The 71692-nt window shown below is 41.2% G+C and overlaps 10 protein-coding genes and 1 pseudogene across 10 annotated transcripts; all 11 read left to right on the forward strand.

Annotated features, from left to right (window-relative positions):
• Positions 1-3657: 3657 nt before the first annotated feature.
• LOC100494990 (olfactory receptor 1L4-like) lies at positions 3658-4740 on the forward strand. Its single transcript, XM_002941912.1, has one exon. It carries the CDS (start codon positions 3658-3660, stop codon positions 4738-4740), a length of 1083 nt encoding a protein of 360 aa, XP_002941958.1.
• A 6358-nt stretch (positions 4741-11098) lies between these two features.
• On the forward strand, positions 11099-12052 carry LOC116412138 (olfactory receptor 1019-like). Its single transcript, XM_031905770.1, has one exon. It carries the CDS (start codon positions 11099-11101, stop codon positions 12050-12052), a length of 954 nt encoding a protein of 317 aa, XP_031761630.1.
• A 2152-nt stretch (positions 12053-14204) lies between these two features.
• Positions 14205-15176, forward strand: LOC116412139 (olfactory receptor 1019-like). Its single transcript, XM_031905771.1, has one exon. It carries the CDS (start codon positions 14205-14207, stop codon positions 15174-15176), a length of 972 nt encoding a protein of 323 aa, XP_031761631.1.
• Positions 15177-21241: 6065 nt separating this feature from the next.
• Positions 21242-22195, forward strand: LOC116412140 (olfactory receptor 1019-like). The gene has a single exon (XM_031905772.1). The coding sequence runs from the start codon at positions 21242-21244 to the stop codon at positions 22193-22195; it is 954 nt and encodes a 317-aa protein (XP_031761632.1).
• A 7479-nt stretch (positions 22196-29674) lies between these two features.
• LOC116412141 (olfactory receptor 5A2-like) lies at positions 29675-30616 on the forward strand. The gene has a single exon (XM_031905773.1). The coding sequence runs from the start codon at positions 29675-29677 to the stop codon at positions 30614-30616; it is 942 nt and encodes a 313-aa protein (XP_031761633.1).
• A 3450-nt stretch (positions 30617-34066) lies between these two features.
• LOC116412142 (olfactory receptor 1019-like) lies at positions 34067-35086 on the forward strand. Its single transcript, XM_031905774.1, has one exon. It carries the CDS (start codon positions 34067-34069, stop codon positions 35084-35086), a length of 1020 nt encoding a protein of 339 aa, XP_031761634.1.
• Positions 35087-37051: 1965 nt separating this feature from the next.
• On the forward strand, positions 37052-38065 carry LOC101734379 (olfactory receptor 1030-like). Its single transcript, XM_004916441.1, has one exon. The coding sequence runs from the start codon at positions 37052-37054 to the stop codon at positions 38063-38065; it is 1014 nt and encodes a 337-aa protein (XP_004916498.1).
• Positions 38066-42079: 4014 nt separating this feature from the next.
• or8u9 (olfactory receptor family 8 subfamily U member 9) lies at positions 42080-43033 on the forward strand. The gene has a single exon (XM_002941908.3). It carries the CDS (start codon positions 42080-42082, stop codon positions 43031-43033), a length of 954 nt encoding a protein of 317 aa, XP_002941954.3.
• Positions 43034-48986: 5953 nt separating this feature from the next.
• On the forward strand, positions 48987-49982 carry LOC100494198 (annotated as a pseudogene).
• Positions 49983-62979: 12997 nt separating this feature from the next.
• On the forward strand, positions 62980-63864 carry LOC100494022 (olfactory receptor 6J1-like). Its single transcript, XM_004916440.1, has one exon. The coding sequence runs from the start codon at positions 62980-62982 to the stop codon at positions 63862-63864; it is 885 nt and encodes a 294-aa protein (XP_004916497.1).
• A 4194-nt stretch (positions 63865-68058) lies between these two features.
• On the forward strand, positions 68059-69075 carry LOC100493846 (olfactory receptor 1019). Its single transcript, XM_002941907.2, has one exon. It carries the CDS (start codon positions 68059-68061, stop codon positions 69073-69075), a length of 1017 nt encoding a protein of 338 aa, XP_002941953.2.
• The last annotated feature ends 2617 nt before the right edge of the window (positions 69076-71692 follow it).

A 71692-nucleotide genomic window follows, 5' to 3' on the forward strand; every position in this document is an offset into this window, starting at 1 on the left:
TCAAAAGGAGCCGGCGCTACACATTAGAACTGCTTTCAGCTAACCTATTGTTTCTCCTACTCCCATGTAACTGGAGGAGTCCCAAGCCGGACTTGGATTTCTTACTATTGAGTGCTATTCTGATACCTACTGGGAGCTGCTATCTTGCTCCCTTCCCATTGTTCTGCTGATCGGCTGCTGGGGGTGAGGGGGGGGGATATCATTCCAACTTGCAGCACAGCAGTAAAGTGTGCCTGAGTCTGAGCTTTCAGAAGGAGCCAGCGCTACACATTAGAACTGCTTTCAGCTAACCTATTGTTTCTCCTACTCCCATGTAACTGGAGGAGTCCCAAGCCGGACTTGGATTTCTTACCATTGAGTGCTATTCTGATACCTACTGGGAGCTGCATTAATGCAATATTCTGCTGGAGGGGCGCTACTTTCTAAAAAAACATATCTTCCCATGACAAAATCCCATTAAAAAGATTGTATTGAAAATGGATCATGTTTGCTGAAGTTCTTGTTTTGTAGCGTGCTTTAGCATAAACCGTCATGATCTTTAGCACCATCCCTCCCCAGTATGTTAGAAATCTCTTCTTGTTCAAGGTGTTGATTTTATTCCATTGAGATGGTTCCTATACAATTCTGGAATTTGAATAACTAAAGTATTGCAATTTTTAACCTTTATTCTAGGGATGCACTGAACCCAGTTTTTTGGGTTCGGCGGGACCTCCAAACCCTCCAAGCAGTATTCGGCCAAATCCTGAACTGATTCCAAATCCTATTTAGCATATGCTGATTAGGATCGGTAGGGGATAAAAATCGAAAAAAAATTTCACTGCCCATTTAACCCTTTCTGAAGTCTAATTAGTATATGCTAATTTATGCTAATTAGGATTTGGATTCTGTTCGGCCAGGATCCCCTACCAAAATTGAGCCCTAGTTCCAGTAACTGGATATTCACTTGGGACATTGGGAATATAGAAATCTATAAGCCAATGAGAAATAAGCACCATAGTCAAACCCCTAGCAACTTGGTCCTACTCTGATGAATAGGAGACACATTGCTCTATTGATGGCTACTGTGTTATAAGCAAGTGTTAAACCTTAATGGATGTACCATAGGCAGCTCATTTCCACTTCAGTAGAATGGGGGGTATCTGGTAGAACACCCACGTGTTATTGCCCTAACACTACAGCAATACCCATTCTACATGTAGGTTAGATATCACTGCTCTACCATCTATGGAGGATCTTCTCTGTATCTTCCCCTGGATCCTGTTGAAGGTTTCTCCATTCTACATATCATTAATAAAATTGTCACATATACTATTATCATTATTTCCTCGGAGACACTATTTACATATATTTTCCCTTGGCTGTTGATGACAACAAATTAGTCCCTCTGCTGCCAACACCTTGTTAGAATATTATACATAAAGGAAAGAGGCAGAGCCCCTCATTGGCCAATACTCACTCGTACTAAGAGAATACAGATGCAGGGGGATAATGTACAGCACTACATCATTTTACATCCATACTGTGTAGGTATTTCCCAGTCTGTCTGAATATATTCCAACATATAGAATATGTATTAATGATTTTTGTCCACAACTGTCTATTCAGGAGAAAACTTGCAGCTTCCCTGGGCTTCATTCAGCAGCTTCTTTGTGGTTGGGCTAAATACAACTAGAAGGGTGGCCATACACAAGCTGAAGACCATCAAATGGACCAGTTAATGGAATTCTCCCATTTTTATGGTTCAACATATTTAGGGTCAGTGGCGCCATGAAGTTAAAATACCCTTTATGCATAGTATTATGTTTGTGAAATTCTGCATCTTTCCTACAAAGCTTTATCATTTTTGTTTTGGCTCCAATAAGAATTAATTATATCTTAGTTGGGATCAAGTACAGGTACTGTTTTATTATTACAGAGAAAAGGGAATCATTTAACCATTAAATAAACCCAATAGGGCTGTTCTGCCCCAATAAGGGGTAATTATATCTTAGTTGGGATCAAGTACAGGTACTGTTTTATTATTACATCGAAAAGGGAATCATTTAACCATGAAATAAACCCAATAGGGCTGTTCTGCCCCAATAAGGGGTAATTACATCTTAGTTGGGATCAAGTACAGGTACTGTTTTATTATTACAGAGAAAAGGGAATCATTTAACCATTAAATAAACCCAATAGGGCTGTTCTGCCCCCAATAAGGGGTAATTATATCTTAGTTGGGATCAAGTACAGGTACTGTTTTATTATTACAGAGAAAAGGGAATCATTTAACCATGAAATAAACCCAATAGGGCTGTTCTGCCCCAATAAGGGGTAATTATATCTTAGTTGGGATCAAGTACAGGTACTGTTTTATTATTACAGAGAAAAGGGAATCATTTAACCATTAAATAAACCCAATAGGGCTGTTCTGCCCCCAATAAGGGGTAATTATATCTTAGTTGGGATCAAGTACAGGTACTGTTTTATTATTACAGAGAAAAGGGAATCATTTAACCATTAAATAAACCCAATAGGGCTGTTCTGCCCCCAATAAGGGGTCAGATACCTGTATTATTTTAATTTGAAGGAATCGTTTCCATGTAGCCTTTTCCCCTACAACATTGGTTATATTTTCCGCCTACCTTATTTTCTAAGTGATGTTATTTTACAAAACTGGGAGATTAGTCATTTGATATCTAATGATTGTTCTCAACTGGAATTTTGCCATTGTAATCCCATTAAGTCTGCACTATTAAATCCACGTTCACATCAGAGACAATTTATATCCATTCCCCCTGATTATCTCTGCAACCTTCTTGGAATCTTTGTACGTAGAAGCATTTTTGGACACTGGACTTGTAGCATAAACAGGGTTAGATGAGTTTGGCTGGAGACCTTCAAGCCTTGTAATCACTTTCTCTCCCCAGGATTACTGACCAGTCAGATAATGATGAGGAAATGCCTTTTTTATTTCTTGAGAAAGAGGAAATTCAACAGAATTTGAGCTCATAATGAGGGAAATGTACATGATTACTCTTTCCGCTAATTCTTGTGGAACGTCTTCTAATATTGTTCATAAAAGCTTCACAGTGAAGGTACATCCCATGGCTAAAACAATGTTTTGGAGACTCAGTGGAAGGTAGAATCAACCTAGTAAAGTTTAGACTTATGCTCTCTATGCTTTATAAAAGTTCTATGTTCTAGTGTCAAGGAGCTTCTTGGTTCTATGGTCCATGAAAGGTCCATGAAACATATCAGAATGTACACACCTATAAAATCAATACCCAGCTCTCAAGTATATCCTTGTATTCCTATATGTGATTGTTTTGCATCACTTTTTACCGTTGGATTCATTTAAACACAGGAATGAGTGGAGCAAGAACTTTGAGGAGCTTCTCTCAATAATGTTGTGTATCAAAAACGATGGGGAAGAAAATAGTGGCCTGTAACAGAAGGATTTATAAAAGGTTTTATTTAGATCAGGCTTCTTTCATGTATTAAGTTATGGGGCACATTAAACATAATGGTGGGGTCTGTTTATTGACTGCGGTATTGTAGCAGATGAGGCACCTCAATATTTTCTTGTTTTCTTCATTTATATCTGAAGACTTTAGTTGGTTCTCAAGCGTTTTCAGTTCTTACATCACTAGTATAGGGAATATTTCCTCAAGAAATATGGAATTAAAGGAGATTTTCAATAAAAATTACTCTTTTATCCTTGTGGGGTTCTCAGACCTTCCTGAACTGCATTACCCTCTGCTTGTGAGCTTCTATCTTGTTTATGTTCTAACTCTAATAGGAAACACGGTTATTGTAGCTGTTGTGTTAATGAATAACCCCCTGCACAGCCCCATGTATTACTTCCTGTGCAACCTGGCGTTTCTGGATATCTGCTACACCACAACCACCCTTCCCAAGCTCATCCAGCTGCACTCGGAGCAAGATGGAACCATTTGTTTTGCTTCCTGCCTGTTGCAGCAGTACTTTTACATCTCGTTTGCTGTTTCTGAATATTTCCTTCTGGCTGCTATGGCTTATGACAGATACGTAGCCATCTGCAAACCTCTGCACTACTCGGTGCTCATGAGTCGGAAGGTTTGTGTCCTACTGGCCAAAGGTTGTTGGGTGATAGGGTTTGTAAGTTCTTCGGTGCCCATATCCTTCTCCTCTGGCTTTCAGTTTTGTCGTTCAAAAATGATCAACCATTTCTTCTGTGACCTGACGGCACTGCTGAAACTAGCCTGCAATAAGATCTCGGATATTCAAGTAGTGATCTTCACAGAGAGCATTACATTGGCCCTTCTGCCATTTTTGTTCACCTTGGCTTCATATGCAACTATTGTGCATACCATACTGGGCATCCATTCTGAGACTGGGAGAAGCAAAGCCTTTTCTACATGTGCATCGCACCTTACAGTAGTCGGTCTGTTCTATGGGACCATGATTGGGGTCTACATGCGCCCCAGCTCCATGTATTTCCCAGCCCATGACAAGCTTTTTGCATTACTCTACACAGCTGTCATTCCAATGCTAAACCCTATCATCTACACCTTAAGGAACACTGAGGTGACAGATGTCCTTAGGAAAACAGTAACCGTATATTTACTAAGGTGGCACATTGGACTGAGAGAACATATTAGTGAATTTGCCATTGTCTTTTGCCACTTCTTATCAAAAGCTTTGAGAAAAAATTTAGCATCGTTACAAAATGCCTGCTGTAGGCCAAAGAAAGATCCAAAGGGATTCAATGTGCAATAATACAGCTAACTTGAATATCAAAGCAAAATATGGCCTAGGTGGCCCATTTCCTTCCATTAGTAATTCTTAAGTCACCCAGGATTTGCCTCAGTACAAAGTGTTCATTCTCTGTTGAGCTGCTCTATGGTTAGAAATAGTGATGGGTGAAATGTTTCGGCGGGCATGGATTTGCTGCGAATTTCTGCGTTTCACCATTGGCGAATTGTTTCGTGAAACGGATGAAAAAATATTGTCGCAAGAATAGTCGCGGGCGTCAAAAGAATAGTCACGCGTCCAAAAATTGTCGCAAGAATAGTCACGGGAGTAAAAAGAATAGTCGCATGTCAAAAACATAGTCGCGGGCGTCAAAAGAATAGTCGCGGGCGTTAAAAGAATAGTCGTATGTTAAAAACATAGTCATGGGCGTCAAAAGAATAGTCGCACATCCAAAAATTGTCGCAAAGATAGTCGTGGGCGTCAAAAGAATAGTCGCATGTCAAAAACATAGTCACGGGCGTCAAAAGAATAGTCGCGCGTCCAAAAATTTTCGCAAAAATAGTCGCGGGCGTCAAAAGAATAGTCGCATGTTAAAAACATAGTCATGGGCGTCAAAAGAATAGTCGCGCGTCCAAAAATTGTCGCAAAGATAGTCGTGGGCGTCAAAAGAATAGTCGCATGTCAAAAACATAGTTGTGGGCGTCAAAAGAATAGTCGCGCATCCAAAAATTGTCGCAAAAATAGTCGCGGGCGTCAAAAGAATAGTCGCACATCAAAAAAATAGTCATGGACGTCAAAAGAATAGTCGCACGTCCAAAAATTGTCGCAAAGATAGTCGTGGGCGTCAAAAGAATAGTCGCATTTCAAAAACATAGTCGTGGGTGTCAAAAGAATAGTCACACGTCAAAAGGAAAGTCACCGGCGACAATTTTTTTTCCGTGCAACATTTTCACCGCTTCGCGAATCTTTTGAAAGATTTGCTAATTTTTCGGCGACGCAAAATGGGACAGATTCGCTCATCGCTAGTTAGAAAGACTAACACAGTCTATTGGTTGATATGGGAAGTACAAACCAGGCTGATTTATTACATTTTGGTCACATGGGAGAGATCTAGGTCCTTTAGATGCTTTACACTTTCCCCAAATCAGTGAATGGTGGAAAAAAAGCAGCCCAAATAGTTTCCATAGATTTAAAGTTCTATTCCTGGTTTTTGATGTAGTTTTATCCTATGAAATGAATACAAGTGGATCCAGGGATCAGCTCAAATGGAGGCACTTGCTACATTAGGTCACTGAAAACATGAGCAATCACCCTAAGGACTGAGCGTAGGACTGGCTAGACCAGGGCCTGTCAAGCAGTTGGCCAACAATCCTTATTTTGTTTAGGAGGGGGGAAATTGCAGTAGCTTTTTTGCTCTGCATTTTAAAATGACTCTTAATTTACTTTTCCAGGCATGTATAGATGATTTGTTTTGGTTTAAGTCTATATATAATTGATGTTGAGTAGGTTTAAGAGTAGCTCGGAGGCAGAGCTAGAAATTATTGGGTCCCACAGCAAGAGTTGTAAGACATTTTTATTTATATAAAACTACCAGTCAGTCAGTGACCCATTCATCCCCCTATGCTTCCTGTGCCCCCCAGCAGTTGTAGGGTATGCTCCATCTATAGTTACACCCCTGGAGTAATCAGAAAATGTTAGACTTATTGAGCAATAACCTAGAAAGTCTAAAGCCGGAAATAGACGTACCGATATTATGGTACGTAACCTCGTTTCGTACGTTATTCGGTGCGTGTATGGTGGCTCGTCGATCGCCCAGGTTAAAAGGTTTTGATGCCGCCCGAGCAAAATCTACATTTAGGGCTGAATTGGTAGGAATTTCTATTGTTTCTACCTTAATATCAATGGTGGCAAGAAAGATAGATATTGCTACGTGTAGGGCCACCTTTACTTGCATTATACATGCTGATTTTACAGAAAGGTTTCTAATTCTGGTGAGAGAAAAGGCTTTTTATATTTGGAATATACAACAGATGGAGCAAACTCTGTTTTGATATTGTTTAACCCACATTGCCCTTCAGGTCACACCATGGTCCAGGGTATAATAAATAAGTATCACGGTGTTGCATGCTGAGGCATCTGATCCAGATCTCAAGATAAAAATTGGTTAAGGGCACATAACTTTACCAATGACCTTTTAGTTTTTTCATTGCCAAGTAAAGAAGTCTATGAAGCCCTTTGATATTGGATTTGATATTATCCCTTATATATACTGTAGCACTGATATTGTAGTTCATTTATACAGCACCAACATATTCCCCAGCACAGTACAATGGACTGTGGGAGAATACAATAGTATGACAGGGACAAACTCATTTTGAGCACCCAAACAAGCTTAAACTAACTTAATCATGAGGGTAGATGGCACTGTTCTTGACAATACAATCTAGGGGTTTGGGGCATTTTTTGCTGCCACATTAGTGCCACCTAGAATGCTATATTTTTTCTGCAGAAAGCTTTACCATACCTGAGTAAAGAGCTTTAGAAGCTCCATCTGTTTGTTTAAGATTGCAGCTGCCATTTTAGCTTGGTCTTCCTAGCTTCCTGCTGCAGCTCTAGCCATTATAGCTCAGATTACACATTCCTAAGGCAGGGGGTAGTGAGTTCTTATGCATTCTTATGGGGGGGGGGGGAGCAGGAGAAGGGAGAGAGCTGCTCAGACTCTGGCCCTGGGAATGAAGGATTTTTCTGAGAGAGGAAGTCCAATACTGAAGAACATGTTTACAAAAAAGGAGACAAGAAATCCTGTGTTTCTTTTCATAGAGAACTCAGTGCAACATTTCTGTGAGTGCTTATGGCTGTATTTACATAGACCTTTCTGATAAAGAGTTTTTACCTTTCCTTCTCCCTTAAGATACTTTAATGGTTGATCCCAAATAGCTTAGTGAATCAGATTAATTTAATAAATAAAAAATCAAAATCCATTTTAGACATTGGCAATCCCTTTCAGCATTTTGATATTTCAGATTAGCCCCAAACACTTTACTGCTGCGCTGCAAGTTGGATTGATATCCCCCCCTCACCTCCAGCAGCCGATCAGCAGAACAATGGGAAGGGAGCAAGATAGCAGCTCCCAGTAGGTATCAGAATAGCACTCAATAGTAAGAAATCCAAGTCCGGCTTGGGACTCCTCCAGTTACATGGGAGTAGGAGAAACAATAGGTTAGCTGAAAGCAGTTCTAATGTGTAGCGCTGGCTGAAAGCTCAGACTCAGGCACAAGGCACTGAGATGGCGCCTACACACCAATATTACAGCTACAAATACATTTGTTGGTACAAGAATAAAAGGATAAATGGCAGAGGGAATTATTTGCTGTGTAACAGTGTCATTTAGAAATAAAAAGTGCCCCATAAATATCATAGCAGTGCCCTCTTTAGGTTTTGCTCATTTCAGTCTATTCAGGATGATTTCCTTCAACCTCCATTTCTGTTAATCTTAATAGGAGTTTTATGTGTGTGTATTCAAAAACCATTTTAAGTGTAAAAATGACATTTCATTATTTGATAAAGAAAAGATATGTATTTTACCTTTAACGGTTACATGTAATCAGGCTTTCAAAACATGTGTAATATGAGTAATAAATGATGATTAATAATATAAAAAGAAACCTAAGAAAAACACACAAGTAACAAACAGAATACTTCTTGGGTTTTTGTTGCCACATAGAAGGGCCTTCTGGACTATTTCTTTTTACCAGGGTTCACCCATAGACTCCTGTTTATCCCGCTAACAGACATCAACCTGCCCCATGTCTTGAGGGAGATGTTGGATCACTCTTGGCCTGTTTGAGACACTATTTTATATTATGATTTAGTGTGAAGATGAATTCAGGCCTAAAACAAGCAGGACTGGCCCATGCGCTCCCTAATGGCAATGGGCTGTATGTCAGCATTGGGGAATACGGATAAACCATTGTGATCTAATAAATAATTACAGACGGTAAAGTAGATTTCTTATAACTTGGTTATAAAATGATCACATTCATTATTTTTAGCTACAGTTCCACCTGAGACAAATTAAACCTGGAACCGTGTGCATTTCTCTTGTGAATTCCCTCTAGGGGTTTGTGCCATAAAACAACACCTCCATGCAGTTATTTGTGCCAGGGGAAATGCAAACAGGCATAAATATCTATGGGACCCATAGTATATAAATGTCAGCTGATTCCTCATAAGAAGCAATCACCCTTGTATCTGCCATTTATTCTGGAAAGGATCCATTTTATCCCTCCTACAAGGACATAGGGCTGGAAAGATATTGCTGTTGGGCAGTAGTGCATGTAGTTGCTTTAGCTAATATAGGAGCAATAGAAGTTTGCCTAATGGAGAAGAACAACGTGTTTTTTTAATAAATGCATAAATGTATCATATCTAAACCTCCCTTGTTATACAGCAATGACAACAATGAAAGAAAAAGGTTGGTAATTACCTGGTATTATTAAGTAGGTATGTACGTATGCCTGAAAGATTCTCCTTGACGTTTCCAATTTTTGGAATTTTTACACAAATACACACACAAAGTATTCTCCTGTTCAGATTTAGGAAACAGACATTGGGAATAACACAGCACATCAGCGATTCAGTCACCTATCTAACAAATGTATTGGGAAGACTCAAGAAATGACTTCAATGTTTATTCAGTTTGTCTATAGCATTACTTAATACATGTATCTGGCCTGATGAAAGGTTAAAGTCATGTTAATATAAAGGAGGAAGATTTAATTATGAAGAATCAAGAAAACAACAGATTTTGTGCAAGGTGTAAAGAAATACACAATTCCTTATACCTATCCAATGGCCAAGGCAAGCAGCTAACAATAACAGTTTCATGAAACAGGCAGAAGGTCTGGACAGGCAGAAATCAAGGAGTGCCCAAGAGAGAGGCCAAGATCAGGGCAGGCTGCAGAGAGAGAAAAAGTCCAATAAACAGGGCAAGGTCAGGGCAGGCTGCAGAGAGAGAAAAAGTCCAATAAACAGGGCAAGGTCAGGGCAGGCTGCAGAGAGAGAGAAATAGTCCAATAGAGACAGGTCAAGATCAGGGCAGGCTGCAGAGGGAGAAAAAGTCCATTAAACAGGGCAAGGTTAGGGCAGGCTGCAGAGAGAGAAAAAGTCCAATAAACAGGGCAAGGTCAACACCAAGAAATCATTTAAAAATAAGACAAGGAACAGGAATAAGGGCACAGGAACAAGGACAAGGCAGGAATCAGGCAGAATGGAAAAGCGCACTGGATCAGGCTGGTAGTTGCATACAGCAGGCTTATAAAGGCCCTTTAATGATAAATTAAAGACACATACTGAAAGCTAGATTGAAAGGGATAACTGTGTGGCAGAGAATGATACAGGTTGCCCTCCAGGCCTCCAGTGGCTCATCGGAGTAATGCAGAACCAGTTTAACCTACAGTGAAAAGTCCGAGCACAGGCAGATCCTGACACTGTGTCATTTTTGGGAGCCACTGATCTATTCCTATATATCCCTTTGCACCAAAGCTTAGAAAAAACAGTAACTGGAAGATTTACTCCATAGCAGCAAGAATAGCTCACAGTGGGATGGAATGTAAATGCAGATACATTAGATTGAACTGGGAAGGCAAATGATGTATATCAGTATAAGAATAGTTGAAGAATGTTCTGGGACTATATGGACATTGGTGTTCCTATGACCAAGGCATAATACATATTAGAGGTGTTTCACCTCTGTATCAAACTGGCTATATCTTCTACATTCTCATCACACAGGTACCCTGTGTAAGGGATTGCTAGTAGAACCTTCCCTAGACTCTACTGACAGAGAGACCCAATGCAATAGGGTCTGATGACCCACAGTGGAATGATAATTCTGACATGCCCAGACATTTGAAAATATGAGGTTTAGTGAAGAAAGGACAAACTAAAAATGGTTGGTGTTTTTATGTAATTGAAAAAAACCCCCCAAAAATATATAAATATATATCATAATAATTAGATGGTATTTTTTCTTAACATGTCAATAATTGATAAGATTTTATTGAGCTATTTTTGCCCAGCACTGCTCTGTTGTAGCGGTGTCTACTGGTGAAAAGCTGCCAGTAGATAATGATCTAGCCTTTGGACCCCACTAGCTTATGATTCTGGACCTTCTTCTGTTTTTCATCCATCATTTTCTTTAACAAACATTCTATGTTTTATTGGCTACTTTGTATGTAAGGGCACAATGTTGCAGCCCAAATTGGCCCTAAAACAGCAAATTATCTCTTTTTATTATTTTTCTACTGTCCTGTAGGAAATGGCGCTGTATAAACATTCTAGGATAAGATACAGTTCACACTATTCATGACTTTCAGTGATCATGCCTGAGGTTGTTCCCAATGGCAGCAGTTTCACTGAGTTTCTCATCCTGGGATTTTCTCCATCTGAGAAGCAGAAGGTTCCGCTTTTCCTCCTGTTCCTACTGATTTATCTTTTCACTGTCATAAGCAACACTCTCATCATTGCTCTAATCAGCCTGGATAGTAACTTGCACAAACCCATGTACTTCTTCCTCTGTAACATGTCCTGCCTGGATATATTCTTCACTTCTGTTACAGCTCCAACCCTGCTCCACATGCAACTCTCAGAAGCCAAGAGAATCTCTTTCAGGGCTTGCATGGCCCAACTCTACTTGTTTAATTCTTTCGGAGTCATGGAGTACATCATTTTGACGGCCATGGCGTATGATCGCTACCAAGCTATCTGCAACCCATTAGTTTATCACCAGAATATGAGTAGAAATGTGTGTTGCATTTTAGCTGCATTGCAGTGGGGAGGGGGTTTTATAGCCGCCCTTCCCATAAATATCTTAATTTCTGCCCTTTGTTACTGTTCTTCCAACAGAATCAATCACTTCTTCTGTGATCTCACTGCATTGCTGACGTTGGCCTGTAATGATACATCGGCCATTGAGTTCATGATTTTTGCAGAGGGGGTTTTAATTGTTCTAAACTGCTTCCTCCTTACTGTCACTTCCTATGGCTTCATTGGCTTTGCCATCATTAGGATCAGTTCCAGTAAGGGCAGGTTCAAGGCCTTTTCTACCTGTGCTTCCCACCTCACTGTGGTCATTCTATTTTATACCATGATTGCTTGTTTGTATATGAAGCCGTCATCCTCATATTCTCTTAATGACGGGAAAGTCCTGTCTGTCCTCAATGTGCACGTAATTCCTATGCTGAATCCAGTTATATACACATTAAGAAACAAAGATGTAAGGGAAGCAGTGAAAAATATATATCATTTCTACTATGTTAAATGTTTGTCTTTCTAAGATACTGCATATGACAACAAACATTTATTTTAAAAATCACATCAATTCCACATCCACATCTTTCCCCCGTGGCCATAATATATAGTTATTGTGACCGGTTATTCCATGTGTTTCATGCTACAGTTTCGTTAGCATAGAAATTGTGCATTAGGGTCCACAATCTATACCAGGGATCCCCAACCTTTCTTACTCGTAAGCCACAGTCAAATGTAAAAAGACTTAGGGAGCAACACAAGCACCATAAAAGTTAACGGAGGTGTCAAATAAGGGCTGTAATTGGCTATTAGGGCCTCTATGCACCCTATCAGCTCACAGGGGCTTTATTTGGTAGGAAATCTTGTTTTTATTCAACCAAAACTTGCCCCCAAGTCAGGAATTCAAACATAACTCCCTGGTTTGGGGGCACTGAGAGCAACACCCAAGGGGTTGGGGAGCGACATGATGCCCCTGAGCTATTGGTTGGGGATCACTAGTCTATAATAGAATAGAAAATCTGTAGAGTAAAATATTTATTAGTACAGGTATGGGATCCTTTACCCAGAAACCAGAATCCAGAAAACTCCAAATTACAGAAAGGCCATCTCTCATAGACTCCATTATAAGAAAATAATTCTAATTTTTAAAAATGATTCCTTTTTCTCTGTAATAATAAAACAGTACCTGTACTTGATCCCAACTAAGATATAATTACCCCTTATTGGGGCAGAACAGCCCTATTGGGTTTATTTCATGGTTAAATGATTCCCTTTTCTCTGTAATAATAAAACAGTACCTGTACTTGATCCCAACTAAGATATAATTACCCCTTATTGGGGCAGAACAGCCCTATTGGGTTTATTTAATGGTTAAATGATTCCCTTTTCTCTGTAATAATAAAACAGTACCTGTACTTGATCCCAACTAAGATATAATTACCCCTTATTGGGGCAGAACAGCCCTATTGGGTTTATTTAATGGTTAAATGATTCCCTTTTCTCTGTAATAATAAAACAGTACCTGTACTTGATCCCAACTAAGATATAATTACCCTTTATTGGGGCAGAACAGCCCTATTGGGTTTATTTCATGGTTAAATGATTCCCTTTTCTCTGTAATAATAAAACAGTACCTGTACTTGATCCCAACTAAGATATAATTACCCCTTATTGGGGGCAAAACAATCCTGTTGGGTTTAATTAATGTTTTATTGATTTTTTTTAGTAGACTGAAGGTATGGAGATCCAAATTACAGAATACCCCTTATCCCGAGCATTCTGGATAACGGGTCCTATACCTGTATATCCAGTGTAGTTCTTTATTTGCTATTTACAATGATTCTTTATTTTGTTATGTTTTACATCCCTTATTCTCCCTTTTTATTCTCTTATTTTATGTGATTGTGTCTATACTAACAGAGACACTCCAAATAAACATGGAGCCATATACATTTCCCCTGTGAATTCCCTCTAGTGGTTTAAACCAACAGAGACTAAACACAATGCAGTTATTAGCGCCAGGGGACATGTGACAAATGCTTAAATATCTGTGGAACCCATAGTATGTGATTTATTCATATGAAGGAGCATTGATTGTATCTGCCATGTATTCTGGGAAGGACCTATTATCTTCTAGAAGAATACCTCTCTCCAATGAGCAAATCCAGTAGGTCTGGGGTGAGTGAAGCTATTGCTTGTTGGTGCTACTTTAGCAATGGGACTGGGGGAGATTAGAATTCTGCCTGAGAAATAACCATGAAATAACAAGGAGGGTTATTATATGACTAAGTAGGTATACGTGAAAGACTCTCCTTAATGTTCCTTACCAAATGTTGTTACTCCCAGTTCAGAGTTAGGCTTGGGGCAATCTATGAAGTTAGAGATAAGGCAACCCAGGTAGAGCAGTCTATAGCCCTTAAATAATAATAATGATAGAAAATGGTCTTCCCTTTGGACCCCACTAGGTTATCATACTCAACCTTATTCTACTGTTCAACCTCTCCACCCCATCATCTTTAACCAGATTCTGTTTTTTCATTACCTGGTTTCCTAGTCTCTACTCTGCAAGATCATAGACTGTGTTGGCCACAGGGTTCCAGGATGATCAATATGAAACAAACCTGTGCTTGGAATTCACAATACTGAGCATTACTTACTGTACATGACTTTCAGTGATCATGCCTGAGGTTGTTCCCAATGGCAGCAGTTTCACTGAGTTTCTCATCCTGGGATTTTCTCCATCTGAGAAGCAGAAGGTTCCACTTTTCCTCCTGTTCCTACTGATTTATCTTTTCACTGTCATAAGCAACACTCTCATCATTGCTCTAATCAGCCTGGATAGTAACTTGCACAAACCCATGTACTTCTTCCTCTGTAACTTTTCCTTCCTGGATATATTCTTCACTTCTGTTACAGCTCCAACCCTGCTCCACATGCAGAACTCAGAAGCCAAGAGAATCTCTTTTAGGGCTTGCATGGCCCAACTCTACTTGTTTAATTCTTTCGGAGTCATGGAGTACATCATTTTGACGGCCATGGCGTATGATCGCTACCAAGCTATCTGCAACCCATTAGTTTATCACCAGAATATGAATAGAAATGTGTGTTGCATTTTAGCTGCATTGCAGTGGGGAGGGGGTTTTATAGCCGCCCTTCCCATAAATATCTTAATTTCTGCCCTTTGTTACTGTTCTTCCAACAGAATCAACCACTTCTTCTGCGATCTCACTGCATTGCTGACGTTGGCCTGTAATGATACATCGGCCATTGAGTTCATGATTTTTGCAGGGGGGGTTTTAATTGTTCTAAACTGCTTCCTCCTTACTGTCACTTCCTATGGCTTCATTGGCTTTGCCATCATTAGGATCAGTTCCAGTAAGGGCAGGTTCAAGGCCTTTTCTACCTGTGCTTCCCACCTCACTGTGGTCATTCTATTTTATACCATGATTACTTGTTTGTATATGAAGCCGTCATCCTCGTATTCTCTTAATGACGGGAAAGTCCTGTCTGTTTTCAATGTGCAGGTAATTCCTATGCTGAATCCGGTTATATACACATTAAGAAACAAAGATATAAAGGAAGCAGTGAAAATCATCTCTACTATGTTAAATGGTTGTCGTTATAATTTAGGACAATACTGCTTGTTATAACAAACATTTATTTATGTTATCAATTGCGATCACATCAGTGCCACATCTTTCCTTCCAACTTGCCCAAACCACCACAAATAAAATAAAACATTATGGAACCGTTAGGTCCTCACCGTGAGGAGCCCCCTACCCAACATCCCCCGGCAGGGCATTCCCCAACCCCCTCACTGCCCTCACCGTGAGGAACCCCCTACCCAACATCCCCCGGCAGGGCATTCCCCAACCCCCTCACTGCCCTCACCGTGAGGAACCCCCCTACCCAACATTCCCCAGCAGGGCATTCCCCAACCCCCTTACTGCCCTCACCGTGAGGAACCCCCTACCCAACATCCCCCGGCAGGGCATTCCCCAACCCCCTCACTGCCCTCACCGTGAGGAACCCCCTACCCAACATCCCCCGGCAGGGCATTCCCCAACCTCACTGCCCTCACCGTGAGGAACCCCCTACCCAACATCCCCCGGCAGGGCATTCCCCAACCCCCTCACTGCCCTCACCGTGAGGAACCCCCTCCCCAACATCCCCCGGCAGGGCATTCCCCAACCCCCTCACTGCCCTCACCGTGAGGAACCCCCTCCCCAACATCCCCCGGCAGGGCATTCCCCAACCTCACTGCCCTCACCGTGAGGAACCCCCTACCCAACATCCCCCGGCAGGGCATTCCCAACCTCCTCACTGCCCTCACCGTGAGGAACCCCCTACCCAACATCCCCCGGCAGGGCATTCCCCAACCCCCTCACTGCCCTCACCGTGAGGAACCCCCCTACCCAACATTCCCCAGCAGGGCATTCCCCAACCCCCTTACTGCCCTCACCGTGAGGAACCCCCTACCCAACATCCCCCGGCAGGGCATTCCCCAACCCCCTCACTGCCCTCACCGTGAGGAACCCCCTACCCAACATCCCCCGGCAGGGCATTCCCCAACCTCACTGTCCTCACCGTGAGGAACCCCCTACCCAACATCCCCGGCAGGGCATTCCCCAACCCCCTCACTGCCCTCACCGTGAGGAACCCCCTCCCCAACATCCCCCGGCAGGGCATTCCCCAACCCCCTCACTGCCCTCACCGTGAGGAACCCCCTCCCCAACATCCCCCGGCAGGGGCATTCCCCAACCTCACTGCCCTCACCGTGAGGAACCCCCTACCCAACATCCCCCGGCAGGGCATTCCCAACCTCCTCACTGCCCTCACCGTGAGGAACCCCCTACCCAACATCCCCCGGCAGGGCATTCCCCAACCCCCTCACTGCCCTCACCGTGAGGAACCCCCTACCCAACATCCCCCGGCAGGGCATTCCCCAACCCCCTCACTGCCCTCACCATGAGGAACCCCCTACCCAACATCCCCCGGCAGGGCATTCCCCAACCCCCTCACTGCCCTCACCGTGAGGAACCCCCTACCCAACATCCCCCGGCAGGGCATTCCCCAACCCCCTCACTGCCCTCACCGTGAGGAACCCCCTACCCAACATCCCCCGGCAGGGCATTCCCCAACCCCCTCACTGCCCTCACCGTGAGGAACCCCCTACCCAACATCCCCCGGCAGGGCATTCCCCAACCTCCTCACTGCCCTCAGAGTGAGGAACCCCCTACCCAACATCCCCCGGCAGGGCATTCCCCAACATCCAGTCTCTGCACTCTCTCCAGCTCATTAATATCCTTCTTAAGGACTGGAGCCCAAACTGCCCCCATACTCACAGTAACTGCCCCCCATACTCAAGGTGAGGCCTTACCAGGGACCTATAAAGGGGCAAAATTATGTTCTCATCCCTTGAGTCAATGCCCTTTTTATACAAGACAGCACTTTATTTGCTTTAGTAGCCACAGAATGACACTGCCTGGAAATCCTCGTCCGATATGGGACTGGTGCCTAAAACATAATTTGTTATTGCAAAAACCAAAGCCAAATCTCTCTAAGTAATCAAACCCAGTATCACTGTAGCCACAGTGTGGCATGGGACAATGCCCATAAAGGGTAAGTAAACCTTTTACATTTACAATATCCTAAATAGGCTCGAAACAGCGCCTGGCTACTTCCTGGTCTAGCAGGAAGCTCCGCCCTTTCCTTTTCCTCTTTTTCTGTTTGACTGGGAAGACAATCAAAGAAATGGAAGCAACATCCAGGTGGGAACGTAATAAAAGTTGTGTATTTGCACCAAGTAATAGAAACTATTGCAGCTGTAATATTGTTTATTAGGCTGTTATTGCATTGCACACTTTAGGCATGAGTGAAGGTGGGGAATCTCTTGGAGCCAAACATAAGGAGAGTTATTACATACACTGCACACCGGCACCAACTATACAATTCCCAATCTTTCTTCCACCGTCGGACTTGGTCTCTACACACATCAAAGTACAGAGGAGAGCACCATGGGCAGAATCTCTGCTAAAAAATGCTTTTATTGCAGACCACATCACACGACATGTTTCGGGCTAAATAGCACCCTTTATCACCCTTGATAAAGGGTGCTATTTAGCCCGAAACATGTCGTGTGATGTGGTCTGCAATAAAAGCATTTTTTAGCAGAGATTCTGCCCATGGTGCTCTCCTCTGTACTTTGATGTGAGTCGGAAGGCCTGGCGGTGTGCCGTTGAGGATTGATGCATCGCGTCTGAACGATAGGCAGTGCGGTTGAATACCTATACAGATTTGGTCTCTACACAGTTTGTGGGTTTGCAAAAGAATTATATTCATATAATGGACAATGTGTTTGCGCAAAGCCATACATTTTTGCATTGCGGATATTCTTCTGTTACTGAGGTTTATTACACCCCCCAATAAAGTATGTAAAAGCTGTAACGTTGTAAAGCTAAATAGACAATAGAAAAAATATTACACCAGCACTCCCTTACCTCCTCCAACAGGTTAACTCCTTGGTGCACGGCCCAGAGAGTCAGCACTCTCAGCAAAGTCCAGTAGAAATTATTTCAGCCGCACAACAAGTAAAGGGCAAGCGGGGCAAGACCCCTGCGTGTTTATTCAAAATGCAACGTTTCGGGGGCGTACCCCTTCATCAGGCAAAAGCTAAATAGACGCCAGGAGAGGCACCACACCAGGTACAATGGGGCATATATTTTGGCAGTGATTAAAGTACAACGGATATGGATCATAGGGTGTATAGGGATGTAGCGAACCTCAAAAAAAAAAGTTTGCGAACCGGTTCGCGAACTTACGCCAAAAATTTTGAATATTCGCGAACTTTGCGAACCCCATAGACTTTAATGGGAAGGCGAACTTTAAAACCTAGAAAAGCCATTTCTGGCCAGAAAACTGATTTTAAAGTTGTTTAAAGGGTGCCACGACCTGGACAGTGGCATGCAGGAGGGGGATCAAGGGCAAGAATTTCTCTGAAAAATACGTTGTTGACACAGCGTTGCATAAAACCGCAAAGGCAGCTAGCAGACCTAGCGGAAATACGCAGCGTTTTTTGCTATTTCGCGCTATTAGCACCATGGAAACGGGATTTGCTGAAAAACGCCATGTGTGGCTTGTGCGGCGTTTTTAAGCCGCGGAAAAACGCCACGCGAACCCACATTGCGAACATACGCGAAAAGTTTGCGAACTCGCGAACACCCGCTGTTCGCACGAATTAGTTCGCCGGCGCACAGTTCGCTACATCTCTAGGGGTGTATCAGTCGATATATATATACGGCTCCCCAGGGGACTTTACCAACACATCCCTTAGGTTAGGTAAAGTGATTAATATAATCCCTAAATCACTAGATATACTATAACTAAACAAGCTGTTATTGCAAAGGCCTGGCTTACACCCCAATTATTGGTTTTGGAAGTTTAATCTAGAATTTATAATGTTTTAGTTATGTTACACACCCGTTATCCAGAAAGCTCAGCATTATGGAAAGCCCTTCTCCCATAGACTCCATTTTAATCAAATAATTCAGAATTTTAAAAATGATTTCCTTTTTCTCTGTAATAATAAAACAGTACCTGTACTTGATCCCAACTAAGATATAATTACCCCTTATTGGGGGCAGAACAGCCCTATTGGGTTTATTTAATGGTTAAATGATTCCCTTTTCTCTGTAATAATAAAACAGTACCTGTACTTGATCCCAACTAAGATATAATTACCCCTTATTGGGGCAGAACAGTCCTATTGGGTTTATTTAATGGTTAAATGATTCCCTTTCTCTGTAATAATAAAACAGTACCTGTACTTGATCCCAACTAAGATATAATTACCCCTTATTGGGGGCAGAACAGCCCTATTGGGTTTATTTAATGGTTAAATGATTCCCTTTCTCTGTAATAATAAAACAGTACCTGTACTTGATCCCAACTAAGATATAATTACCCCTTATTGGGGGCAGAATAGCCCTATTGGGTTTATTTCATGGTTAAATGATTCCCTTTTCTCTGTAATAATAAAACAGTACCTGTACTTGATCCCAACTAAGATATAATTAATCCTTATTGGAGGCAGAACAGCCCTATTGGGTTTATTTAATGGTTAAATGATTCCCTTTTTATCTGTAATAATAAAACAGTACCTGTACTTGATCCCAACTAAGATATAATTACCCCTTATTGGGGGCAGAACAGCCCTATTGGGTTTATTTAATGGTTAAATGATTCCCTTTTCTCTGTAATAATAAAACAGTACCTGTACTTGATCCCAACTAAGATATAATTACCCCTTATTGGGGGCAGAACAGCCCTATTGGGTTTATTTAATGGTTAAATGATTCCCTTTTCTCTGTAATAATAAAACAGTACCTGTACTTGATCCCAACTAAGATATAATTACCCCTTATTGGGGCAGAACAGCCCTATTGGGTTTATTTAATGGTTAAATGATTCCCTTTTCTCTGTAATAATAAAACAGTACCTGTACTTGATCCCAACTAAGATATAATTACCCCTTATTGGATGCAAAAAAATCCTTTTGGGTTAAATTAATGTTTTATTGATTTTTTTAGAAGACTGAAGGTAACGGAATACCCTTCGTCCCAAGCATTCTGGAAAATGGGTCCCATACCTGTATATCCAGTGTAGTTCTTTATTTGCTATTTACAATGAATTTTGTTATGTTTTACATCCCTTATTCTCCCTTTTTATTCTCTTATTTTATGTGATTGTGTCTATACTAACAGAGACACTCCAAATAAACATGGAGCCATATACATTTCCCCTGTGAATTCCCTCTAGTGGTTTAAACCAACAGAGACTAAACACAATGCAGTTATTAGCGCCAGGGGACATGTGATACATGCTTAAATATCTGTGGAACCCATAGTATGTGATTTATTCATATGAAGGAGCATTGATTGTATCTGCCATGTTTTCTAAGAAGGACCTTTTATCTTCTAAAAGAATACTTCTCTCCAAAAAGCAAATCCAGTAGGTGTGGAGTGAATGAAGATATTGCTGTTCACATTAAAAGGTGCTACTTTAGCAATGGGACTGGGAGAGATTGGAACTCTGGTCAAAGGAAAACAAAAAAACTGTACTTTTACATATAGATATAACATCCGAAGCTTGATTCTGATGCTGCAATATTGAAGCTTTGAAAAAATGAAAGATAAGGAGGGTAATTATGTGATTAAGTAGGAATACCCCAAATATTCTACTTAATGTTTCTTACCTAATTTTGTTACTTCTACACAAACACACACAAAAGCAAAATGTTAGGGGCACCACTAGCTACAAAGCAAGACATGGCAGGACTGAAAATGTCTCCTCATGAATTCAGCATTCAGGTAACTTTCTCCAAACAATAAAAGGACTGACGTTAGTGATCAGGTGACCCAGGCTGCGCAGTCTACAGCCCTTAACATAATTATAATGATGGAAGATCTACCATTTGGACCACTAGGTTATCATTCTTAACCTTCTACTCTCTACCAACAGACTGGTTGCGTGGTCTCTACACTACAGGATTACAGACAGTGTTGGTTAAGGAAAGTACCAACTTATCTCTCTTCTTCTGTTGTACAGTAGGGTGGATTCCAGGATGAACAATATGAAACAAACCTGAGGGCAAAGCAGTTTACAATTAAAGTTGACAATACTGAGCATTACTTACTGTACATGACTTTCAGTGATCATGCCTGAGGTTGTTCCCAATGGCAGCAGTTTTACTGAGTTTCTCATCCTGGGATTTTCTCCATCTGAGAAGCAGAAGGTTCCAATTTTCCTCCTGTTCCTACTGATTTATCTCTTCATTGTCATAAGCAACACTCTCATCATTGCTCTAATCAGCCTGGATAGTAACTTGCACAAACCCATGTACTTCTTCCTCTGTAACATGTCCTTCCTGGATATATTCTTCACTTCTGTTACAGCTCCAACCCTGCTCCACATGCAACTCTCAGAAGCCAAGAGAATCTCTTTCAGGGCTTGCATGGCCCAACTCTACTTGTTTAATTCTTTTGGTGCCATGGAGTACATGGTGTTGACATCAATGGCGTATGATCGTTACCAAGCTATCTGCAACCCATTAGTTTATCACCAGACTATGAGTAGAAATGTGTGTTGCATTTTAGCTGCACTGCCTTGGGGAGGAGGTTTTATATCCGCCATTCCCATAAATATCTTAATTTCTGCCCTTTGTTACTGTTCTTCCAACAGAATCAACCACTTCTTCTGTGATCTCACTGCATTGTTGATGTTGGCCTGTAATGATACATCGGCTGTTGAGTTTGTGATTTTTGCAGAGGGGGTTTTAATTGTACTAAACTGCTTCCTTCTTACTGTCACTTCCTATGGCTTCATTGGCTTTGCCATCATTAGGATCGGTTCCAGTAAGGGCAGGTTCAAGGCCTTTTCTACCTGTGCTTCCCACCTCACTGTGGTCATTCTATTTTATACCATGATTGCTTGTTTATATATGAAGCCGTCATCCTCGTATTCTCTTAGTGATGGGAAATTTCTTTCTGTTTTCACTGTGAATGTAACTCCTATGCTGAATCCGGTTATATACACATTAAGAAACAAAGATATAAGGGAAGCAGTAAAAAATATATATCATTTCTTCTATGTTAAATGGTTGTCTTTGTAAGATACTGCATATGACAACAAACTTTTATTTTAAAAATCACATCAATTCCACATCCACATCTTTCCCCCATGGTTATGACTTACCCACTCACCATCACTCCAACTACAATATTGATAAATAAAGATGGTTTGGGCGCCCAACTCTACGGTGATTCTGCCAAGTGGCCATAATATATTGTTATTTTGATGGGTTATTCCACGTGTTTCATGCTACAGTTTCGTTAGCATAGAAACTGCATTAGAGTCCACGTTCTATACCAGGGTCCCCCAACCTTTCTTACTCGTGAGCCACAGTCAAATGTAAAAAGACTTGGGGAGCAACACAAGCACCATAAAAGTTCATGGAGGAGCCAAATAAGGGCTGTGATTGGCTATTAGGGGCCTCTATGCACCCTATCAGCTTACAGGGGGCTTTATTTGGTAGTATCTCTTGTTTTTATTCAACCAAAACTTGCCCCCAAGTCAGGAATTACTTAACATAACTACCTGGTTTGGGGACACTGAGTGCAACATACAAATATCTATGGATCCCATCTCCTTCATCAAGGATCTTCTTCCTAATCCTTTCTTGCTCATATAAGCAAATATGTCTGGAATAAGTAAAGATATTCACCTTTATTGGTAGAATTGGCCTCATTTCTTTGAGAGAGGGAGAGATAAGGACAAGGCGAGAGGCAGAACAAAAGTCCAAGGATTGTGTAATATTTTGTATATGGAATAAGATATTATTCTTGGTGAAAAGAATATGGAGGGCTGAATGGTTTCGAAGGTGTTGTTTTGGGTAACAAAATGATAAGTATAGCTATAACATTCTCATTTGTGTTTCTTCTCAAACTTTGCAGTATTCTATGCAAGCACAAGTTCTAGTGCTCAAACAACTGAATTGTAAATGCTACCTGCTGACTGGTTCCTATGGGTTACTAAACAAGTAGCAAGACTGTTTAATACATGGCCCAGAGTCGGACTGGGGACCTGACACTTGCTGAAGTTCCCATGCCCGACCGTTCCTTCCCTGATGCGTTAAACTTACATGCGCTCAGGGGAGGATGTCAGATGGCGGAGTGCTGGCAAGGGCAATATCCTTCTTAAGGACTGGAGCCCAAAACTGCCCCCATACTCAAGGTGAGGCCTTACCAGGGGCCTATAAAGGGGCAAAATTATGTTCTCATCCCTTGAGTCAATGCCCTTTTTTATACAAGACAGCACTTTATTTGCTTTAGTAGCCACAGAATGCCACTGCCTGGAATTAGACAACTTGTTATCCACAAAAAACCCCGGATCCTTCTCCATTAAGGAAACCCCCAACACACTACCATTCAGTAGATAGTTCACATTTATATTATTCCTACCAAAGGGCAGAACTTTGCACTTGTCCACATTGAACCTCATTTTCCAGTTTGCTGCCCAGTTTTCCCATTTAATCAAATCGCTCTGCAAAGCGGCAGCATCCTGCATGGAACTTATAGTTTTGCACAATTTTGTGTCATCAGCAAAAATAGAAACAGTACTGTCTATGCCCACCTCCAGGGCATTAATAAACAAGTTAAAAAGCAAAGGACCAAGGACTGACCCCTGCGGTACCCACTAACCACACTGGTCCAATTAGAAAATGTTCCATTTACCCCCACTCTGTTTAATCTATCCTTCAGCCAGTTCTCTATCCAATTACAAATATTATGTTCTAGGCCAATATTCCTTAATTTGATCATTAACCTTCTGTGAGGTACTGTATCAAACGCTTTAGCAAAGTCCAAGTAGATGACATCAACTGCCATTCCAGCATCAAGGTTCCTACTCACCTCCTCATAAAAGGCGACTAAATTAGTCTGGCAAGATCTTGTAAGATTATTAATATAACTAAAATTCTACAGTATAGTTGATTTAATAAAATATAGGAGCCCACAATATATATCTATATTTTACCAGAATCTTACAATCTGTTACACATAAAACCATGCTGGCACAAACTAATAGTATTGTGAACTGCAATGTATTCAAGTACCCTATCCCTTATTACCCCTTCCAGAAGCTTTCCTACTACTGATGTCAGACTAACAGGCCTATAGTTTTCAGGCTGAGAACGGGATCCCTTTTTAAATAACGGCACCACATTAGCAATCCGCCAGTCTCTCGGCACCATGCCAGACCTCAACGAATCCTGAAAAATTAAGTGAAGAGGTTTGGCAATCACAGCGCTCAGCTCATTTCCCTCCCGAGTGACCCACGTGTCAGTAGCTAAATTACTAGAACTGGGTATATTAAAAGGGAAGCCTTCATTATCTGGCTCCTCAGATGTATAGACAGATGAAAAATAAGAGTTCAAAATGTCTGCTTTTTCCCTGTTCTCATCAACCAACGTACCCCAGTATTTAGTATGCAGAATATCCTTATTACACAGAATCAGATCATATCAATGACTAAATCTAGCCACTTAGAAATCTTCAGTGCATCCTGTCCCCAATGTTCCATATGTAAGCGAGAAGCAAGGGGGGATGGCAGGCGGAGAATGGGAGTGGCTTCCGGGCTCCCTTAAGAGAAATCCAGCGCTGGTTGTACTTTCCTGCTCGGTTTGTATCCCACAATAAAAAATGTATCTATAATTGTAAGCAGCTTTCCAATATTTATTTCATCAAATTTTACAGTTATGTATAAATACTGCTGGAACTATGTAGGAGTTTCAGTCTCTACTCCGGCAAAGTTCCCACAAAGCCTTGCATGTCAAAAAAAAATAAATTGTGTAATATTTACAATACATGATTATTTTTATAAAAAAGGTAAATACATAAAGAACCAGCAATATTTATTATCAGTTTGTGGGGTCCACTGTAAGGGGCCAACTACAAAACCGCTCTCTCTCTCTCTATATATATATATATGGATACCACTAAATATGGACAATGTTTGGGCAATGTTATACCAAGGAGGTATACAGAGTAAGAATGGACCATTGTCACCAACTAAACATAACAGCAAGTAGAGTAAATTTCTAATACCGGCTCATCTCGCCTTGGTTATAAAACTATTGTAGGGACCCATAGGGCTAACCTGCCCCTGTGGCTTTAAACCCTACAACTTCCTTAGTTCTGCTGTTACTGGGCAAAAACCTATGTATCAGTTTAGAGTTTGCCTCATGCCTTATTGGTTAGTTGGGTTGACCACACCCCTTGCACTCATATAGTGTTTAACAGGAGGGTGTGTCTTCCTCTTTGGCTGCCTCTGTGTCTCAGGGGAAGGTCCACTGAGCCTGGGATCAGAATAGGCCCCAGTAGCCATCATTTACCCTAGAGTCATCACCTACTCTAGTGAAGTCGGGAACAGAGACCCCGTGAAAGAGGACCAGTTAGATAGTTACTCTCGTCGAGCACTTTCTAGGAGAGTGAGATAGAGAGGGAAGGAAGCAAGAGCAGTTTCGGCTCCACCAAGGAAAGTAGCTGGAAGTACCTTCCATACAGGCACTGTTGCCTCAGCATAGGGCCACGATTAAGACATAGGAGGCAGGCACAGTCGGCTGTAGAACTCTTAAAGCTAGAGGTATTCAACCTGAGGAATGAGGTATCTATCCTGACTGCTTCCAAAGGGGGTGCCAAGCTGACTGGGTGCATTTACCCTGCCCAGACTCAAGAGGAGGTGGGATAAACTGGTGTGCATCCTCTCTTTTCTGTCCTCAGAGTACTACTATCATATAATATCTGTATGTGAGTATATTGCAATAACCCTGCATATTGATTGTCTCTGACAATAAACCATTTCTATTGTTCAACTGCAAGAACCTTCTGGCGTCCATCTTTGCTATTCTGCACTACACACAGCTACAGTGAGTTGTAGTTACACTTCACCCCATCCTGAAGGATTGAGTGGCATGTACCCCATCCTCTAAACCTACACTAGCCATGGTTTGACTGTTTTACAGCCAAATAGGGGTTACACTATCATATATTAACATTTCTCTTGTGACTTCTCTCTAGTGGTTTGTGCCAAAAAAAGCAAAACACAGTGGGATAATAAGTGCCAAGGGCAATGTGAACAGGCATAAATATCTATGGAACCCACTGTATATAAATGTGAGCAGATCCCGATATATCAAGCAACGGCCATTGGATTTTTATGGGAAAAGGATCCGTTTTCTTTCAAAAGGAAGAATATTTCTCCCATCTTTAAACACATACAGAGGCTCCGGAATGAGTAAATATATTGCTGTCCAAAAAAAACAAAATGACTAAGAGACTGGGAGCGATAAGAACCCTGACTGGGGTAGAACCAAACAAAATGAAAGAAAATGCAGGGTAATTATGTGGTTTAAGTACATTTGCCTGACAGATTCTTCTTGATATTTCTTACCAAGTTCTGTAACTGTTACACTAAGGGGCCTTTTACTAACGTTCATATTTTATTTGCTTTTTCCCGAATCCTACTTGTTAGTGCTACAAACTGCGTATTCTACTAATCGCATGAAAACATGAAATTTTAGTTGTCAAAACCATGGAAAACACTAACACAAAACTCTAAAAGTTGGTGAAGTCATGTAGAAGTCAATGGGAGCTGCCCTAGGCCAACTGTAATCATCTGTCATTCGTGGTGCTAGAGGCTTTTGGGATTGTTGTTTCATTTGTAAGAAAAATTCTTACGGAAACAAGGATTTTGAGGTTTTCGAGTTCTATTTTGTTCTGAGTTTTTATTTGTTTGAGCTTCAATATTGAATAAGTCGATATTTGGGCTAGTATTGTAGGGTGCATTTACAAGTCTTTCTTGGGTGAAATGGAAAGTACATGGATGAATATTATGGTTAAAGGTGTAATAACAATGGCAGACGGGGGAAATCATTATAGGGCTAAGGCCATAATCTGCTCTGCAGAATACACCTGCACTAAATGGGTGTTGGGGTTCTTATGGCCAAGGCATATATATATATATATACTGTATATACAGATTTTTTTTATCCCTATATCAAACAGATCTCTTGCTCCTTCAGTTTTGTTATGGCATAGCCATTGTACCACAATACTCCCACCAGCTATAGAAAAATCTTCTATGTTCTCAATACACAGGTATGTGGCTTAGAGATTACCAGGAAAGAACTCTACAGACAGATATCCAAGCCAATGCAACACACTGATATTACAGTACAGGTATGGGACTCATTATCCAGAATGCTCGGGACCTGGGGTTTTCCGGATAAGAGGTTCTTTCCTTAACTTAACAAAAAAATAATTTAAACAGTAATTAAACCCAATAGGATTGTTTTTTTCTCCAATAAGGATTATTTATATCTTAGTTGGGATCAAGTACAGGTACTGTTTTATTATTACAGAGAAAAGGGAATCATTTAACCATGAAATAAACCCAATAGGGCTGTTCTGCCTCCAATAAGGGGTAATTATATCTTAGTTGGGATCAAGTACAGGTACTGTTTTATTATTACAGAGAAAAGGGAATCATTTAACCATGAAATAAACCCAATAGGGCTGTTCTGCCCCCAATAAGGGGTAATTATATCTTAGTTGGGATCAAGTACAGGTACTGTTTTATTATTACAGAGAAAAGGGAATCATTTAACCATTAAATAAACCCAATAGGGCTGTTCTGCCCCCAATAAGGGGTAATTATATCTTAGTTGGGATCAAGTACAGGTACTGTTTATTATTACAGAGAAAAGGGAATCATTTAACCATGAAATAAACCCAATAGGGCTGTTCTGCCCCAATAAGGGGTAATTATATCTTAGTTGGGATCAAGTACAGGTCCTGTTTTATTATTACAGAGAAAAGGGAATCATTTAACCATTAAATAAACCCAATAGGGCTGTTCTGCCCCCAATAAGGGGTAATTATATCTTAGTTGGGATCAAGTACAGGTACTGTTTTATTATTACAGAGAAAAGGGGAATCATTTAACCATTAAATAAACCCAATAGGGCTGTTCTGCCCCAATAAGGGGTAATTATATCTTAGTTGGGATCAAGTACAGGTACTGTTTTATTATTACAGAGAAAAGGGAATCATTTAACCATGAAATAAACCCAATAGGGCTGTTCTGCCCCCAATAAGGGGTAATTATATCTTAGTTGGGATCAAGTACAGGTACTGTTTTATTATTACAGAGAAAAGGGAATCATTTAACCATGAAATAAACCCAATAGGGCTGTTCTGTCCCAATAAGGGGTAATTATATCTTAGTTGGGATCAAGTACAGGTACTGTTTTATTATTACAGAGAAAAGGGAATCATTTAACCATTAAATAAACCCAATAGGGCTGTTCTGCCCCAATAAGGGTAATTATATCTTAGTTGGGATCAAGTACAGGTACTGTTTTATTATTACAGAGAAAAGGGAATCATTTAACCATTAAATAAACCCAATAGGGCTGTTCTGCCCCCAATAAGGGGTAATTATATCTTAGTTGGGATCAAGTACAGGTACTGTTTTATTATTACAGAGAAAAGGGACTCATTTAACCATTAAATAAACCCAATAGGGCTGTTCTGCCCCAATAAGGGGTAATTATATCTTAGTTGGGATCAAGTACAGGTACTGTTTTATTATTACAGAGAAAAGGGAATCATTTAACCATTAAATAAACCCAATAGGGCTGTTCTGCCCCCAATAAGGGGTAATTATATCTTAGTTGGGATCAAGTACAGGTACTGTTTATTATTACAGAGAAAAGGGACTCATTTAACCATTAAATAAACCCAATAGGGCTGTTCTGCCCCAATAAGGGGTAATTATATCTTAGTTGGGATCAAGTACAGGTACTGTTTTATTATTACAGAGAAAAGGGACTCATTTAACCATTAAATAAACCCAATAGGGCTGTTCTGCCCCAATAAGGGGTAATTATATCTTAGTTGGGATCAAGTACAGGTACTGTTTCATTATTACAGAGAAAAGGGAATCATTTTTAAAAATGTGAATTTTTAATTTGATTAAAATGGAGTCTATGGGAGAGGGTCTTTCCATAATTCGGAACTTTCTGGATAATGGGTTTCCAGATAAGGGGTTCAATACCTGTACCAAAGTACCCTGACATTTTAAATATAAGGTCTAGGTTAGGCAGTTATATTACAATGGGACCAACTAGATGATAGATAGATGATAGATAGATAGATAGATAGATGATAGATTATAGGTAGATAGATAGATAGATAGATAGATAAATAGATGATAGATGATAGGTAGATAGAAAGGTAGATAGATAGATAGATGATAGGTTGATAGATATAGATAATTAGTAGGTATTTTTATGGATGTCAATAATTGGTCAGATTTAATAAGGCCATTTTTGTGCTTTTGTAATCTACGGGTCAAAAATATGTATAGAACCTTTCAAGCCCACTAGTTTATGATGTTTATCCTTTATTTTCTGTAGCTGACTTTCTTCTTTTTATGAAATGAGTCTGGCCACTAAGCTTCTAAGCTAAAATGTTACAGGCTGTATTGGCCCAAAAATATGACCATTATTTTCCTATTGTTGTGTAGGACCATGCCTGAGGTTGTTCCCAATGGCAGCAGTTTTACTGAGTTTCTCATCCTGGGATTTTCTCATTCTGAGAAGCAGAAGGTTCCACTTTTCCTCCTGTTCCTACTGATTTATCTTTTCACTGTCATAAGCAACACTCTCATCATTGCTCTAATCAGCCTGGATAGTAACTTGCACAAACCCATGTACTTCTTCCTCTGTAACATGTCCTGCCTGGATATATTCTTCACTTCTGTTACAGCTCCAACCCTGCTCCACATGCAACTCTCAGAAGCCAAGAGAATCTCTTTCAGGGCTTGCATGGCCCAACTCTACTTGTTTAATTCTCTTGCGGGTGTGGAGTACATGATGCTGACGGCCATGGCGTATGATCGCTACCAAGCTATCTGCAACCCATTAGTTTATCACCAGAATATGAATAGAAATGTGTGTTGCATTTTAGCCGCAGTTGCTTGGGGAGGGGGTTTTATAGCCGCCCTTCCCATAAATATCTTAATTTCCGCCCTTTGTTACTGTTCTTCCAACAGAATCAATCACTTCTTCTGTGATCTCACTGCATTGTTGACGTTGGCCTGTAATGATACATCGGCCGTTGAGTTGATGATTTTTGTGGCAGGGGTTTTAATTGTTCTAAACTGCTTCCTCCTTACTGTCACTTCCTATGGCTTCATTGGCTTTGCCATCATTAGGATCAGTTCCAGTAAGGGCAGGTTCAAGGCCTTTTCTACCTGTGCTTCCCACCTCACTGTGGTCATTCTATTTTATACCATGATTGCTTGTTTGTATATGAAGCCGTCATCCTCATATTCTCTTAGTGACGGGAAAGTCCTGTCTGTCCTCAATGTGCACGTAATTCCTATGCTGAATCCGGTTATATACACATTAAGAAACAAAGATGTAAAGAAAGCAATGGAAAGGATATATCAGGCATCACTACCATGTTAAATGGTTTATGATTTAGAACAGGGGTGCCCAGATTTTGCCACCCTGTGATCTACTCTTACCATCTGGCCTCCGTCATAAGATCTACCACCGACGTCTATCATTTGGCACAATAGGCAAGAAAAAGTATCAATCGATGTTTAACAAATACACACAGCACTATATAAATGCAGTGCCAAATTCACATTTAATGCCCACATAACATTATTCAAGTGCCAACTTCAAGTTTAACGTGAAAGGATTGTAGTACAGAAACGTATATAAAATAGGAACAAATACATACAGCGGCCCGGTGGGGACAATCTTCTATACTGGGATGAAACTAAAAATGTCAGGACATTCAGCATTATGTAATTTGGATCAAATGTTCTTAATTGATCATGTGTGGGATTGTCCCAAATGGAAGCAGTTTTACCGGATTCCTCAACCTGGGATTTTTTCTGAGAAGCAGAACTTTCCTTTTTTCCACTTGTTCCTACTGATTAATCACTTTAATGTCTTTTCTACCTTCTTCCGATTTATGCAGTATGGCCATACATATCTGGGCACACCTAGAATAAAATGTTCTTAGGTGGAACTGACCTAGAACAAGGGGAAAAATCTGGCTGTACGGGATTCAGTTTCTTCCTAAACCCATGGTTTGGTCCATTTTTCTCATGATTTTCTCCTTGTTATTTAATTTGGTCTGATGTTGACATATTTACACCCAGGGTTGGACTGGGCCCACTGGGAAAAATCCCAGTGGGCCCCGGCTCTAGTGTGCCCCGGCGGCCCAGACCCGACTCTTCCGGCGCTCTGCCTGCCCGACTGCTCCTCTCCTGAAGCGTAAAATGTATGCGCTCAGGGGAGGACATCGGGTGGGGGGCCCTGCGAGGGGGGGGGACAGGTTAGGGGGGCCCCTGTGGGGGGGGAAGTTTGGGGACGCGGCCAAAGGGGACACCTGCAGGGCCCCTGGGGCAGGAGCCCTGTTGGGCTCTTCGCCCCCCAGTCCAACCCTGTTTTACTTCAGTATTCAAATAATACCACAGATTCTCAGCTAGATTGAGATCAGGTTAACTGGGCCATTGCAGGGCACTCACCTTTTTGTTTTTGAGCCACTTGTTTACCAATACTGGGGGTCTCGTGTTTGGGATCATTGTCCTCATTGTCCCGGTGACAGATGAATGTTTCCCCCGGATTTGGTTAACCAGTCTGCAACAGGTTATTTAGCAGAACTTCTGACACCACCAACCCTCCCACTGATGTCACAGACCTGCCCCCTTTGTCTGGATTTTGATTCGGACAATGGTGGCAACCCTAGTAATGGCCTATCGTATCATATTATACCTAGTCAGTAGTATAGTGGTGGCAACATGATGCCAGAAGAATGGGTGGTGGAAAATACTGCACTGAATCTGAGGGGGAAAGTTAATCTGTCAGTGGGACAATAATTCCAAATACAAGGCCGAATTAACTAGTGGCTACAGAACCAAAAGGCCCCACAATGGCCCAGTCTGAGCCCTAATGGTAATACATCTGCAATCTGTGGAACCATTTGAAAATTAAGGTGCAGAGTTTCACCAAATCCCCTCTCTCCTTTATTTGTTTTTTTAATTTTTGTTTTCTTGGGTGCAGAGCAGTCCATGGAAAAGGTCAAGTTTATTATATAATGGAATTATTGTAGGTTAAAAACACCCGTCCCAGATTTTCCAAAATCTTTTCAAAAACTCAAACAGCAGTTTGATCTGGGTTTCTGAAGCCCAAAATCTGGTAATCTACCTACTATGAAGCTAAGCCAGTTTTTATTTGCCCTGTACTCTCATAGTAATGACCTAAATCTGCCATCATTTTTGCAGTCCAAGTAACATCCTATTATTAGGTGCTCATTTTAGGTACAGAACGCGTCAGGCTGTTCATGTTTGACATGTTTTTTCTTTAAATGAAACTATGTTTTAACTGCACAACTTTTTGGTTCTTTGGTCCGGTTTTCTTCAGTGCCAGCCTTGTTTTTCTCATATTTTGAGGTATTTTGCAAGTTAGTGGAGGCCAAATGGGAAGCAATATGGACGTGGTGGTGGTGACTGGAGTCAAGGGACTACTCTATAGAACTTATGGTTATTGGAACTTTCCTTGTCCTTATGCTTTGGATTTTATTAAACTTTTCAAAACACGTATGAATTTATGTAAATATAAGGGGGAATTTACTGTTACCGAGGATGCAAACGCAATAGCAATAATTGCACAAAAACCCCTCTTAGTGCTATTTTAAAAAAGCACTTACAGCTGGTGTATCTGCTCTGCATCTCGTACTGGATAAAGGTTCAACAATCAGCAATCTTGGGGCTAAATTCCCCTAGGGAGCCCTGACTATTAGACTACTGATTACCTGGACCCCTTGAGTGGTGGGACCTGCTAACAAGTAAAAAAAAAATTCCCCTTGAAAGGCAAGGCCACACCCCTAATCTGCCATGGCCCCTATCCAATTATACCAAACTGAACAGCTAGTCTGGCCCAGCCACTGCCCAAAATCCTTTCAAACCCTACCTACCTGCCTGTGAATGAAGATTTTCTATATCGGGTCTCCCTCTGCCACAGCCCACTGACTACAACACCCCCTGTGTAATTAAATGCCAGAATGTCCATAGCATGTACCTTCCCCGACATGTGGGAGGGTAGATATCTAATCATATCTAACAAAGCTTGAAAAAAATATAAAACTATGACTAAAACTTTTCTTCTGCTCATTCTACAAACCAGTTGGGACGACTACATTAAAGCCAATTACAGTTCTCCAGGGAATTATATCATATTTCCAAAACAAAACTCATTGCAGTTATTCCCATCAGGGGAAAGGTGAGGCGCTATATATATATCTGTGGGTTCTACATATAAAAAATGTGAAGCACTGATTCTACGTACGGATGAACATTCATTTTGTGTTTCTCCCTTATTCCAAAAAGGATCCATTTTGTTGGCTACATATTCCAGATTTTCTTGCCTACATATTCCAGATCTCTTAAGTAGGTCTTCAATAAATGAAGTTGATATATTGGATGAGTAAATACTTTCAAGAATATTTTACAGATGGAATATAGCAGCGGCCAAGCTAAAAAGAACAAGATGATATTGTAACAAATATACAGTATGATATAATTGCACAAAGGTCTGGGCCCTTGGCTGCCCATTAGGATCCTGGTCTCCGTCCCTATTGGTATGAGATACTGTAGTAAAAGTTACATTACAAGGTGCCATTTGCAATATTGATGCTCTACAGCAGTTTTTAGATTTTGTGGATGGAAGTTGTCTGTATAGAAACTCTGTATAATAAATATCTTTATAGCAGTCACCTTGCTAAAGTCCCAGACTGTTCTATAAGAGGTCTTCAGATTGGGCGCATTGAATGGCTGTAGCTCTGCACCCAGTTTTGTAACAAGGCTCTTTCATGTTCCCTGCTTTGGATTATAAGTTTGTGTTATGTACCCGTCATCATCATCATCATCCCCTCAATGGCAATTACAGTCAACCATTTGGACCGAAAACAAGAGCGGTGCCACTGGGTTCCTTATTGTGGGATTTTCAGACTCCCCAGAACTACAGGGGCCGCTCTTTTTGTTCTTCCTAATCATCTACCTTGTGACTGTGTGGGGAAATCTTCTCATTGTTTCATTAATCTCCACTGACTCCCTCTTACAAACTCCCATGTACTTTTTTCTTTGTAACTTATCATGTTTAGACATCTCATATAGTTCCGTCACTGCCCCATATTTGCTGCACATTTTCAGCACAGGCAATAATAACATCTCCTTTGAGAAATGCATGGTCCAACTTTACTTCTTTGGCTCCTTTACAGTCACAGAATACATGTTACTCACCACTATGGCATATGACCGGTACATGGCCATCTGTAGGCCGTTATTTTATCCCCAGGTTATGAACCAAAGAACATGCATATTATTGGCTGCTGCTGCTTGGATAGGTGGGTTTTTAGCAGCAGTCCCCGTAATAATCGTAATTTCTGCTCTCACTTTCTGTGTTTCAAACATTATCAATCATTTCTTTTGTGACGTCACTGCCCTGCTGAAGTTATCCTGTGATGATATCTCTGCTGTTGAGCTTGTTGTGTTTGCTGAAGGTTCCTCTCTCTTGTTTAGCTGTTTCATTCTTACAATGATGTCCTACATATACATCATATCTGCAATCCTCAAGATAACCTCAGCTGAAGGAAGATACAAAACCTTCTCCACATGTGGATCCCACCTCACTGCAGTTACCCTCTTCTATGTCCTACTTGTCTGTGTTTATATGAAACCACCGTCTTTATATTCATTGGATGAAGGGAAAGTAGTTTCAGTTCTTTATGTGAATGTCATACCCATGTTAAACCCAATCATATACAGCTTGAGGAACAAGGATGTAAAAAAAGCTTTGCAAGAACTGCCCAGGAGATGGTTCTACTGTATGCCAAGGGCTATTTTGGGGGACTCTCTAATATAAAGGAGATGAGGGCAGTGGGGGTTGTTGGGATGGCAGATTCTGTTAGAGTCTTTAATAGGGACTTGGGTGACTTTTTGGACAAGTGTCATATACAAAACTATTGTGATCTCAAGATCTACACTTAGTACAGGTATTGATATACTGTATATATATTCCTTTGGTTATCGGCACTCACCATTTCAAAAGACACACGCCGGGTGCTGTCCACAGGATCAAATACTCTGTTTTTTTTTCTCGAACCATTCTGGGCTTCTCCCTGTCCCCAGTTTTTCACTCACACCATTGAAAATTTGAGCTTCTCACTTAGCCCTGATGCTCTGGCTCTCATACACTTGGTCAGAGCTCCCCATATCTGCCTATAATCCCCTCTAATGTACTTGTACAGAGTAAACAAGTCTCCTCTTTTCCAGAGAAAACAACCCCAACCCCAACCCCTAACCTCATAGTTTAACCCCTCCACCCCCTTTACCAGTTTAGTTGCAGTCTCTGCACTCTCTCCAGCTCATTAATATCCTTCTTAAGGACTGGAGCCCAAAACTGCCCCCATACTCACGGTGAGGCCTTACCAGGGACCTATAAAGGGGCAAAGTTATCCCTTGAGTCAATGCCCTTTTTTATACAAGACAGCACTTTATTTGCTTTAGTAGCCCCAGAATGACACTGCCTGGAATTAGACAAAAACCCCTAGATCCTTCTCCATTAAGGATGCCCCCAACACACTACCATTCAGTAGATAGTTCGCGTTTATATTATTCCTACTAAAGTGCATAACTTTGCACTTATCAACACTGAACCTCATTTCCCAGTTTGCTGCCCAGTTTTCCAATTTTGTCAAATCGCTCTGCAAAGCGGCAGCATCCTGCAAGGCTGACCCATCTGCTGAAAGTCTGAGAAGATTAATATGACAGGTATCAATAATGAATCATACTGGTGGCTTATATGGTGGTCCCTGAGTTTATCAGAAGTGTGTTGTGGACTTCCAGTTTATTTGTTGCTACAATGTGGTACAGGCAAATAATTAATAAAGCAAATGCACAAATTCTATATAAAGACTTAATTATTATCCCTATGTTCAAGTGCAATAGCACTACTTGACTTTTGTGGGCCTTAGTGGTCCTGCACTGATCACTTCTGTCCAGGCATTGTTATTCTTTGCACCTTGTGCCGAATTAAAAATCCAAAACCAAGTGCCTGAGGCCTCTGAATACAAACCCCCCTGTATGATTAAACACCAGGATTTATTTACTGTATAATGGCCGCATGTACCTGCCCACTATTTACTGTAGTACAAATGGACACGTGGGAGGATAAATATCTAATAAAGTTTAAATCAGGGTTGCAAAAGAAATAAAACTAGGAGAAATTGTCCGTTTCATTTTCTTCTGCTCATTCTACAAACCAGTTGGGACGTCTCAGTTAAAGCCAATTACAGTTCTCCAGGGAATTATATCAGATTCCAAAAACAAAACTCATTGCAGTTATTCCCATCAGGGGAAAGGTGAGGAGCTATATATATATCTGTGGGTTCTACATACATTAAATATGAAGAACTGATTCTACGTACGGATGAACATTCACTTTGTTTTTCTCCCTTATTCTGATCCATTCCCTGCCTACATGTTCCTGATCTCTTAATCTCTTTGCATTCTCTTAGTGCCATTTGCAATATAATGATGCTCTACAGCAGTTTTTAGATCTTTGTGGATGGCAGTTGTCTGTATAGAAACTCTGTATATTAAACATCTTTCTAGCAGTCACCTTGCTAAAGTCCCAGACTGTTCTATAAGAGGTCTTCAGATTGGGCGCATTGAATGGCTGTAGCTCTGCACCCAGTTTTGTAACCAAGCACTTTCATTTATTTATTTTGCCAGTTGCCCATTTCTAAGACCCTGAACGCTGATAATGAGGTCACAATGTTGAAATAAATATTTTACATTAGATTACATATTTTTTAATATTATTGTTATGTACCCGTCATCATCATCCCCTCAATGGCAATTACAGTCAACCATTTGGACCCAAAACAAGAGCGGTGCCGCTGGGTTCCTTATTGTGGGATTTTCAGACTCCCCAGAACTACAGGGGCCGCTCTTTTTGTTCTTCCTACTCATCTACCTTGTGACTGTGTGGGGAAATCTTCTACTTATTTCATTAATCTCCACTGACTCCCACTTACAAAAGCCCATGTACTTTTTCCTCTGTAACTTATCATGTTTAGACATCTCATATGGTTCTCTCACTTCACCGTATTTGCTGCACATTTTCAGCACAGGCAAAAATAACATCTCCTTTATGATGTGCATGGTCCAACTTTACTTCTTCAGCTCCTTTACAGTCATTGAATATTTGTTACTCACCACTATGGCATATGACCGGTACGTGGCCATCTGTAGACCGTTATTTTATCCCCAGGTTATGAACCAAAGGACATGCATATTATTGGCCGCTGCTGCTTGGATAGGTGGGTTTTTATCAGGCGCCCCAGTAACCATCTTAATTTCTGCTCTCACTTTCTGTGCATCGAACATTATCAATCACTTCTTTTGTGACATCCTTCCCTTGCTGAAGTTATCCTGTGATGATACGTCTACTGTTGAGTTTGTAATGTTTGCTCAAGGTTCCTTGTTCTTGTTTAGCTGTTTCATTCTTACAATGATGTCCTACATATACATAATATCTGCAATCCTCAAGATAACCTCAGTTGAAGGAAGACACAAAACCTTCTCCACATGTGGATCCCACCTCACTTCAGTTACCCTCTTCTATGTCCTACTCATCTGCGTTTATTTGAAACCACCATCTTTATATTCATTGGATAAAGGGAAAGTAGTTTCAGTTCTGTATGTGAATGTCATACCCATGTTAAACCCAATCATATACAGCTTGAGGAACAAGGATGTAAAAAAAGCTTTGAATGAACTGCCAAGGAGATGGTTCTACTGTATGCCAAGGGCTATTTTGGGGGACTCTCTAATATAAAGGAGATGAGGGCAGTGGGGGTTGTTGGGATGGCAGATTCTGTTAGTGTCTTTAATAGGGACTTGGGTGACTTTTTGGACAAGTATAATATCTAAGGCTATTGTGATCTCAAGTTCTACACTTAGTACAGGTATTGATATACAGTATATATTCCTTCTGTTATTGGCACTCACCATTTCAAAAGAACACGATTCTTCTGGCATCATGTTGCCACCACCATACATCACAGTGGGTAAATATAACATTGAGACGCTACAGAACTGTCACAATAGCGGAGGCAGCTTCTCACTATGGGTCCTACTGTAGGTCTTAATATACTAAATAGAATTAACCTGGCGATAGGCGCCCCATGACACAGCAATGCTGTATACATCAGGGTTCTCTCTACGACAATATTGTTTTGGCATAACCTTGTAGCCTGCAGGATCCTATTCCACTAAGCAAACTAAAAGAAGTGCCTGGGCATTTAAAACACGGGGGTCATTTTTATTCAAAAAGTAAGCCGGGGGGTGCACAAAGAAGACAATCATAATGCAAGAAGCTTTATTGTTATGCCCTACATGACATGTTTTGGGCCCCTTCCATGCCCTTTATTAGGTATACCAGCCGTTAGTGAATTTTAAAGAGCCAAACTAACCCAACCCCATCAAGTGACCAATAGAATCAGGGCTTGGTAAATCCTACAGTAGTCCACCTCTCAGCTTATTGGTGTGTGCAGTGTAGCTAATTTAAGTCCATAGTCCAACAATTTACATCTGAATTCCACTCACCAAGATCATAATATATAAATGTACCAATGTTCATAATTAACGGTTCATGAAGAAAGTCCAAAAACTTAATTATCCTTGTGTGCCTATATGAATCAAGAAGGTTAAAAGCAGACAATTAGGAACGGCATGACACTGTGCCTACCATAGAACATCGGGGGGTACAGTGAGTAAAGTTAATTTAGTTTTCCTGTGGGGGGGAACCTTTTAGTGATGTTTTCAGATCAGAGCTACCATCACATTTGGTTGGTCAGAAGTCAATAGCAGACCATGGGCAATTACGTTTTTACAGAGGGATATTTGCAGTATACATTACACCGCATTACTGCCATATACATTTGCAGTATAATTAACCCTTTAGGTGTCAATTCTGATTGATTTTTAGAATTATCACATATAAGACAGAGTGTATAGTGTTGTCTTCTTCTAGTGTTGATATAAGAGAAAACGTCAACAAGAACAAAAGAGTATAGATAACATAATTGAGTTGGCATTTTGTAATGAAATGGAAGAGGTATGAACTGTACATTTTATAGTCTAAAGTCCTGGGGTGGGGTTTTTAAAGGTTTCACATGTGCAGGGCAGTGACTAGTTGGGGATCATTTTTTATGGGCTAACCATGGGAACCAGATTTTGTTGTAGGCTTCCATGTTGTTCTTTAGCATGAAGGTGAGCTTTTCATTGGTGCCAATGTAACAGCATTTGGCTATGTAAGGGTTAAACCAGGCTAGTAGTTATATGGAGAGCATGTGTTACATGCGACTCCCTTTCTTAGGATGAGCCTTTGCTTATGTGGAAGAGACCTAACCGGAGATGAGGGTGTAGTTGAACCACCACTCCCTGTAGCTGTGTAGTGCAATTGGTAAGAATGGACGCCAGAAAGGTTCTTGTGCTAAACTATAGTACAGATTTATTGTCCAAGACAGATGGTAAACAGGGTGTTGATATACTCACACACAAGCAGGATTAGATGGTACATAAGAGTGCACTCTGAGTAAGAAGAGAAGGTGTACACCGGTTTATCCCACCTCTTGGTAGAATCTGGGCTGGGTAAATGCACCTTTCAGCCAACACCCCTGTGGATGTAGTCTGGGTAGATATTTGCTACTTCAGGTTGATAACCCCTAGCATATGAGTCCTCCGTGTGAGTAGGGATCAAGGTTTATTCTGCCTGTCACTATTTACTCCATGGCTCTACACTGAGGCAACATTGCCGGATGGAAGAAATACTCCTGGATCTAATCTCTCCTTTGATTGGGTCTATTAGCTGCCCTTTCTTGCTAGGTGCTGACTATGTTCACTTTCCTAGAAAGTGCTATTACAAAACTGCTGTGCTTACTTAAACCTCGTTCACACGGGCCCTGTCCCCGACTTTCTCCAGAGTGGATGGAGTCACTCTGGGGTAAAATGGCTTCTGGGGCCTACTTATGCTCCCAGGCTCAGTGGAGCTGTTACTGAGAAGCATGAAGCAGCCAAAGAGGAAGCCACACCCTCCTGATAGACACTATATCAGTCTGCAGGGGGCGTGTACCATCTGACTAAACCTATAAGGGATAGTTTTATAACTGTAACCTGGGGTAAAATGGCTTCTGGGGCCTACTTATGCTCCCAGGCTCAGTGGAGCTGTTACTGAGAAGCATGAAGCAGCCAAAGAGGAAGCCACACCCTCCTGCTAGACACTATATCAGTCTGCAGTTGGCGTGTACAACCTGACTAAACCTATAAGGGATAGTTTTATAACTGTAACCTGAGTACAGAGGGCTTTGCCCAATAACAGCAAAGGTGTGAAGAGGTAGGGTATAAAGCCAGAGGGAGCTTAACCCTATGGGTCCCTACACCAATGTTTATTATTTCAGCTTTCAAGGAGCTCAGTGGGATTCTGGGGTTTCCCAGTTACTGGCTATTATTAGCCCTGCTGCCATCAATATATATTGGTTCAGATTTCCACGTTTCGCCATTGGTGGATTTTTTTGCGGAACGGGTGACAAAATTTGGTGCGGAAAAATTGGCACAGGTCCAAAAATTGTTGCCCGCGTCAAAAGAATGATCACGTTGGTCAATAGAATTGTTGCCCGCGTCATTTTTTTTCTGTCACAGTCATGGATAAAAAGGCACGGTCACGTCCAAAAAGTTGCTCATCAAACAAGCCACGCGGTACTCACATTTCGTGAGTTTGTCGCCTCAGGGTCTCTGAATACAAAACCCCCTGTATAATTAAACACCAGGATGTATTTACTGTATAATGGCCGCATGGACCTGCCCACCATTTACAGATTTTCAGGAGGACAAATGGACACGTGGGAGGGTAAATATCTAATAACGTCTGAATTAAGATTGCGAAAGAAATAAAACTATTTTCATTTTCTTCTTCTCGTTCTGCAAACCAGTTGGGACGTCTCAGTTAAAGCCAATTACAGTTCTCCAGGGAATTATATCATATTTCCAAAACAAAACTCATTGCAGTTATTCCCATCAGGGGAAAGGTGAGGAGCTATATATATATCTGTGGGTTCTACATATAATAAATGTGAAGAACTGGATGAACATTCATTTTGTGTTTCTCCCTTATTCTGATCCATTCCCTGCCTACATGTTCCTGATCTCATAATCTTCTAAGTAGGATAAGAATAAAGCTGATATATTGGATGAGTAAATACTTTCAGGAATATTATACCGATGGGATAAAGCAGCAGCCAAGCTAAAAGATACAACACTACACATGGAAATCTATTTTAAGGTCAAGATGATGTTGTAACAAATATATGGTATGGTAAAAATGCACAAAGGTCTGGGACCTGGGCTGCCCATTAGGATTCTGGTCTCCGTCCCTATTGGTATGAGATACTGTCGTAAAATTGACATTACAAGGTGCCATTTGCAATATTATGATGCTCTACAGCAGTGTTTAGATTTTTGGATGGACGTTGTCTGGATAGAAACTCTGTATAATAAACATCTTTCCAGCAGTCACCTTCTCTTAGACTGTTCTATAAGAGCTCTTCAGATTGGGCACATTGAATGGCTGGAGTTCTGCACCCAGTTTTGGAACCAAGCTCTTTAATGTTTTATTTATTTAAAAAAAAATGTGGTCGGTTACCCATTTCTAAGACTCCGATAATGAGGTCACAATGTTCATAGAGTTGAAATAACAAATATTCTGCATTAGATTTCATATTTTTTTTTTAATATTATTGTTATGTACCCGTCATTATCCTCCCCTCAATGGGGATTACAGTCAGACATTTTGATGGAAAACAAGAGCGGTGCCGCTGGGTTCCGTATTTTGGGATTTTCAGACTCCCCGGAACTACAGGGGCCGCTCTTTTTGTTCTTCCTACTCATCTACCTTGTGACTGTGTGGGGAAATCTTCTACTTATTTCATTAATCTCCACTGACTCCCACTTACAAAAGCCCATGTACTTTTTTCTTTCCAACTTATCATGTTTAGACATCTCATATAGTTCTGTCACTGTCCCATATTTGCTGCACATTTTCAGCACAGGTAATAATTACATCTCCTTTAAAAAATGTATGACCCAACTTTACTTCTTCACTTGCTTTACAATGATAGAATACATGCTGCTCACCACTATGGCATATGACCGGTACGTGGCCATCTGTAGACCATTATTTTATCCCCAGGTTATGAACCAGAGGACATGCATATTATTGGCTGCTGCTGCTTGGATAGGTGGGTTGTTAGCAGGGGCCCCACTATCAGTTTTAATTTCTGCTCTCACTTACTGTAAATCAAACATTATCAATCATTTCTTTTGTGACCTCACTGCCTTGCTGAAGTTATCCTGTGATGATACGTCTACTGTTGAGACTGTAATGTTTCTCCAAGGGGCCTCTCCCTTGTTTAGCTGCTTTGCTCTTACAATGATGTCCTACATATACATAATATCTGCAATCCTCAAGATAACCTCAGCTGAAGGCAGATACAAAACCTTCTCCACATGTGGGTCCCACCTCACTTCAGTTACCCTCTTTTATGTCCTACTTTTCTGTGTTTATATGAAACCAGTATCTTTATATTCATTGGATGAAGGGAAAGTAGTTTCAATTCTGTATGTGAATATCATACCCATGTTAAACCCAATCATATACAGCTTGAGGAACAAGGATGTGAAAAAAGCTTTGCCAAAGGCATGGTTCCACTGTATGCCAAGGGCTATTTTGGGGGACTCTCTAATATAAAGAAGATGAGGGCAGTGGGGAATGTTGGGATGGCAGATTCTGTTAGTGTCTTAAATAGGGACTTGGGTGACTTTTTGGACAAGCATAATATCCAAGGCTATTGTGATCTCAAGATCTACACTTTGTAATTCACTCAGCTAAATTGAATATGGTAATAGTATTTCAATGTATATTTAGATGTTGTAGATGGGGGAGGAGTCATTGGCAGAAAGAAGGGGACTTATGGGTATAAAGAGTGTTCTGAGTGAATTTTGTTGCATAAAATGAAGGAGTGCTCCAGATATAGAGACATGGAGGAGTACTGGAGACACACAGACACATGGTGGGATCATAAATATTATATATGCACTTTGGGTCATATGAAAGGGTTCTGTCTTTTTCCAACCCAAATTAACCATGTACTTCAGGGATCCCCAACCTTTCTTACTCGTGAGCCACAGTCAAATGTAAAAAGACTTGGAGAGCAACACAAGCACCATAAAAGTTCATGGAGGAGCCAGATAAAGCTGGCCATACACGCACCGATACTATCGTACGAAACCTCGTTTCGTACGATATTCGGTGCATGTATGGCATGTCGGGAGGCATCGCAGGAAGCTGCTGATATCGGTCGACTCGCCAATCGGACCGGTTAAAAGATTTTGATCGGGCGCCATAGAAGGCACCTGACCAAAATCTGCGTCAGGGCTGAATCGGCAGAAGGAGGTAGAAATCCTATTGTTTCTACCTCCTTACCTGCTGTTTAAGCCCTGACGGTGTGTGGCAGATCTGACGATGTTTCGCCAGATCGCCACGTGTATGGCCACCTTTAAGGCTGTGATTGGTTATTAGGCAGCCTCTATGCACCCTATCAGCTTACAGGGGCTTTATTTGGTAGGAAATCTTGTTTTTATTCAACCAAAACTTGCCCCCAAGTCAGGAATTCAAACATAACTCCCTGGTTTGGGGGCAGTGAGAGCAACATCCAAGGGGTTGGGGAGCAACATGTTGCCCCTGAGCCACTGGTTGGGAATCACTTCTTTAAGGAATAAAGATGTGACTACAGCACTAAAAAATGTATCTGTTCATTCTGATCTGTTATATTCTTATAACTTAGAATAATATTCTGTGCAACATCATTAATCTTATGAATAAACATCAGTCGCTTTCTTATCAGTGTGACATCCATACCTGTCTTTACTGGTTATGACTATCTAAGCCCAGCTTATCACCCAATCATGTTGCACAGTTGGGTATTTGTGGATCAGAGGAATATGGTTAGCGAGGCCTCCTATAAACTTTAGTTCTTCCCAAACATGATCCTGCCAAGTGGACAAATCAAGTTTCATTTGATTCCTTGGCTTCATGAGTCTTGAGCAGGTTATTGGTTATGTATTGTGCAATATAGCAAGGATTGTTGTGATGTAGCACCACTCAACGAACCATTTTTTCCTCCATTGCGCTGATAATGGATAAGTCCACTTCTGGCTCATTTGCTGTTCTCCTTATTCTCCTATCTATTCTTACATTTCCCAGAATGCATCTATGTTTCTGGTGTTGCTCCATTGAAGGTTCATACATGCAGTTTAGGCAATTAAAGATCTTAACTGCTGAACATTATCTTCTCTTTCCTCCCTCTGCCATAAGTAATCCCAGGACTAGGTGTGGAGCAAGGTACAGGTTAGTAAGGTGCTTTTATTATCAATAGAGAAGTGGTCAAAGGAAGTACAGGGAACTGAAGCAAGTAACTAATCCTTTGCCCTTTGTTTTGATTGGTTAACTAAAGGGAAGACATGATCTTGAATAGTGGGGAGCAAATCTGCCCTGTTTCGGTTCAATAAAAGAGTCAATGGGCGCTTTTTCTCATACCAAATGCGGTAAAGTCATTGAAGTAAATGAGAGTTTTCTCTCAAGTTTTTTCTCACTCTAAATGCATTAAAATCAACAGGCTTTTTTTTTTGTCGCGTTTCTCTCACATTTCAGCAAAGTTTTTTTCCAGGGTGAATTTTGGTTCTGGTTTGTGAAGAAATTAGCCGGATGCAAAACATGGAATTTTGCCATGAATCTTTGCCTGGCAAAAAAAAAAAAGTCACAGATCACTAATCTTGAACAACAAGGGGCATACCGTATATACTCGAGTATAAGCCGATCCGAATATAAGCCGAGGTACCTAATTTTACCTAAGAAAACTGGAAAAACTTATTGACTCGAGTATAAGCCTAGGGTGGGAAATGCAGGGGCTATTGCTAAGTTTCAATAATCAAAATAAATACCAATAAAATACCATTAATTTAGGCATCAGTGGGGTATATGTTTTTGAATATTTATTTCAAAGAAAAACAGTAAATTAGCTCTGTAAGTGGAGAAGAGGGTCAACAAAAACAATATGGCATCAACAATGATACCTTGAGAGTATTACCCCCTTAGCTCAATCAGCAACCAAGCTAAAACACAAAGAGTTAAATTCCTTCAAAACTATATAGTTTATATAGAATATAAAGTGCAATGTCTAGTGCAGAATGGGGCAGGTGAGGACGGTAGATGAAGAAGAATTTGGGAGCAGGACAGGGCACTGGAGGGTCTGGTTGCGGGAGGCCTAATTTGCACACAAAGGACAGAGGGTGCTAATCTGGAGGGACCCATGGCACCCGACTCAAGTATAAGCCGAGGGTGACTTTTTTCAGCACATTTTGGGTGCTGAAAAACTAGGCTTATACTCGAGTATATATTAACAACAATAAAAAGGGACCATTGCAGGACCCTCACCCTTTTGTTCCGGAGCTGCTCCTTTGTTACTGTGCCCTTGTGTTTGGGATTATTGTACCGGTGACAGATGAACTTTCTCCCCAGATTTGCTTTACCAGCCTGAAGCAGGTTGTTTTGCAGCACTTTTATTTGCACCTTTCATTCTTCCTTCTATTTCAGCAAGATGCCCAGACCCTGCTGATATAAAGCTGCCCAGAGCTTCATGCTGCCACCACCATAAGGGCACAATATGTAATTGCACTAGACCTCAACACTGTATTTGTATGTATGTATGTATGTATAACTTTATTTATAAAGCGCCACAAGGGTACGCAGCGCTGTGCAATCTTACAGAATACACAATTACACACAGGGAGGACAAGTGATATAATAAATAAATACAATAAATAAGTATAAATACACAGGGAGTAAGTGCCATTTGGTATGAGACACAGTAGGAAGGAGGTCCCTGCCCCGTAGAGCTTACAGTCTCTGTTTGAATGTCCAACTGGAGGAAAACAAGGAAATAGACAGACTAAGTAGCATATATTATGTAATGTAAAAGGAAGATATTTATAATTTACCATAAAATGATGCTACCTTGGCATTCTGTCCACTGTTTGGCTGCTAGTATAGCTGACCCCCATTAACCACGTATTAGGAATGTAGGCAGAGACCTAATAGATAGGCAAATAATTAATAAAGTAACTGCACAAACTCCATATAAGGGCTTATTTATTATTCCTGGGCTCAAGTGCAAAAAGCACTACTTGACTTTTTTTTTGGGCAGTAGTTGTGATCTCTTCTGTTCATCGCGTTGTTATTCTTTGCACCTTGTGCCAGATTACAAGTCCAAAGCAAGGGGCAGAGTGAGAGAGCAGTCAGGCAGGGCGACCTACAATAATCATGGGGGCCCCATACTACTACTACCCCCAGGGAACCCCAATTATTAGCCCACTGGTTACCTGGACCCCCTGGGTGGTGTGTCCTGCCAACAAGTAAAATGGTGCCTCAATGAAAATAAATACCTCCCCTATACATGGCCACACTTAATCTGCCATGGCCACTAACAAATTATACCAAACTCCACAGCTGATCTGGCCCAGCCGCTACCCAGTTATGTGAAACCCTTCCCATGATCCTCCCAAACCCTGCCCATTTGCCTGTGAATCAAGTTTTTCTATATCGGGGTCTATCTCTGCCACAGGGCCTCCGAATACAATACCAAGGGGCAGATTTACTAATCCACAAATCCGAATCCCGAAAATTTTGCTACTTTTTCGTCACCGTCGTGACTTTATCGTATTTTGCGCGACTAATTCGTCGCAGTCGCGATTTTTTCGTATCGAGCGATAGTAAACAGCGGAAAAACCTGTCCGATTTTTTCGCGACACCGACAAAAAAGTTGCGGAAAATATCCGAAAAAGTCGGACGAAAAAATCGCGGGACATATGAAAAAGTCGCGACGGAAAAGTCGCAAAAATAGCGATCATTACGAAAAAATGCATTCGGACGCCTTCGGACCGTTCGTGGATTAGTAAATCTCCCCCCAAGTGTTTTAAGGAAAACTGAGCAGGCACTCAGAATCCAATGTCCAATTTGCAGGCCAATAAAAGCCCCCTGTACCCGGTGATGATGGTTTCTACTGCCAGGAGCAGGGTAATCCTGTACCAAATGCCTTCTGGTGCTCATCCAAATAACATGCACTTTAGGTGGGATAGGGGCAGCCTATGTCCTGCCTACCACCAAGCACTGCCAGCTAGGGGGCGCAAAATGAGCATAAGCTAGAGGCAAAGTACACGATTTGTTGCCAATAAATAATAAACAAAAGCCTGACAATTACATTTTTGGTCAAAATGGAACCACTGCCACCATAGCTAAAAATATTGCATATGAAAAAGGAAAAATGATAACAGGGAACCTGAACAAAAGAAAACAACCAACAATATTTATGTGCGTTGACTTCATAAACATTGGGGGCAACATTTTGCTTCATGGCCTAAAAAACTCTGGAGCCTTTCCCTACTTGGTAACCCCTATTAAACTCCTGCATTTATTTGCTGTATATAGTCGGCGTTTACCCGTGTCGGACTGGCCCAACAGGATACCAGGAAAAGTCCCGGTGGGCCCAGGTGTCAGTGGGCCCTCCTGCTCACCTAACCATTTGCCTTGTAGGCCTACACTATGGCCATTACTCAATTCTATATGAGAAAGAACAGAAGGAATAATGAGTGGGCCTAAGGTCTAAGGTTTTTTGGTGGGCCCTTGGCACCCCAGTCCGACACTGGTGTGTACCTGCCCACTATTTACAGTTTTTTAGGAGTACAAATGGACACGTGGGAGGGTAATGTTTGAATTAAGGTTGCGAAAGAAATAAAACTATGAGAAATGGTCCTTTTCATTTTCTTCTGCTCATTGTACAAACCAGTCGGGGCGTCTCAGTTAAAGCCAATTACAGTTCTCCAGATTCCAAAAACAAAACTCATTGCAGTTATTCCCATCAGGGGAAAGGTGAGGAGCTATATATATATCTGTGGGTTCTACATATAATAAATGTGAAGAACTGATTCTATGTACGGATGAACATTCATTTTGTGCTTCTCCCTTATTCCGAAACGGATCCATTCCCTGCCTACATATTCCTAGTCTCTTAATCTTCTTAGTAGGAAAAGAATAAAGCTGATATATTGGATGAGTAAATACTTTCAGGAATATTTTACAGATGGGATATAGCAGCGGCCAAGCTAAAAAGATACGGCACTACACATGGAAATCTTAAGGACAACATGATATTGTAACAAATATATGGTATGGTAAAAATGCACAAAGGTCTGGGCCCTGGGCTGCCCATTAGGATTCTGGTCTCCGTCCCTATTGGTATGAGATACTGTCGTAAAATTGACATTACAAGGTGCCATTTGCAATATTATGGTGCTCTACAGCAGTGTTTAGATTTTTGGATGGACGTTGTCTGGATAGAAACTCTGTATAATAAACATCTTTCCAGCAGTCACCTTCTCTTAGACTGTTCTATAAGAGCTCTTCAGATTGGGCGCATTGAATGGCTGGAGTTCTGCACCCAATTTTGGAACCAAGCTCTTTCATGTTTTCTTTATTTAAAAAAAAATGTGGTCGGTTACCCATTTCTAAGACTCCGATAATGAGGTCACAGAGTTGAAATAACAAATATTCTACATTGGATTAGATATTTTTTTTCAATACTATTGTTATGTACCCGTCATCATCATCCCCTCAATGGCGGTTACAGTCAGATATTTTGATGGAAAACAAGAGCGGTGCCGCTGGGTTCCTTATTGTGGGATTTTCAGACTCCCCAGAACTACAGGGGCCGCTCTTTTTGTTCTTCCTACTCATCTACCTTGTGACTGTGTGGGGAAATCTTCTACTTATTTCATTAATCTCCACTGACTCCCACTTACAAACCCCCATGTACTTTTTTCTTTCTAACTTATCATGTTTAGACATCTCATATAGTTCCGTCACTGTCCCATATTTGCTGCACATTTTCAGCACAGGCGATAATAACATCTCCTTTACAAAATGTATGACCCAACTTTACTTCTTCACTTCCTTTACAGTCACAGAAAACATGTTACTCACCACTATGGCATATGACCGGTACGTGGCCATCTGTAGGCCGTTATTTTATCCCCAGGTTATGAACCAAAGGACATGCATATTATTGGCTGCTGCTGCTTGGATAGCAGGGGCCCCACTATCAGTTTTAATTTCGGCTCTCACTTACTGTAAATAAAACATTATCAATCACTTCTTTTGTGACCTCACTCCCTTGCTGAAGTTATCCTGTGATGATACGTCTACTGTAGAGACTGTAATGTTTCTCCAAGGTGCCTCTCCCTTGTTTAGCTGCTTTGCTCTTACAATGATGTCCTACATATACATAATATCTGCAATCCTCAAGATAACCTCAGCTGAAGGAAGATACAAAACCTTCTCCACATGTGGGTCCCACCTCACTTCAGTTACCCTCTTTTATGTCCTACTTTTCTGTGTTTATATGAAACCAGTATGTTTATAATCATTGGATGAAGGGAAAGTAGTTTCAGTTCTGTATGTGAATGTCATACCCATGTTAAACCCAATCATATACAGCTTGAGGAACAAGGATGTGAAAAAAGCTTTGCAAGAACTGCCAAGGAGATGGTTCCACTGTATGCCAAGGGCTATTTTGGGGACTCTCTAATATAAAGAAGATGAGGGCAGTGGGGGATGTTGGGATGGCAGATTCTGTTAGTGCCTTTAATAGGGACTTGGGTGATGTTTTGGACAAGTGTAATATCCAAGGCTACTGTGATCTCAAGATCTACACTTTGTAATTCACTCAGCTAAATCGAACATGGTAATAGTATTTCATTGTATATTTAGGTGTTGTAGATGTGTGCTGGAGTCATTGGCAGAAAGAAGGGGACTTATGGGTATAAAGAGTATAAAATATGTATACATCATGTTTGAGCCCTGAAACGTTAAATCAGAAGTATCCTTCTAAATGAATTTCTTTGCATAAAATGAAGGAGTGCGCCAGATATAGAGACATGGTGGAGTCCTGGAGACACACAGACACAAGGTGGTAGCATAAATATTATATACCTGTATATTTACTTTGGGTCATATGAAAGGGTTGAACTTGTCTGTCTTTTTCCAACCCAAATTAACCATGTACTTCAGGGATCCCCAACCTTTCTTACTCATGAGCCACAGTCAAATGTAAAAAGACTTGGAGAGCAACAAAAGCACCATAAAAGTTCATGGAGGAGCCAAATAAGGGCTGTGATTGGCTATTAGGCAGCCTCTATGCACCCTATCAGCTTACAGGGGCTTTATTTGGTAGGAAATCTTGTTTTTATTCAACCAAAACTTTCAGCCCCAAAGTCAGGAATTCAAACATAACTCCCTGGTTTGGGGGCACTGAGAGCAACATCCAAGGGGTTGGGGAGCGACATGTAGCCCCTGAGTCACTGGTTGGGGATCTGCGATGTACTTGTAACATGTAACTATGAAATTATTTTTGTTGCTTTACTCAGCTGACCATTTAGACTGCTGTTCTGCTTCCCAGATACCACAGAAACCCTGCTAGCTGCTATCAGAGTGGGATATACTGTTATTAGTTAGGATGCAAGGTGATTGGATGATCAAAGCTTTAAAATGTAGACAGTCATTGGTTCATATCTGATTTCTTCTCCTTAACCCTGTGACAATGCGACCACTTCAGGCTATGGTGGCAACACAGGTTAAGCTTGTGAGCGGCAGTGTTAGAAGCACTATGGTTATATATATATATAGGTTTTAGGTCACAAACATTCCCCTAAAACCAATATATTGAACCATATTGCTTCTAAAACTGCCACTCACGAAATTAATCTGCAGGATCAAGGATATCATGGGCTGACAATAATGTTATTTTCTTTATAAACATTATTCATTTCCTCTGATCCACAAATACCCAACTGTTATGGTGAGGGAGGTCTCCTATAACCTTTAGTTCTTCCCAAACACGATCCTGCCAAGTGGGCAAATCAAGTTGTCACCTTCACAGCTGTGTTTGTCCCTTTGCTGTGGCATTTGATTCCTTGGCTTCACGGGTCTTGAGCCAGGTATTGGGTATGTATTGTGCAATATGGCAATGATTGTTGTGATGCAGTACCACTTATTAAACTGTTTTTTGAATTTACTGTTCTTCTATTAATACATTTTCCCAGAATTTAGGCAATTAAAAGAGAAGGAAAGGTAAAAACTAAGTAAGCTTTATTAGAAAGGTCTATGTAAATGCAGCCAACACTCACCAAATTATACCAAACTCCACAGCTGATCTGGCCCAGCCGCTACCCAACTATGTGAAACCCTGCCCATGATCTTCCCAAACTCTGCCCACCTCTCTGTGAATTAAGTTTTTCTAAACTGGGGTCTATCTCTGCCACAGGGCCTCTGACTACAATACCAAGTGTATTAAGCAAAACTGAGCAGGCACTCAAATAATTCAATGTCGACAGTTCCATTGAAATACAAGTTTTACCTTTATTAAGATGTGCGTGTGCATAACAGCCCCCTGTACCCAGTGATGATGGTGGTCCTGACATTATCTTATCTGCTTACTGGTGCATCCCATGCTCCCTCTATACTCCCTACATTCCTGTATTGGTCATCCTTGAAGCTGAGGAGGTCTTTCTCTATTTTTTTTAAAACATTCCTTTGTATTTGCACATACACAAAAAGGTATAAAAGCTCTGTCCTGTCCTGTCCAGTCTATGCTCGTTCTGTCTCATCCTGTCCAGTCTACGACCCACTCCATCCTGTCCTATCCGGTCTGGTCCTGTCCAGTCTAAACCCGCTCCATCTCATCCTGTCCTGTCTAGTCTACGCCTGCTCTGTCCTGTCCAGTCTACGCCTGCTCCGTCCTGTCCTGTCATGTTTGGTCCTGTCCAGTCTACGCTCGCTCCGTCCTGTTACAGCCCCTGCCTCAAGGACTCACCTTCCCATCTCCCACTCGTAACAGCTTCACTGACTTATGTATCAGTTGACCTCTCTAACCTACTGAGTAATTTCAACAAGTAATGTAGATTTCTAATTGCTACTCATCCTGGTGTGAGAAAGACAAAACAGGTCAGATTTTGGGCCCGATTCAGAAAAGCTTATCCCCTAATTCAATTCCAAATTCTCCCATAGAGCCAGATGCAATTCAATGAGAAAAAATTATCTCACTGTTTATCACATAAAAATTAGTTAGAATATTTGGAAAAAATGGAAAAAAACTAGTAAAATCAGGAGAAAAGTCTGCTTTTCTCAAATGGAATCTCAGCTATAAGTTTTCCCATGATTTACCATGAAATAATGTTTTCTCATGGAATTGAATCTGGCCCTTCCCTCAATGAGTAAACTTTGGGCCAGATTGAATCCCATGAGAGAATGTTATTTTATGGTTTATCACATGTAAGGGCGAGATTCAATTTGAGAAGAAAACATTTTTTCTCCTAAATCAGTTCCAGTTTTTTCCCATAGTCTTCCATAAAATTTTGACAGAATAAACAGTGTGATAAATTTTTCTCTTTGAATTGCATCTGTTTTTATGGGATAATCTGAATGTGAATAAGGAGATAAATCTTTCTCATCATATTTTAATTCTGGCCCAAGATTTAGTTCCAGAAAAACTTAATTCAAAAAAGTAACCTCGTGGGTTATGACTTTAAAACTCACTGACGATATTCAATTCTGGGAGAATAAAATATTCTCCAAATTCAGTGTATTTTTTTCCCTTAATCAACAAGTCAATCAGTGAAACAAAGAAACATTCATTGGCTCCATTTATAACAAAACATTTCAAAAATACAAACATACTATACCAAACGACAAACAGATGTCTCCTAGTGCCTCAAGGTACCCAAACTCCGACCTCCTAACGCGTTTCGCACCATTGGGTGCTTCATCCACTTCCTCTGATAAAAAATCTGTCCGCGCCCAAAGAAATTGTTGCCCGCTTCAAAAAAATGACACGCGTCAAAAGAAAAAGTTGCACACATTATATTTTGTTTTGACGCACAACATTTTCGCCATTTTGTGAATTTTCCGCTGCTTCTCGAATCTTTTGGAAAATTCGCAAAATTTTTCGGTGAAGTGAAACAGGGCAGGAGAAAATCAATTCATACTTACCGAGATTTTCTTTTCCTGGCCATCCTCCCTGGCAGCATAACATTTGGGTTTATCCTCTACCATACTGTCAGGACACAGAAGGGTTAATAAAGCAATGCATTAAATACCCACCCCTTCCTGTCCTCCTCAGTCTTTGCCTGATGTTCTGGACAGACAATGAAAGGGTGGGCATGCTGCCAGGGAGGATGGCCAGGAAAAGAAAATCTCGGTAAGTATGAATTGATTTTCTCCTTTCCTGGCCATCCCCTGGCAGCATAACATTTGGGTTAGTACCCAAGCAATTGACTGGGTGGGAATAAAGACAATATTATGCAGATAACAGAAGAAAGTTCATTCAACTCCAGACACTGCCTGGAGACCTGAGTGCCCAAACTGCAATGAAGCAGTAGACCTAATATCTAACTCATAAAAGTGAATAAAGGTATTAGAAGTTGCCCATGTAGCTGCACTGCAGATTGCTTCAGGTTGAGCTCCCGCTTCTGCTGCCCTGGTCAAATGGGCTCTGATTCCCTGAGGCACTGGCTCCGCCTGCTCCTTGCAAGTTTTTTGAATTGCCATGACAATCCATCTTCTCAAAGTTGCTGTCTTTGCTGGTTGTCCCTTTCTTGGTCCCGCTGGAATGACAACTAATCTATCCATCTTCCTCACATTCTTAGTCTTCTGTAGATAAATCTGTAAACAATAATGGAGATCTAAAGACTTCCATGCTGCTCCTTCTTGGCCATTCATATCCGGGACAAAGGATGCTCTCCTAGCCGATGTTAAGGCCACTAAAGGACAGTCTTGAGTGTCACATCCCACAGCGAAGCCTGGTCTAATGGCTCAAATGGTCTCCCAGTGAGAGCCTTCAGGACTAATGGTAAGTCCCATAGAGGAGATAAAGATCTAACAGGCGACACAATCGTCACTTCTGCTTTAAAGAACCTAGAAATCAAGGGTTCTTCAATAAGCCTTCAGAATAGCAGATAATGCTGACAACTGTACTCTCAGAGTGCTCAGGCTAAGACCCCTGTCCAGGCTGCGTAGGAATTCAAGAATCTCTGGAGTCGTTGGATTCCAGGGGTCTATGCCCTCTTTTAGTCGCCCAGTCTTGAAACACATTCCACGTTACATAATATCTTTGAGATGTATTCAGTTTTCTAGACTTTAATAAGGTATTAATGACTGCCTAAGAACATCCCTGCTGCGCCAACCTTCTCCTCTCAGCTTCCAGGCCATCAGACTCAACCCTGAAGGATTCGGATGCCACAGACTCCCTTGGGACAACAGATCCTCCCTGATTGGCAGGGGAATTGGCTTGCCCTGGACCATCCTCCTCAACAGTGGATACCATGGACGGCGTGGCAAATTTGAAAGAATTACCAAGGCCTCCATCTGAGTGTAAAAGATCTTCTGCAATACTCTGAAGATCATCGGTAAGGGAGGAAACACATACGCCCACAAGCCCCTCCAGTCCTGGACTAAGGCATTTGTAGCCACTGCCTGGGGATAAGGAAACCTGGAGAAGAACCTCAGCACCTTCCGATTCTGTATTGTCACCATAAGATCTATCGTTGGGCGGCCCAACCTGGTGGTGACCCAGTTGAAGACCTGGGGATGGAGATTCCCTTCTCCACTGCTGATCCTCCTCCTGCTGAATTGATCTGCCTGGAGATTCAACATGCCCGGCACATGAAGGGCTGTAATATCCATTAGATGGGCTTGTGCAAATGTCATAATAGGAATCAGCTCCTCCATCATAGCACGACTCCTGGTCCCTCCTTGTCTCCTGATGTATGTGACAGCTGCCACATTGTCAGAGCGAATCCCGACGGGGAGAGAAATCAATTCGTTTTGGAAAATCTTCAGTGCATAATTACTGCCCTCAACTTGAGTATATTGGATGGTAGATGAGACAGATCTCTGCCCCATCCTCCCTGGGCTGAGTAGTTCTCTACATGAGCTCCCCAACCCAGACCTGAGGCATCTGTGTAGAGTTCCACATATTCTGGCTCCTGTAACGGAAAACCTTTCCTGAGGTTGACAGGTATTGACCACCACCGCAGATTCTGCTTCAGGCTCACAGGCAAACAAATCTTCTGATTCCAACTCTTTGTTTGACGATCCCACTGAGTCAGAAACTCCAGTTGGATTGGACAAATCTGCCATCTTGCCCACTTGACTAACCCGATCGTGGACGTCAGGGTACTTAAATATCTCAAAAATTGCCTTGCAGACACCTGACTGAATCGGACCATTGCTGATGACATCTCTGTCACCTTGAAGATTCTGTTTAGAGGAAGGGAGATCATCTCTATGTCTGTATCTACTTGAGCTCCAAGATACACTAGTCTTTGCGTTTGTTGTAAATGACTTTTTTCTCTGTTGAGGACCCAGCCAAACCACTCCAGAGTAGCTGCTACTATGCCCTGTGTCTTTCCAAGGTCTCTTTCTCTCCGGCGACTAACAACAGGTCGTCTAAATATTGATATATTTCCAGACCCTCTTCCCTGAGTTTTGGGATGACAACTACCAACACCTTTGTGAATATCCTGGGGGATGTAGCTAACCCAAAAGGCAGGCATGTAACTGGCATGTAACTGCAGATGTTGATATTTATGGAAAATTGCAGGAACCGCTGATGCTCTGTGGCCACTGGAACATGTAAAGTCGATTGTGCAAAGCTAATCCCCCGGACGTATTGCTGCTCTTATGGTTTGTATTGTTTCTATCTTGAAACTCTGTATTTTGAGGTACTCGTTTAGACGTCTGAGATCTAATATTGGTGTCATCTTGCCCGATGCCTTTCTTCTTTATTAGAAAGAGAGGAGAATAGAAGCCCTTGCCTTCTTCTCCCTGAGGCGCATGAACTGCTGCCCCCCTTGGAAAGTAGATCTGCAATGTACTTTTTCATCACCATCCTGTTTAAAAGGGAAACTGGATAAGGAGTGTTGATAAAATTGTGAAAAAGAGGTTTGTGGCAGAATTCCAGTCAATACCCTCTCTTCACGACTGAGCAAACCCAAGCATCCTGTATCTCCTCTGCCCAAACCTCCCAAACTGAAGCAATCTTGCCCCAACCTTGGGAAGATGGACTCCCCTGTCATTGGGACTTCTGCTGGGACTTGGGAGATCTTGGGTTCTTGGACTTATTGCTTCGAAAAAGACTGGACTGTCAAGCTCTCCAAGAAGATGAATGAAAAGGCTCCTACCAGGCCTATATGATGTGAAATTTTCTCTTCTCTTAGTAACAAACTTGTCTGTCTGACGTCTAGAAGGGTCTTTAAACCTCCTTGGGGTTTGGGGGAGGAAAGTGCTTTCTCCCAAGAAGACTTAGAAATTATTTCCTCTAATGCTTTACCAGATAGCATTTTCCCTTCAAATGGTAATTTGCATGACGCATTCTTCGAGGCTGTATCTGTGAACCAATATTTAAGCCAGAGGGCCCTCCTTGCCACCACAGCTAAAGCCATTGATCTCTCTCCGAGACAAAAAGCTGTGGACAATTTTACATCAGCCAATATTTTCTCACGGGGCTCACCACCCCTGGTCATTTGCTCTATATCTTCTATCCAAATGGACAGGACCTTAACCACTGACACCAAGGCTATAGAGGGCTTGCACATGGCTCCTGTTGTTATATATAACTTCTTACGCTCCATCTCCATTCGCCTTTCCATCAGATGCTTCAATGCTGAGACATCATCAATTGGAAGGGCTGTCTTCCTGGATAACCTGGCCACCGGCGCATCCACAGTTGGAGGACTATCCCATAGTCCCTGTGAATCCGGAGGAAAGGGATATAGCTTACCAAACTTGTCCTCCACCGGCACCTTCCTGGACATCTTGTGCCACTCTGAACTCACAACATCCTGCACCTCCTTGTGCACTGGAAAGGTGTGCTTTTTCTTTTGGCAAAAAATACATTAGTTGCTGACTGATCACGCTCCTCTAATACTGAGCACACTTCTGTGCCGCTTCTGTGCCGCTGGAATGTCTGTATCTCCTTCTAAGATCTCACACATTCCTTGCACAGCCTCTTGTTTGAAAGAGCAGGCTTCTTACAAGCTTTACAGGGTCTGACATCCTTATCTTGTGACCTCTGCCTTTTCTTGGCTGTCTCTTCAACAGGGGTAGTAGGCCTACAACCGATAATAGCCATTAATAACACACTTTTTTCGTTGCAGCACAACTGACAGGAACAGAACTCACAGAGTAGCCTTAGGGGCAGCACCTTTCTCAGCAGCCGGGTCCATTCTGGGAGCGTTCCTGCTCAAAATGATCTGCGGGCACATAAAGCAAAGCAGACCCCGGCTGCCGGCAAGATAGGGCTGCGCTGATTGATGATGTCACCGCCCACACAGGCATGCATTCCTACCAAGAACGGTATCTTTCCCCCGGCTGCAATAGGGGACCTGCTCCTGAGAAAGCGCTATGGCAATCACAATGGAGCAGGCATCAGGCGGAGAAAGTGTGTCAAAAAACTGCGCCTGGAATCTAACCCTAAAGAGGGCCAAGTGAGTTCTAAAAAAAAAAAAAAAAAACAAAAGCGATCTGGTCCTGGACAGAACAGAAGAAAAAAAAGACTGAGGAGGACAGGAAGGGGTGGGTATTTAATGCATTGCTTTATTAACCCTTCTGTGTCCTGACAGTATGGTAGAGGATAAACCCAAATGTTATGCTGCCAGGGGATGGCCAGGAAAGATGCACTCATCACATCAATAAACTACTCTTAGGGGCTGATTTACTAATCCACGAATCCGAATCCTGAATGGGAAAGAATTGGATTGGAAACTAACATTTTGCGTCTTTTTCGTATTTTTTGCACGTTTTTTCGGCGCCGTCGCGACTTTTTCGTGAATTGTCGCGACTGTTTCGTAGCCGTTACGACTTGCGCGAATTGTCGCGGTTTTTTCGGATTGAGTGCAAGTAAACGGCGGGCAAACCTTTCCGATTTTTTTGCGACAGCTACGAAAAAGTTGCGCCAATTCGCGCAAGCCGTAACAGCGACAAAAAAAATCGCAAAATACCGATCATTACGAACAAAACACATTCGGACGCTTTCGTTGTTATTTAGCTGAACTTGTTCAATACAACAGAGACACCCAAATTAAAAATAAAACCATGGGCACAGTTAGACTTTGTAGTTCGTAAAAAAACCAAAAAACCAAGAGAATTAGTGCCGGGGGAAATACCGAGCAGGTATAAATATCGGTAGCCGGGAGCACATTCAAGCAACATCCGTTGGAACTTTGTCATTCTGTATAGGATTTATTTTCCTCCTATCTTCTTCAGGAACTGGTAAAAACTTGAATAAAGCAAAACAAACCCAAATATATAAAATCTGAAGCTGTAATATTACAACACAGCCAACACGGCACAATGAATTAGATTTACAAAAGGCAGGGTAAATATCTGCCACAGTAAGTATCTCTTTAAGATTTCCACTTTTCTTCCTAAACGTTGCCAGTTATACAGCAGAAAGCAAACACACACTATCACTAAAGAGCACACAAGATCTGTGTATTCTCGTTGGACAGGAGCGGACATGGGGGCTCATTAGTAAATCCAAGTGCAAAGTCAAATCTGACACTGACTGTTCTCCCATATTTTTATGTCAAAGTTCTGAAATGAAGATTTCATTTTTGATTCTATTGTTTATTGTGTAATAATCTCAGAGCTACTGTTTGCAGCAACAACAGATTTAAGTACAATGTTGTATTGTGGGGTAGGTACATACAAGTTTTGCACATAGTTTGGGAGTAAACGTTGGCCCATATTTCCTGGCAGATTTTCTTTTAGTTATTCAGGTAAGTTGGATGACAACTGTGCACCTTAGTGCACTACAGATTCTCAGCTGGGTTGATATCAGGTTGACAGAGAAATTGTATAACACTTAGGGGGAGATTTATCAATGTTCGAGTTTGATTTTTTTTTGTTCAATTCAAGTTTTTTGTGCTAAATTCGAATTATGGTTCAAAAAATCAAATGTCTGGTATTTATTAAGTGCAAAAAACCCCCAAAACTCAAATGTCTGGTATTTATTAAGTGCAAAAAACCCAAAAACTCAAATGTCTGGTATTTATTAAGTGCCAAAAAAAACCAAAAACTCAAATGTCTGGTATTTATTAAGTGCAAAAAACCCCCAAAACTCAAATGTCTGGTATTTATTAAGTGCAAAAAAACCCCAAAACTCAAATGTCTGGTATTTATTAAGTGCAAAAAACCCAAAAACTCAAATGTCTGGTATTTATTAAGTGCAAAAAACCCCAAAACTCAAATGTCTGGTATTTATTAAGTACAAAAAACCCAAAAACTCAAATGTCTGGTATTTATTAAGTGCAAAAAACCCAAAAGCTCAAATGTCTGGTATTTATTAAGTGCAAAAAACCCCAAAACTCAAATGTCTGGTATTTATTAAGTGCAAAAAACCCCAAAACTCAAATGTCTGGTATTTATTAAGTGCAAAAAACCCAAAAGCTCAAATGTCTGGTATTTATTAAGTGCAAAAAACCCAAAAACTCAAATGTCTGGTATTTATTAAGTGCAAAAAACCCAAAACCTCAAATGTCTGGTATTTATTAAGTTGCAAAAAAACCCCAAAACTCAAATGTCTGGTATTTATTAATTTATTATTGTTCTTAAAGCTACTCCAGTATTTTTGTAGCCTTGTGTGTTTCCTTGAAAATTATTTTCAATTTCAGGCTCATGTATTCTCCTAGATACAGTCCCTTGCAAACATATATGAATACTCCCTTTTTCATTTTACTGAAACAGGACCCTTACATTGACATTTTGTTTTCTGTCATACTTATAGGGGGCACATTTACTAAGCTATTTTGAGATAAAGTCGGATTTTTTCTTAATTATAGATAATTTCAAGCATAACAAATTTATTTTTGCCAGTACTCGATTTTTTTCTGATATTGTTCCTCGAAAAATTCTAATTTTCTGGGAATTTCCCCCGATAATTAAGAACTTTCCTCTAAGATTAAGTGCAGATTTTGCACAATCCATTCTACCTTCTATTTAAACAAAGTACCCAGACCCCGCTGTTGAAAAGCCACCCTGCATCGCCATTCTCCTACCAATTGAATTCACTGTAGGCATATGGATTTTGTGACATGTGGGCAGTGGTTGATTTACACCACACATAGGACCACATATTTCCATAGAATCAGATGCAATTTGATGTAAAAAAAATTACCTTGCTGTTTATCACATGAAAACTGCTGTTAAAGTCTATGGGAAAAACTGGATCTGATAAGAAAAAACATTTTTTCCTCCTCAAATGAAATCTTAGCTCATACATTTTCATATGACAAACCATAAGATTTGAATGTGGTTCATAGTGATGAGCGAATGTTTTGGCCAGGTATAGATTTGCAGCGAATTTCCGCATTTCGCCATTGGTGAAAAATTAGTTGTGAGAAAAATTTGTTGCGCTTCAAAAAAAGTTGCATTTGTGTCAAATTGGGTGCGGTCAAATGGGTGCCATTGTGGCAAAATAGGCACGACCGGGGCAAAATTTGCGTGGTCGTGACAAAAAAGGTGCAAGTGTGCATGCATTTTGCAGGTTTTTCACCGTTTCATGAATTTTTCAGTCGTTTCGCGAAGCTGGCGAAGCGGGACTCATTCGCTCATCACTACTGGTCCATATTGTTTTAAAATTTGCCGAAAAACCTCATCTGACCACGAAGCATTTTGGGCCTGATTCACTAAAGGGCGATAAAACGTGCGCCATTTTTATTGTGCGCTAAAATTTTTACCACGTCTTAATTTTGGCGATTTTTCGCACGATTCACTATAAGCATACTCGCGCTTTTTTACGCGCGATATTGCATGCATTATTTAACTCGCGAAAAGACTATTTCAATGCGGTATTTGCCGGTACATGCGCTAAATTACGCGAATAATCGCCGCATATGAATGGTAGCATAGAAATAGTGTATAAAAACTGTTGCCGCATATAAATGGTGTATATAAATATTAGCCACATATAAATGGTAGCATATAAATAGTAGATGCTTATAAATAGTAGCCACTAGTGATGAGCGAATGTGTTCTGGTTTCTTTAGTGAAAAATTAGCAAATCTTTCGAAAGATCCACGAAACGGCAAAAATGTTGTGCGGGCAAAAAAATTGTTGCTGTGACTATTATTTATTGACACTTGTATCAATTTTTGCATGTGCGGTGAATTTTTGCGTGGCGAATTTTTTCATGCGTTTTGCCATTGGCGGATTGTTTTGCGAAACGCATGAAAAAATCCGCCGCGAAAAAATTAAACGCACGTCCAAAAATTCGCTGCGAATCTATGCCTGGCGAAACATTTCATCACTTGTAGCCAAATATAAATAGTCGCGCAAATGAACGCACGCCATGTTAGCCATACACGCCAATACTTGCGGAAAATTACTGTATTAAAAATGAACATTTCGCTGCAAACTGGCGGCTGCGTCACTCTAGGGGAAACACAGACTTGAATAAATAACACTGTAAGTCCAGATTTTATTGCAAAAAATCATTTACTGTACTTTTGTATAATTTTTCGCCTGCCTGTAGTAGGAGTTAATTTTCGCATAGCCGAATGCGATATTTAGCGCGCAAAAGTTATAGTGAATCATGCGATCGTATTCTTTTCAGCGCGGAAATTAACGCAAAACGGTAAAACTAGTGCGAGAAATACCGCATGCGAAAATGGCGATTTTTCGCACACGATAATACTATGGTGAATCGCGTGCAAATTATTTTGCGTTTTTTAACGCGAAAAAGCGTGCGATAATTTTTATCGCCCTTTAGTGAATCAGGCCCTTTATCTTTTGGCAACTTGATCACTCATTTATATGCCAAACCTTAATGTCCTGCAATGGCCCAATCACAGCGCTGATCTTAATCTAAGAATCTGTGGGATGAGAATGATTTGAGAATTAGGGCGTACGAGTGTTATTTGACGCATCTGAAATTTTTGAGAAAAATCTGCCAGAAGACATGGGACAAAATGACTTCCACTCCATGGGCAAAGCTGGTATGTACTTACCCCACCATAAAAACTGTTATTTCTGCAAAAGGTATAAAAATAGAAATAAGGGGGTGTAAGGGGAATGTTTTAGTAAAATACAGAACTGGTCAAAGGCATGACCACTTTGCAAGGCATTGTACAGTACATGCTTCTTGCAGTTTGATTCTGTTGCCTATCTACCAAGCAAGGTCAAAGTACCCAGAGTATACACAGAGAGGAGACCTGGCCTTGTTTTTGCATTTTCTACCCGACCCATCGTTATTAGGTACTGGGATTCTCTTTGACCAGGAGCTTTGATCCAGATGGTCCTTGGACTCAGATGTCATTTATTTCATGCTGTATCTGTCACCCGTCACGTTCAGCCTGTTGGACCACACTATGTAGATTGTTTTGCATGGAAAATGAGCAAATGTTCTGTTTTTCTATTATCCTGTAGGAACTCTACTTATGTAAGGACTCCACAATAGAGAATCTGAGAAGAATCTGTTTTGAACTGCAGCAAATTTTTGTGAATTTGTATAATTGTCGGTGGTAATGTCCATGATTGTTCCCAATGGCAGCAGTTTTACTGAGTTTCTCATCCTGGGATTTTCTCCATCTGAGAAGCAGAAGGTTCCACTTTTCCTCCTGTTCCTACTGATTTACCTTTTCACTGTCATAAGCAACACTCTCATCATTGCTCTAATCAGCCTGAACAGTAACTTGCACAAACCCATGTACTTCTTCCTCTGTAACATGTCCTTCTTGGATATATTCTTCACTTCTGTTACAGCTCCAACCCTGCTCCACATGCAACTCTCAGAAGACAAGAGAATCTCTTTCAGGGCTTGCATGACCCAACTCTACTTTTACGATTCTTTTGGTGCCATGGAGTACATGATGCTGACGGCCATGGCGTATGATCGTTACCAAGCTATCTGCAACCCACTGACCTACCATCAGAATATGAGCCGAAATGTGTGTTATGGTTTAGCTGGATTATCATGGGCTGGAGGCTTTGCGACTAACCTTCTTCTAAATATCTTGATATCTCGTTTCCGTTACTGTATTTCTAAACAAATTAATCACTTCTTCTGTGACCTCGCTGCATTGCTGAAGTTGGTATGTGATGATACATCGGCCGTTGAGTTCTTGATTTATGCTATGGGGGGTTTAATCGTTCTTAACTGCTTCTTACTCACCGTAACTTCCTATGTCTTCATTGTCATTGCCATCTTCAAAATTGCCACAAGGGAGGGCAGGTTCAAGGCATTCTCTACATGCACTTCCCACCTCACTGTGGTCATTCTTTTTTATGGCATGATTGCATTGTTGTACCTAAAGCCGTTATCTTCAAACTCTCTTAATAATGGGAAAGTCCTTTTCCCTCCTGAATTCATACATCATTCCTATGCTAAACCCAGTTATATACACGTTAAGGAATAAAGATGTTACTGCAGCACTAAAAAAATATATATGATTCTAATATGTTAAATCCTATCACTTATAATCAGGGTCGGCCTCTAGTGTGGCAGTTCCAGTGGGTCCTGCACCCCAAGTCCGACCCTGCTTATATTTAAGAACAATATGTTAGCAACATCATTAATCTTACGAATAAACATCCCTTTCTCATCAGTGTGACATCCATGTATTTCCTTCCTGGTTATTATGACTAAGCCCAGCTCATCACCCAATCACGTTGGGTATTTGTGGATCAGAGGAATATGGTTAGGTAGGCCTCCTATAACCTTTAGTTCTTCCCAAACGCGATCCTGACAAGTAGACAAATCATGTTGTCACATTGACAGGTAATCAAGTTTGTCCCTATGCTGATTCCTTGGCTTCATGAGTCTTGAGCGAGGTATTGGGTATGTATTGGTTATTAGTGACGAGCGAATCAGTCCCATTTCCCTTTGCCATAAAATTTGCAAAACAGCAAGTAAATTCCTGAAACGCCGAAAAATTTGCGAAACGCACTTGTCGCACGATTTTGACGCCCGTGTCTACTATGTTGTTGCTTGCGTCTATTATTTTGTTGCCCGCGTTTATTGTCCAAGAATTGTCACGAGAATAGTCGTGGGCATCAAAAGAATAGTCAGGGGCATCAAAAGAATAGTTGTGCGTCAAAAGAATAGTTGCGCGTCCAAGAATTGTCGCAAGAATAGTCGCGGGCATCAAAAGAATAGTCGGGGGCGTCAAAAGAATAGTTGCGCATCAAAAGAATAGTCGCACGTCCAAGAATTGACACGAGAATAGTTGCGCGTCAAAAGAATAGTCGCGGGTGACAATTTTTTTTTGCCGCATGACATTTTCGCTGTTTCATGATTTTTTTGCCGTTTTGCGCATCTTTTGAAAGATTCGCTAATTTTTCGTTGAAGCGAAACGGGACAGATTAGCTCATCACTAGCCATGTTATTTTGCAGTACTAATACCTATATTTTGCACCGTCCATTCTTCCTTCCATTCATCATGCTGCCACCACCTTCCTTACCAGCATCATGAACTGACATGGAACTGCCACCCTGTTAGTCCTCTAAATTCTATTTTCAGGGTTTCCCCTTGAACAGTGGTACTTAGTGGCAACATGCAAGTTGGCAAGATCACAACTAGCTAGTGATTAAAGGGTTCTAGAGCAGTGGTTTTCAACCTCCCTAATGCCGCGACCCTTTAATACAGTTCCTCATGTTGTGGTGACCCCCAACCATAAAATTATTCCTAAGACCATCGTAAATATGTGTTTTCTGATGGTCTTAGGCAACCCCTGTGAAAGGGTCGTTCCACCCCCAAAGGGGTCCCAACCCACAGGCTGAGAACCGCTGGTTAAGAAGAACACATACTGAACAAGTAAATGTTTAGCTCAATTATGTATATAATAATGGAGCTATTGTTGGTTCAATGCTCAAATCATGTCCTGTATTGTTTTGTGCTGAAAACAGGCAAATGATCTCGACAATAAGGAGTTTAAAAAGAAACTGGCAATCTGTTTTGAATTCTAACACATTTTTGTTTATTAATCCAGTTTTTATTGGCACTGTAACCTCTGCCATAAATATTGAAGAAATAACTGAACTCTACCATCATGGTTGGAGGCCAAGTAACTGGAGGCCTGAAGTCTTGGAGCTTGAGTATGCTCTTTAAGGTTTATAATGGGAAGCACATGGAATTATAAGATGTTGCTAATGGCCCACAGAGCTGTTGATATAGTCAGATATTAGAGTATTGGTAGCCCAGTGTGGAGTTAGAAGCTACGGTCATGACAGCAGCACAAAAGAATAAGAGACTGGAATCAAGGGACTGTTCTACATAACTTATGGCCATTGGAAGTCTGCTTGTCCTTTGGAATAATCAAGCTTTTCAAAATATGCCAGAATTTTTGTAAATATAAGGGGTAATTTACTGACACAGAGGATGCAAAAGCAAGAGGACCAAAATACAAAAGCACACCTCGTAGTGCTATAAAGGGCACTTACAGCTGGTGTCTGACAGTGCTGTGTACCCCACACTGGAAAAAGTGCCCCCAGGGACCCCCAATTATTAGCCACTAGTTACCTGGATTCCCGGAGTGGTGGGCCCTTCCAACAAGTAAAATGGGGCCTCAATGAAAACAATTCCCCCATGTGTGGCTGATCTGGCCCAGCCATTACCCAGTTATATGAAACCCTGCCCGTGATACAACCAAACCCTGCCCACCTGCCCGTGTATTGGGGTCTCCCTCTGTCACAGGGCCTCTGACTACAATACCCCCTGTACCCCATGATGGTGGTCCTGCTGTCAGGAGCAAGGTAGTCCTATACTAAATGCCTTCAAGTACTCACTAATAGTGATGAGCGTATCTGTCCCGTTTTGCTTCGCCATTAAATTTGCAAAACGGCAAGAAAAACAACGGAAAATTCATGCATCTTTTTTGTTGCCCACATCTATTTTTCACGTGACCACACCCAATTTGACGCAACCACGCCACTTTTTTACACGACCGCTGCCAAAAAAAGATACTCTAATATCTGACTAAAAAAATTTTGCGTGACGAATTTACCCGTGCAAATTTTCACTGCAGTTTTGTGAAACATTTTGCCAATAGCAAAATGTGGAAATTCGCTGCGAATCCATGCCTGGCAAAAAAAATCGCTCATCACTACTCACTAACATACTCATCTATATGACATGGGATAGGGGTCGCCTATGTTCAGCCTACCACCAAAAATAAAATAAACCTGGACACCATTCACTGCACTAGTGGTACTGGCTTCCTTCCGTTCAAATGAAAAACATATGAAGGCCTTATATATTACATTTTTGGTTAGAATAGGACCACTGCCACCCTAGCTATAAATATAGCATACAAAAAAGGATAAATAAACAGAAACAACCAACAATATTTACGTACGATGTCTAGGGGCATAAAAATTGGGAGTGACATTTTGCTTCATGGCTAGTGATGGGCAAAATGTTTCGCCAGGCATGGATTAGCGCGTCCAAAAATTGCTGCCACCATCAAAAGGATAGTTACGCGGGCGTCAAAAGAATAGGCTTGTACAAAATAATAGCCGTGGGCGACAAAATAATAGCTGCGGGTGACAAAATAATAGCCGCGTGACAAAATAATAGCCGCGGGCGACAAAAGACTAGCGGTGAGACAAAATAATAGCTGTGGGCGACAAAAGAATAGCTGCGCGACAAAATAATAGCCACGGGCGACAAAAGAATAGCCGCGTGACAAAATAATAGCCGCGGGCGACAAAAGAATAGCCGCGTGGCAAAATAATAGCCGCGGGCGACAAAAGAATAGCTGCGTGACAAAATAATAGCCACGGGCGACAATTTTTTTTTGCCGCACATTTTCTCCGTTTCACAGATCTTTTGAAAGATTTGCAAAGTTTTCGGTGAAGCGAAACGGGACAGATTCGCTCATCACTAGTGTGTGAGAGTTTAGGTTTTCTTTTTACCCTTATGGTAACCCCCTACCCACTTTTTCTGGAGTACAAAAGGACATGTGGGAGAGTAGATATCTAGTAACCTATGAATTAAGGTTGCGGAAAAAAAAAACCTATGGGAAATTTTAATTTTCTTCTGCTCATTGTACAAACCAGTTGGGACGTCTCGGTTAAAGCCAATTACAGTTCTCCAGGGAATTATATCATATTCCAAAAACAAAACTCATTGCAGTTATTCCCATCAGGGGAAAGGTGAGGAGCTATATATATATATATATATCTGTGGGTTCTACATATAAAAAATGGGAAGAACCGATACTTCATATGGCAGAACCTTCATTTTATGTTTCTCCTTCGTTCTGAAAAGGATCAATTTCTCTCCTACATTTGAAAACCTAACAAGTAGGTTTTTGGTAGAAGTCCCCTTTATGGTCTGTATAGAAACACTGAATAATAAACCTTTTTTTTTGGTAGTCACATGTTAGAGTCCTAGACTGCTTAGAACAGCAAGAACATGTTTACCCCAAATCTTTCCATAACTGGTCTTCAGATTGGGCGTATTCTGAATATGGGTGCAGTTTTCTACCCAATGTTGTAACCAAACCTTCTTATGTTTGATCAGTTTTATTTAGGCAGTCAACTATTTCTAAGACTCTGAACATGGATAACAAGGTCCCATTAGATTACATCTTTTCAAAATTATATTAGTATGTATTCATCATACTCATCATACTCATCATCATCATCACCTCGGTGGCAATCAGAATCAGATATTATGATGGAAAACAAGAGCGGTGCCGCTGGGTTCCTTATTGTGGGATTTTCAGACTCCCCAGAACTACAGGGGCCGCTTTTTTTGTTCTTCCTACTCATCTACCTTGTGACTGTGTGGGGAAATCTTCTACTTATTTCATTAATCTCCACTGACTCCCACTTACAAAAGCCCATGTATTTTTTCCTCTGTAACTTATCCTGTTTAGACATCTCATATAGTTCCGTCACTGCCCCATATTTGCTGCACATTTTCAGCACAGGCGATAAGTACATCCCCTTGACAATGTGCATGGTCCAACTTTACTTCTTCAGCTCCTTCACAAGCATGGAATATTTGTTACTCACCACTATGGCATATGACCGGTACGTGGCCATCTGTAGACCGTTATTTTATCCCCAGGTTATGAACCAAAGGACATGCATATTATTGGCTGCTGCTGCTTGGATAGGTGGGTTTTTAGCAGCAGCCCCTATATCAATCTTAATTTCTGCTCTCACTTTCTGTAAATCAAACATTATCAATCATTTCTTTTGTGACGTCACTCCCTTGCTGAAGTTATCCTGTGATGATACGTCTACTGTTGAGTATGTAATGTTTGCTCAAGGAGTCTTTCTCCTCTTTAGCTGTTTTGCTCTTACAATGATGTCCTACATATACATAATATCTGCAATCCTCAAGATAACCTCAGCTGAAGGAAGATCCAAAACCTTCTCCACATGTGGATCCCACCTCACTGCAGTTACCCTCTTCTATGTCCTGCTTGTCTGTGTTTATATGAAACCAGCTTCTTCATATTCATTGGATGAAGGGAAAGTTGTCTCGATTCTTTATGTGAATTTCATACCCATGTTGAATCCAATGATATACAGCTTGAGGAACAAGGATGTAAAAAAAGCTTTAAAACAACTGCCAAGGAGATGGTTCTACTGTATGCCAAGGGCTGTTTTTTGATAATGAAATAGAAATCTCAACAATGAGGTTGTGGGATGCTCTGTTGGGGGATAATGTGATGGCAGATTCTATTAATGCATTTAAGAGTGACTTAGGTGACTCATTGGACAAGCACAATATCCATGTTTATTGAGCTCTTAAGAGCCTTAGCTGGTTTAATATAACAGGGCTGGAACCAGAAGTAGGCAGCAAAGGCACTCATCTTGGGTTCAATGATGGTGCTACGCCAGGCAGGTAAGGCTTCTGTATGCTTCTGTAACAAACAAAATACATGTGATATTTCGGGACTCACGTCCCTTTCTCAAACATGATATGTCATTTGAGAAAAGAACGTGAGTTCCGAAACATCACAAGATTTTCTCAATCAACCTTCTAAAGGTTTATTTTGCTTTGGAAGATTAAGGCAGCAAATCCTGTGAGTGTCATTCTTCTGCATTGTTTAAGTTGTCTCTCAGCTCAGGCACCCAGGTAAAGTAACCATTTATGGTGTGCACCTTATGTGTCTCTCTCTCTAGGTGTTCCTGATAAGTTACGAGGGGAAGTAGATCCCTTAGTTCCAAAGGTGTCAGGTCTCCCCAAAGTTAGTTCTTCCTCTTTTGGATTCCCCCACTCGCAGGAGGCGATGAGGTGTGCTTCAAAGGGTCTGGATGGAGGTAGGCCCAGTATAGGAGAAGGACGTGTCAAGTCAGATTCTGTCATAGTTCACTCTAGGAGTGAAACATAAGTTCAGAAATATTTAGTAAGCATTCTTGTGCTCCAACAAGGAGATTAATTAGGTTAGTTCCCTGCAGTACCCCTGCCGCCATTATAGGAACCCAAGCGGTTAGACTCAGGACTAGATAGAGCCTGAAACAATTAACCTCTGTGTGTTTTCCCTAGTGATGGAGGTTGGTCACCAGTAGGCAGCCTATACTACCTCATACTTTGAGACAAAGATATAAAGGATATTTGTGAGAATTACTTGTGCACTAATCTGCTTCCACTTGTGACCTGTCCTTTAACATCAAACTGAGCACACACCTTCCAGTGAGTGAGACTGGCTTTGAGGTTTGTTTAATAAACCATTTAGCTGTTTTCAAGAACCACTGGAGCCCAAAGTTATTGAAGGAGTAAATGTTGTGGGCACACATTGGTGTGAAAACCCTTCCTCCATATTCAGCGAGGGGCCCCCTGATGATACAGAGTCTAATACTGTAAGTGCCTACTGAGAGTTTCTGAGGGTTAGGCCCCTTGCCTGGATCTGGGTTATAGCAGAATTATAGTAGCAGAGCATTTTGTTGTGGCTAGTTAGTTACTGTTATGGTGAGGCGACAGGGACTTTCACCACCTTGTGACACGGCTGGACATTATCTATAATCAAGGTTGGATTATAGATACTATGCTGGAGTATTTGGTTCCATCACATCCAGTAGTCAGTGATACAGATGCAGCCAGCAAATTTTCACATTTTGTCTCACCATGTCCAGACATCATTTTATTAGTGTTAAATCCTGCCTCTAGATGGTGCTAGAGTGCAAAGACATGTCAGCAAAACACAATAGAAAATGCCATAGACCATGAGTTGCCTGGTGGTGAATTTTGGTCTTTTTCCCCTGTGTTAACTCAAAGAGACATAACACAACAACATGGTAAAGGACTTCATCTAAAGATACATGACCAAACAGGGAGACCTATTCTTTCCTCCAAAGGGTCACGAAATGAAAAGATTGCCCAATTTGTAGACAAAAATATAAGTAGTTGTCTAAAAGACCACTGGAGATTTTTTAACTGTAGTGAAAAGTATTGTTTTACCTTTGGAAGAATTACCCCTGGTGCCTATGGATGTGCAGAGACTATACACGTGTATACCACATGAGGCAGGTATTGGGGTGGTAGAAAAATCTAATTATTGGAAATAATTAGATACAATAATATACAATAATTATTTCAAATTTGAGAATCAGTATTATAACCAGCGCACACATATGGCTATGTGCTCGTGGGTAGCGCCGTCATACGCAATTGTCTACATGTGGGAATCTGAGTGCCAAAACATATTCAGTTATTTCGGAGATATGGCGCCTTTTATAGCTGCTTTATTAGCAATATCTTTTTTATATGGATGGGGTCTGAAGCAGAGTCGGACTGGGGGTGAAGGACCCACTGGGGTTCCGCCCCAGGGGCCCTGCAGGTGCCCCTGCCGGCCGCGTCCCCTAATTTCCCCCCCCCACAGGGGGCCCCCCTAACCCCCCTAGCAAGGCCCCCCACCCAACATCCTCCCCCGAGCGCATAAATTTAACGCGTCAGGGGAGGAGCGGTCGGCCAGGGGGAGCACCGGCAAGGGTAAGGTCTGGGCCGCCGGGGCTCACTAAAGCCAGGGCCCACCAGGATTTTTCCCGGTGGCTCAGTCCGACCCTGGTCTGAAGAGCAACTTGTAACAGTGGTGCAAATTATTAGCCAGGCATGGATTTTCAGCGAAATTCCGCACTTTGCCATTGGGGAATTTTTTTGTGAAAAATCAAATCAAAATCAAAAAATCCGCCACAAAAAAAACATGCCCATTGGCTCTAATGCATTTGACCTAAGAGAAAAAAAAATTGTCACGTGTAAAAAAAGTCGCCTATTAACTGAAATGCAT

Source organism: Xenopus tropicalis, chromosome 7 (assembly GCF_000004195.4).
Source record: "Xenopus tropicalis strain Nigerian chromosome 7, UCB_Xtro_10.0, whole genome shotgun sequence".
In the NCBI taxonomy this organism is placed as follows: Eukaryota; Metazoa; Chordata; class Amphibia; order Anura; family Pipidae; genus Xenopus; species Xenopus tropicalis.

What these genes read in the sequence shown, in the direction of transcription:
- LOC100494022 (XM_004916440.1), top strand. Translation starts at nt 62,980, where the DNA reads ATGATTGTTCCCAATGGCAGCAGTTTTACTGAGTTTCTCATCCTGGGA.
- LOC116412139 (XM_031905771.1), top strand. Translation starts at nt 14,205, where the DNA reads ATGCCTGAGGTTGTTCCCAATGGCAGCAGTTTCACTGAGTTTCTCATC.
- LOC116412142 (XM_031905774.1), top strand. Translation starts at nt 34,067, where the DNA reads ATGTACCCGTCATCATCATCATCATCCCCTCAATGGCAATTACAGTCA.
- LOC116412140 (XM_031905772.1), top strand. Translation starts at nt 21,242, where the DNA reads ATGCCTGAGGTTGTTCCCAATGGCAGCAGTTTTACTGAGTTTCTCATC.
- LOC100493846 (XM_002941907.2), top strand. Translation starts at nt 68,059, where the DNA reads ATGTATTCATCATACTCATCATACTCATCATCATCATCACCTCGGTGG.
- LOC100494990 (XM_002941912.1), top strand. Translation starts at nt 3,658, where the DNA reads ATGGAATTAAAGGAGATTTTCAATAAAAATTACTCTTTTATCCTTGTG.
- or8u9 (XM_002941908.3), top strand. Translation starts at nt 42,080, where the DNA reads ATGGAAAACAAGAGCGGTGCCGCTGGGTTCCGTATTTTGGGATTTTCA.
- LOC101734379 (XM_004916441.1), top strand. Translation starts at nt 37,052, where the DNA reads ATGTACCCGTCATCATCATCCCCTCAATGGCAATTACAGTCAACCATT.
- LOC116412141 (XM_031905773.1), top strand. Translation starts at nt 29,675, where the DNA reads ATGCCTGAGGTTGTTCCCAATGGCAGCAGTTTTACTGAGTTTCTCATC.
- LOC116412138 (XM_031905770.1), top strand. Translation starts at nt 11,099, where the DNA reads ATGCCTGAGGTTGTTCCCAATGGCAGCAGTTTCACTGAGTTTCTCATC.